Source organism: Ictidomys tridecemlineatus, chromosome 2 (genome assembly GCF_052094955.1).
Source record: "Ictidomys tridecemlineatus isolate mIctTri1 chromosome 2, mIctTri1.hap1, whole genome shotgun sequence".
NCBI lineage: Eukaryota > Metazoa > Chordata > Mammalia > Rodentia > Sciuridae > Ictidomys > Ictidomys tridecemlineatus.
Window position 1 is genome coordinate 119,541,983 of NC_135478.1, and position 59,474 is coordinate 119,601,456.

A 59,474-nucleotide genomic window follows, 5' to 3' on the forward strand; every position below is an offset into this window, starting at 1 on the left:
CTAGGATGCATAAAGGCCAGGGATCGGACTGGACATCTGTGTCCTACCATTTCTCACTTTCCTCATCTGTACCTACCTCCTAGGGCAGAGGTCATTGGACTGAATGAGATAGCAGAAAGGACCCCAGAACTCCATGCGCTCCAGCTCTTCCTTCAAACAGGCAGGCACTGGGGGCTCGGAAGGGACACACAGCAAGACAAGCAATACTGGGAGGAGTTAAACTGAGAGCAAGCACAAAAGGTCTATGGAGGGAGCACGGGGCATCTGCCCTCTTGCCCTTCAGTTGGCGGCTGTCACTGAAGAATGAGACATGGGGAGTTGCTCATAAGCACGTCATGGATCACTGCTTGGAAGGGTCAGAAACTTTATTGGCAGGCCTTTTGTTGTTTCTGAAGATACAGACTTCAGGGAAGTGGAAACTTGCCACACAAGGTCTGGGGAGCTTGCCTGGGGCTCCGTCCCTATCCCTTTCCCACCAGTGCAGCTGGGGAAGGAGACTGCTCGCTGGCCCCACAGGTTCCTCCACTGAGGGGTAAGGCACTGTGTGTTCCTTAGGAAGGCGCTCACGGCTGGCTGGTAGATGACGACGAGGTGGCCTTCTCAGGGGCTGCAAAGCTGAGGCTGTTGAGGGGTGGAGTTGAACTTGGTGCCCCGGCAAGGAGACAACTGGGTGAGGAGGCCCTGCTGGCTCTGGCGTGGTGGCCTCAGGATGGGATCATGCCCTTGCTTCTCTTGCGGTCGGCCATGGTCCTCCGGTTGTGGTTGGCTCTCGTCGCCTTGTTGGCTTCCTTCTTCCTACGCTCCTGGGTTGTCTCGCGGCTCTGCCCATGACCCCGGGGGCCGCCAGCCACTGCTGTGGAACTGTCATGCCGATACCTGAGGGGACACAACCCATCCCCAGGAGAACCCATTGGTCAGAAGTCTTCTGGAAGAACCCACAGCCTACCTCAGAAGTCACCAGGAAAGGACACACCTCTAGGGCAGGCCATCCATGGCCCAATTTCGGATGGGAGGGAAAATGGAGCCCTAAGAGGCAAGACTCTGGGGCCTGTGGCCAGCACCACACCTGGGGTTTCCTCTTCTCCAAGCCTTGTTTCCAGATGGGTCCACACAGCTAAGCTGGGGGAAGGAGCAGCCAGTAGACTGACTGAAGCCCGCAGGAGTGGAGGAGGGCTTGGAGTGTGTCCCCTCCCTTTTGCATCTAGGGCCACCTGCTACAGATGAGACAACCCTCCTATTCTACACCCCAGGGCCTTGCTTGGTGGCATCCAAAAACCAAATGTGCTCACAGACATGACCTGGGATCTTTGTGGACTGACTCAACTGCTGGGATTTGCCCAGAGCTTCATGCTCTGGGGGTTGGGATGGGTGTGAAATCAGAGTGGCTTTGTTTCCTGCTCAAGAATCTTCTGTGGCTCCCACTGCCTTCAGAACAAGATCAAAGTCTTCCCTCCTGTGAGGCCTCCTGTATCCAGAGGGCAGTGCTGTAGGAGCTCCAGGATGAGGGGACTGGGACTCTATCTCTGCTTTGGAGGCAGATGCTTGTCCCATCTGGATAGTTTCCTTACTGAGAAAAAGAGGGGGCTAGACAGGGGGAACTTGGGCTGCCTGCTGAACACCCTCTTTCTGACCATACCTGTGCCTTGCGCTTTTACCTTCACAACAAACTCCTCTGTACCCTTTCCACTCTTAAGGGTCCAGTTCAAGTGCTCCTATGTCCCTGTCATGTGTCTCAGCCATAAAGAATGTGTGTCTGTCTGTCTAGGCATACTTGCACTTTATACTGTGCCCAGCACTAGCTAGCCCTGGACACACTGGGTTCCCATGCTGGTGATACACCTTGCAACAATATCTGTCAAGTAATGGTCATGAGTTTGAACCCCAAAGTGACCCATTTGAGCTCTTTTTTTTTTCTTTTTCTTTCTTTTTTAAGAGACAGGGTCTCACTGTTGACAAGGTTGCCAACCCTGACTCCTGGATTCAAATGATCCTCCTGCTTCAGCCTCCTCCTAAATAGGTGGGACTATAGATGCACACCATTGCTTCATTTTTTTTTAAATATTTTTTTTAGTTGTAGATGGACACATGCTTTCATTATTTTTATATGGTGCTGAGGATCAAACCTGTGCCTCACATGTGAAAGGCACACGCTCCACCACTAAGCCACAACTCCAGCCCCATCCATATTGATCTTTGATCTAACTCCTACTAGCTGTGTGATCTTTGGCAGGTTATTTAACATCTCTGGCCTTAATAACAGTAGCTACTTCCTAGGGTTCTTATGAGAATTAAATTAATACACAAGCAGTACTTTGGGTTGATGTGTGGGTTTCCTGGGTGGTCAGCTGGGCCTTCCTCAGATGGGCTCCCTCTCATCAGAATTAGATTCTTGAATGCTTACCCTTTCCTGGCAAGGAACGCCATGCGCCTGGCTTCTGCCTTCTCCCTCAGCACTGCAGGGTCCTGTACAAAATGGTCAGGCTGCGGAGAGAAGAAACAAAATCTGGAATCATGAACTGTCCCATTTCCCTAAACTGTCCTGGGAGGTGCTTGAATAAATCTTCTTGATGAGTGTGTGCCAAGCACGGGGATGCCCTGGAATGGAGCTGGACTTGCTGCTGTCTGGCGCCTCACTGGAACCCTACTGTCCTCCTTCCTCCCCAGGGAGGGGACAGCTGAAGGAACTGAAGCTCTCTGGACAGGCTGGTGGGGTGGACTAACCATAGCTAAGAGAATGTCAGTGACAAATGGGAGCAAGGAGGCAAGGCCATGCAGGGTCATGGAAGCCAAGACAGCCCCTGGTGGGTGACCAGCTTGTCCTGGGAGCTGGAGGTCTGGCCTCACTTGAGTGCCAGCAGCAGGGTGCTATGCAAGAGCCTGCTCCCCAGGACTTCTTTTGGTTTTGGTTCTGGGGATTTGACACAGGGGTGCTTTACCATTGACTCACATCTCCAGCCCCTTTAATTTTTTAGTTTGAGACAGAGTCTCACTAAGTTGCTGAGGCTGGCCTTGAACTTGCAATCCTCCTGCCTCAGCCTTCCAAGTTGCCGGGATTACAGGGGTGTGCCACACACTCCTGGATTCTCTAGAACTTCTAGGAGAACAAGAAGCCTGGGACCAGTGCAGGGGAAAATGTGACCTAAGGACCATAGGACCACAGGCAGACTTTGGTGGCCAGAGTTTTGTTTTCTTTTTAAATCCAAACCCAAAAAAGTAGAATTAGTAGTATAAAAATTGAGAGATTTTTCATAAAAATCTGGGCTGACCCCTGGGCTGCTATTCTTGCCAGGCCCCCCTACTCAGTGACACTGGTAACCTGGCCACAGAAGCATCTGAATTTGTCATCTTGCTGGGAGGGTAATAAGGGCTCCAGGGTCCCTGGCTGATGCCCCATTCAACCTGAGCAGAGCTGCTTTTATCTGTTTTATATGCTGAAGTTCTAGCTAAGATTCGATTGAAGAAGTTTAGCTGCTAGAAAACAGGGCTTTGAAACTCACTGGTCCAGATGATCTCTAAGGGTCCCTGGGCTCTAACGCTTCTCAAATCTTAAGAATTGCCACCCCAGGCACAGTGGCTGACAGCATCTCTTCTCCTAGCCCCCAGGCTTGTGGGCCTAATGACCCCGGGCAGCTCAAAGGCCCAGCCTCTAATCTGTCCCCTGGGCCCTAACTGGCAAATTCTAAGAGGCAAGCTCTAAACCAGCAGCTCTCTAAGCAGACAGCCTGGGCTCAAAGGACCCCCCTCCCTGTGATGCTGGGGCTGCCTCAGGGCCAGATGCAGGGAGCCGGGAGGGACACAGAGCTATTGATTCATTCTTCAGAACTGCACCCTCCTCTTCATCCACCACCCACCCCTGCCACCTGCCAAGGAGGTACCTTGGGAGCCTCTTCTTCAGCTTCCTCCTCCTCTTCATCCTCCTCTTCCTCCTGCCCTTCTCCAGACACTTTAGTCCTCAGGACCTGAGGGATGGTGAAGGGCCTGAGGGTGTGGAGAGAAAGCAAGATCAAAGACTAGATTAGACCTGGAGGGAGGGCTCTGGGAGAGGGGATCTGGCTGGGGCGAGGAAGCCACTGGGAGATGATCAGCTCAGGAGGCTGGGAAATCCCAGAGGGCTTTTCGAGTTAGCTTTTGCATCAGTCCCAAATTCTTTGAGGTACCAGGTTTGACACCAGGGATTAGGGGGAGACTGAGCTGGGGCCTGGGGCTGTCCAGGGAAGCTCTGCTTTGATCTGTATTGAGGAAACTCTGCAAGATTCCACTGGGAAATGTTTTCTGTACTTTAAAAAGAAAAATGCAAAACTACTTCCTGAGCCCAAATAAACGCTGCCCCACTGGGGTGAAGAAGCCCTGGACTAGGAGTCCGGAAGCCTGGGTGTGGGCCCGGCTCTGCCCTGACTCGCTCACACGCCCAGGCCTTATTGTCCTCATCTGTATAAACAGAAGGCTCAGAGCCCCCGTTATCCCCCAAGGCCAGAGAGCCTTTCTTCCCCTGGAATGCCACCACCTTGTGGCCTCACCTGCGGCTGATGAGCTCATCATCTGAGTCTACGTCGTTGGCGCCCACCTGGTTGCCATCATAGGTGTCATCGTACTCGTCCTCATAGTCATCACCACGGTAGTCACCTGGCTGTAGTGGCACCTGCAATGGCAGATACAGCTCAGGGGCTGGCTGGACCTCCCGTGCCCAGTAGAGGCCCGGCTCAGGCACCCACCTCTTCCACCACCACGCTGTATTGCTCGTAGCGCTGCCGCTGGGACACCACCTCCCGCTTGTCGTTCAGCAGGCTCCGTGTGTTCCCCTCCTTCCTGGGCCAAGGAAATGGCAGGGAGAAAGGATTAAAAACATCAGGCTTCTAAGCTTTAGGTTAAATAGGTCCAGAGAGACTGGGGATCACTTCTCCACCCATCAGATTGGCCCACAATGAGGCTTGTCCTGTCCTGTACCGGGAGGTGCTGGTACCTACAGGTACCTGCATGAAGGGGCCCCAGCCCCTCTGCAGGACATCTCACAAACTGTTAAATTTAATACATGTACACAGTTCAACCAGGAAATTCCCTTTCAAGGTGTCTACCCTAGAGTAACACTGGCTGCATGTCAGGAGTTTTCTTTATAGCATTGGCTGGTAACATTAAGAAACGGAAAGAGACTAATATCTATCATGAGTGAAATGGCCAAATGAACTGTCTCATCTGTCTTATAGATTGGCCATGTATACTTCTCAAGAATGATGTGGATTTACTTGTGCTGATGGGGAAAGATTTATTGCCAAGGAAAAAAGCAAATTATAGGAAAACACACCCAGAACGATCCCAAAAGCAAAGGTACCCCATTTCGTTTCTGTGGGTATATGTTGATGTATGTGAATGCAGAGGGCCAGGAGTCACGGTAGCAAATGGTGACCCCCTAGGATGGCTTGGAGTCTTTGAACTTTTAAAATAAGCAAGAAATAATTAAGGCTACGTAGGGCTTTCTTGGTGAATGTACAGGAGACCTAGGAACGTTTGGGGTGTGGAGAGAAGAGGCATCCTGGTCTCCTCCTCTCACCCCTGCTTCATTAGAGCAAGTCTTCTATGTTCCTGTTCCACAAGTCCAGCTTCTACAGGACAATTCACTAGAAGCCAGGCCTGGTGGCATACACCTGTAATTCCAGCTACTCAGAAGGCTAATACAGGAGGATCGCAAGTTCAAGCCAGCCTTGGCAACTTAGGGAGACCCTCAAAACAAAACATAAAAAGGCCTGGGGTGCAGCTTCAATCCCCACTATCACAAAAGAAAAAAAAAAAAAAAGAATTCACTGGAAAAAAATTTCTGGAAGTCCAAATTCCATCATATCACAGGCAAGAAAACTTGGGTGAAGTGGAGGAAGAAGAGGTGTTCTTGGGGTCACAGTGAGCTGTAGTGCAGCCCTTAGAGGGGACTCAAGTCTCTTGACCATGGTTTTGCAAACCTGTAGAAAAACTTGGCTTGTCAGACACATACCCAGGCCTGTGGAATGTAGTTTCTAGCCCTGCAGGGGAAAATCAATACGAGATGTCAGGCAAGAAAATCCAGCTTAACTATGAAATCGGGACTCTGAAATGTATCAAGGGTAATGGGAGAAAAAAGGGGGAGACACAAAGTTGTATACTGCTTCCACAAAAATCTTAACTGGCTTTTTGGGCTGGGAGGAGCTGGCACCTGAGTCTGTGGGGTTATCTGCCTAGGACAAGGGCCTGGGGCAGGTCAGTGTTGTGGTGCCAGTGTGGCAGGCTAAGCTTTGCTTCTCTGCAAGTCTTTACTAAGGCCTTACTACATATCAGGCAAGGTACTGAGGCTGAATGGGGAAGAGATTCAGAAATGAGTAAGATGGAGCTGCTGCCCTCACACTACAGTGGGGGTGACAGGCAAAGAATAACCAACACAAAACGTGCTGAATGACACAGAATGGAATGGAAACAGGAGAAATGAACTCTGGCTTGGAGGCTTAATGGGTCTGGGGGAAGAGGTAATGAGGCTCTGTGGTAGGAAGGGTAGATTGGACCAGGAGCCCCAGGGTATGGTGGAAAAGACAGTGCATTTGATTTGGATCAGGGAGAGATCTTGATTCATAGAAATCTTTCACAGTCACCAAGGAAGAGGGTCTGTGTCCGTGGCTCTAGCCTTCTATCTGGCTCTCTTCACCAAGTTGGAAAACAGAGAGGAAGTGAAAGGGGCCCCAGCTTGTCCAGGCAGCTAGTGCCACTGGCAAGAACATATCCATTGGGCTGGGGATGTGGCTCAAGCGATAGCGCGCTCATCTGGCATGCGTGGGGTGCTGGGTTCGATCCTCAGCACCAAATAAAAATAAAATAAAGATGTTCTGTCCACCAAAAACTAAAAAATAAATATTAAAAAAATTCTCTAAAAAAAAAAAAAGAAAACATCCATGAATTCAGCACATGCTTCCTGAGGGACTGCCAGTTGCCAGGATTTCTGCTGGGCCAGGAACCAAAATGAAGGCAAAGGTCACTGTCATTTCTTCCACACTCTGGTTGGTCCACCCCTGGTTCTGGGCAGTGGGGCCATTCTTTTGTACTGGGTGGCCTCTGGTGACATGGCTGCCTGACAGGACCAGAAAGAAGCCTGACAACCTGCTGGGCCCTGGAAAAGAACACAGGTAAGGGCAGTGGTACCTGAGTAGCCTGTCTGAGGAAGTGGGGCTTTGGCCCCATGAACTCATTTGGAGCTAAAAAGAAAAAGAAAAATAAAATAAAGAAAAATAAAAATCTGAGAAAAGATTAGTCTAGAAATACAGGCAGCAGTGGCTCTGGAGCAAGTTACCCAGTTGGCCTGCTGCAAGATCACAGTGAGTGCAGGAACCCTGGCTTCCCTGACACCCAGTTAAGACCTTGTCCCTCATCTCCTCACCCTTGTTCTTCAAGGCCCATCTCAAATTGTTCCTTAGGGACCTACAGAGACAAAAAAACCCTCATTTTTCAGTTGAGGTGTTAGGGGATCCAGAGAGGCAGAACAACCTTTCCAAGGTCACACAGCTTCTAACAGCACAGGGTTTAGGGCATGCTTATAACCCCAGCGGCTCAGGAGGCTGAGGCAGGAGGATTTTGAAAGCCAGCTTTAGCAAAAACAAGGCACTAAGCAATTCAGTGAGACTCTGTCTCTGTACAAAATACAAAATAGGGCTGGGGACGTGGCTCAGTGGTTGAGTGCCCCTGAGTTCAATCCCCAGTACCCCCCCCCCTACCAAATTCTAATAGCACAGGGCTGACACAGGTCTCCTGACTAAGGTCTGCTCTGCTACTTCTTGAGCTACATGACCAAGCTCAAGTCTCCTAACTCACTAAACCTCAGTTCCATCTCTAGCATCCATTTCTCAGAGTTGAAATAAGATGATGTACAGAAGTGAACCAAGTGAACCCTGCTTCTTTATTACAGGGTATATCAGGGCCTTTAAATGTTAACCTGCTCTATGATTCTCCCAGAGGTAGAGAGAACATACATTTTTGACCACAGAACCAAAATTGAGGGAAAGGACTTGTTATCTTCTAGGGCACCATGGAACACTCCAAGGGAATTAGTTAGTTGGCTTCCTTCCTTCATTGGCTTTGATACACCTGCAACACAGTTGCTTTGTGTCTACCCAGCAGCCACCCTCCACCTCAGTCACACCCCCATAGACCCTCATTTTGTTTAGGCCTTTCCACCATGGCACACCATGTTAGAGCCCTATGATTCAGTTCTCCTGATGAGAGAGAAATTTCTAGGCAAGGTTTTCTATTTTCTTTTTTTTTTTAATATTTATTTTTTAGTTCTAGGTGGACACAATATCTTTATTTTATTTATTTTTTAATGTGGTGCTGAGGATCGAATCCAGTGCCTCACTCATGCCAGGCTAGTGCGCTACCACTTGAGCCACATCCCGAGCCCCAAGGTTTTCTATTTTCTAAGAGAGATAGAAACACACTGGTCTGGAGTTCCTCTTAGCATTAACATTTCAGGAAGCTTCAGTGAAATAGCTGCAGCCCCACTGAAGCCTCAAGAGACCAATGTAACCACCAAAAGGAAGCCTCAAAACACAGAACTGATGTGTCCTGGACCATGCTCCCACAACACAGGTGAACCACGCCCACATGGTCCTGTTTCGCAGCTCCTTGTCATGCAAGGGAATGGGTCTCCTTACTACCTAAGCCTTTGAGTGTACCCTACGGGATCCAACAACACACGTGAGTGTGATCTGCCTTGTGCTACTTAATTTTTCAAGGGCTCTGGAGGGTGGGGCCATGAGCCAGCTGCCCTGCTCTGATTAACACAGGTGTCCCTGCTGAACTTCCAGTGTACCCCATCCCAGGCCCTTCCCACTTGCACCTGCTTGTTTAATGGTCTGTCTTTCCCACGGTTTCTGCCCTTTAAGGGCAAGGCCCAGGAGGCTGGCTCACCTTGTTTCTCTTGTGTTTAGCACAGGATCTGGTGCTAGTAAATCACTTAATAAATATTTGCTGAATGAATAAATAAATAATGACTACATGAATGGAGGCTTTGCCTCTTTGCAATCCATAGCCCCTGGATTACCTAGCACAGTGGGTTCAGTGAACACAGGCCAGCCGGTCTCTGCCTGACAGCCTTGAGTGCCTCAGGATCAGAGGCAGAGACCTCTAGACACCTGACTGCCTCAGCACCAGCCCTTCTGGTAACCCTGACAGCTGGAACCAACCCCTTGGCAAATGCTTGTGGGTGATCTACAACCTAGGTGTGGTGAGGTAGGTTGATTCTGGGAAAACCCACAGATCAAAGACAAGGGAAAAGGCCAGGTCCAGAGATGCCTAAGTTCTGTGGGGGTCCTACCAATCAGGTTCCCTGGGTTGCACTAGGGGCTAGCCTTCCATCAGTTTGGGGGACACCTGTCTGCTACTCTCACATAGCAGGAGCTGCTGAGGGTCATGCTGGCTTGGCACAGTGGCCAGTGAGACATCTCTGGTGGGGATCTGGGGATGTTGCAACGTGTGTGACTAAGCAGTTTGCAAGTGCTTCCTGTCCAGCCGGCCAGATGGCTTAAAGATGCCCTGATCCTGCTCCCTAAACCTTTGGCCAGCCAAGCTTCCAGCATTGGACAACCCAAGGAAGGGGGCACAGCACAGGATTCTAACCAAATCAACAGCCTCAAGAACACAGTCAATCTCCTTCCTCTCTGAACCATCTCCATCCCATTATTATGACAGGGGAAAAGGCAGGCAGCATTTGTCCAGAGGTTTCCAGATTTCTGAGTTCCATGGACCAACACCACTTCAGAACTCTCAGGGAATAGCATAGTGTTGCAATGTCTCATTTTGCTATTCTCAACTTGGCTGTGTACTCCCCACCATCACCACTGATTCCGGTTTCCTCCAGTGGGTCACCATTCCAAAGCCAGGTGATCTTTTTAAAGCATAAAACACATCAGTGGATGGGAGCCTCACCATGCTCACAATAGCCCTGGGGCCACTGTCCCTGTTGTTCAGTCTGCTTGGAGAGCTTCTCTTTCCGTCCTTCACAGAACTCAACCCTCAGGTCTTTTAGCTTTCTGTCCCATGTCATTTTCTCAACTCTTCCTGTCCAGGTTGAAGCCCCCACTAAAAGCATAGAAGTTTGTGCACATCTACCTGATAGCCCTTGTTCTATCTGCAATGTGACATTTCTTGTTTGACAAGCTGATTAATGCAAACTCCATGTGGGCATGGGCCATATCTGTTTCGCTCCCCACTACAGTTCCAGAAACTAATTAATCCAGGGCCTAGAATGCTGTAAGTACCCAGCAAATATTTGTTAAATGAATCAATAGGCATGAATGGACTTTTCAGTGCTGAAAAAGTAGGATGGGCATATACAAAAAATAAATAGAAAAGGCCTTAAAATGGAATATGTTCACCTCGGAAAAGCTCATTCAGTGCAAATCCTTGATTTTCTCATTTTGTCACAGCCTGGGGAATATCAGGTCAAACAGTAGCTTCTGGGAAGCACTGTCCAATTCTACCACCCAGAATGTCAATGGTCAATACATCAAAAGATACAATAACAAGGGAAGAGAGGGACATATTTGGCCCATCTGTCCTTTTGCTATTAACAAGGATTCACCAACAATCTTTCTGCACAGCCAGAACCTGAAGCACAGTCATTAGAGAACCCATTCCTATCTGCTGGGAGTGCCCAGGGCCAGGCTTTAAAGGGACCCCTGAGCCCACACCCCAGAGGCCAGTTCTGTAAAGATGGGCTCTTTTGTTTCTCCAGCTTCCCTAGGACCCAAGGCACTCACCTCCTGCCCTTGTGCACTCGGCTCAGGTCCACTGAGTCCCTGCTGAACACATCAAACTCATCATTCTGGAAGATGTTGTGACGAGATGTCAGCAGGGGAGTGGGGTCTGGATTCACCTGTCTTGGGGTATAGGACAGAAATCCATTTAGGGGACCCTGCATACCTTGGTCCTATTCCCCACTGCCATTCTATCCATCAGATTTTTCACTCCCTTCAATTGCCACACCTAGGAAACAAGCTGAAAACCTTTAACAGGGAGACAAGGCCCTGCCCCATCTGGGCCTGCCTGAGAACACAGCCACCCTGCAAATGAAGCTCCCCCTCAGTCCTAAGGGACCCCACACAATGATTTTCATTTTATCTCTTAAAAAAAGCTCCACCCTCACTGAATGCTCACAATGGCCCTAAGAAATAGGGAGTCATAGATTGGTCAACCTCTTTTTTTTTTTCTTTTTTCTTTTTTGGTACTGGAGATTGAACCCAGGGTTCTATGAGTGCTAAGCACATGCTCTGCCACCGAGTTATACCCTAGCTCTTTGTGCCTCAGCACCCTCATCTGTAAAATGGGGGCCAAGGAATCTGAGAAACTTGACCAAAGGCACAGAGCTAATTTCACTCTTTCATTCAGTAAACATTATTTGTTCATGGAAGAACCACTCAGTGATGCTCTTAACAGTGGGCCAAAGTCCGAAAGGGTAGGGGTGATGGGTATAAGAAGAGCTTTGACATCTTCTTTTAGAAATCTACCAGTGTGTCTGTAATCCGTCTTCCCACAACACACAGCAGGGACATCCAAGTATGCACTGAGAACTTTCTGGGGGGCCTTGGGTTTTGTGTTTCCCCAAAGAGGATTCCCAAAGAGGATAATTTAACATTAATTAAATTGTTGGGAAACTCTGCTGTGGGGAAGAGAGAACAAGATGAGTCCTGGGGCACCAGGGAAGAAAGAGTAGGAGGCAGAGAAAAAGGCCCCAGCCCTGAGGCAGATAGGCCCTGGGGCCTCCTCCCACCTGTCTCTCCTACCTGTCTAGGCTACGGTCCAGCTGGCTGAGGGCAGGGGCCAGCCGCTCCTCCAGGATGTTGTTGATCACCTGTTCTGGGTCATAGGAGTAATGTTCTAGGCAGGCCAGGATGAAGCCTTCCCCAAGGTCTGGCAGCAGGTCCTTCACTTGAGAGATGAGTGAGTCCAGCTCCACGCCACACACGGCAGGGCCCGGGGCAGCCGCTGCACCCATGCACTGTAGTAAGAGCCAGAGTGAGGGAAGGGAAGGTGAAGCCCAAGGGTGACAGCGTGACAGACTCCAAACAGCACTGTGGGATCTTGATCTTAACTGAGTGACTCAAGTCTCTCTGAGCTTCCATTTCCTCCTCAATGAAAGTGGGACTCTTTAAGATTTACTGGCTGAGCTATTTCTAGCTGTGTGGATTTGGGTAGGTACTTCCTTCTTTGAACCTGTTTCCTCTTTATAAAGCAACATACTACGACTCACCTCATGGGGTTGTTTCAAATGGTTCAAAGAGAAAATGCTCATAAACCTGGTGTAGACAAGGGATTCCATAAATGTGTTCTACTAAAGATCCTTTACCAATTCTTTTTTTTTTTGGTGGTGGGGTACTGGGGATTGAACTCAGGGGCACTCGACCACTGAGCCACACCCCCAGCCCTGTCTTGTATCTTATTTAGAGACAGGGTCTCACTAAGTTGCTTAGTCTCTTATGACTCCTGAGCCACTGCGATTATAGGCATGTGCCACTGTGCCTGGCTCTTTACCAACTCTTAACAAGATGGATGATGTTGGAAGGAAATAGCAACCACCAGGCAAGGTTTGTGGAGTTTTCCTTTTTAATTATGTTCTTTTCAATAAGGGGGATTCATTTTATATACTATTCAATGTGGAAAAAAGTCTTTTTATAGTGTGGCTCAGTAGTTAGCACTTGGCTAGCATGTGTAAGCCCTGAGTCTAATCTCCAGCACCACAAAATAAATAATAATATAGATCCTCCATAACTCAGATAAAAAGACAAATGGGGAAAAGGATGGGAAAAGGTAGAGGGGGTTGCGATTCTCCAAGGCTCTGGGAGAATCATGGAGCATGGGGCCTCACAGGAAGAAGAGCCTCAGTTATTAATGGGCACCAATGTCCAACTGGGCTCAGATGTGGGCACTGCATCTATCCCCACCTTACAGATGAGGAACTGAGGCTCAACAGGAGTGACAGGCCCAAAGCTACTCATCTGGTGAGTGGCAGAATAGATTACAATCCGAGCAACCTGACCTGAGTCTGTATGGTCTCCATCCCTACATCATGCTATGTTGCAAACAACGTAGGGGGGAGAGTTTTGGAAAAGCCTGGAGAGGAAACACTAGATCTAAAGCCTCCAAACTTGTTCAGTAGAGCCCTGTGATCCCATGAAGGAGCTTTCAAAGATACCATGGGTGGGACCAGGCAGCAAAGGAGCTCTACTTTTACCTGTATGAGGGAGAGCTTGGGAAAGCATTTCACATGGATAAAGCTTCATCTCTTCATTTTATAGAGCGGAAATCGAGACTTCACTGGCTTAAGTGACTTGCTGTCTCTTCATACTCCCTCTAGCTTAGTCTCAGCTTTGGACTCCCTAAAGGCAGAACAGAACTGACTGCAAACTAGAGGCTATCAATTCTAAAAAAAACCTTTACCCTGAGTGCAGGAGTAAAGAAGGAGGTTGGCCCATGCCCTACCCTCAGACAGACCAAGTGGAGCCAGGAAGCAGTGTATAGCACCTCCCCAAGACATATACCTCCACTTCCTCTGAGTTCTCTGGATGTGATGGTGTTTGACTGATTGCCTCTGCTGTTACCGTGACCCCATTAGAATCCCCGTTAGGATCTTCGGCCACTGATGGGTCTTTAGTGTTCATTGCTTTCCTTCTGTCCACCCCTTCCCAAGCGCTCTCCACTGCCTGGAGGATGTAGGCAGTCCGGGTCTCATCCCTGTAAGGCTGTGTTAAGGGCTCTCTTTCTTGGGTCCCATGTCCTTCTCAGCTTTCCCAACTCTGAGGCAGGCAGATTTCTCAGTCTCTCCCCAGGATTCAACCATGTAGCTCTTGCCAGGGGCTTTTGGGGCTGAGCCAGTGGATGTCACTGGTACCTGGGCTGTGTCGGCACTGGGTCAGACAGACCACAGTCATGCTGGCCTTACAGCCCAGTACCTGCCACTCAAAAGAAAGCAGCTCTGGGTAGACGAATCAGGGGCCACCATCAGTGTCAGGTGTTTAAATGAACCAACAGCAATTCTTCTACACTGACCTCCAGGAGGACAGCCAATGGAGCCACTGCCATTGAGCCTCCTGTTCAACTTTGCAGGGCATTCTGCAAAGGCTGGGAACCCAGAGAGGTCCCTAAAGCAAAAACGAATAAGCTATTCCAGATACCCAAATGGCCAACAGGCTTCCTGTCCTTTCTCCCTTTCTACCATCCAAGGTACTGTCAAACCAGAAATCCAACAGTCACCTCCAGTACCCTCACTCCACTTCTAGCGCAAACTCCATCATCCATCCCTGGATGCTGCAGCAGCCTCCTCGCTGGCCCCTGGACTTCCTGTGGTCCCAGACCAGTGTGTTCTTCCTATGCTGGATGGAGCTTTTCTAAAGTATACACCTGACCATGTTACCTGCTTTATAGCTACAGCCTTCCATGCTCCCCAGTATTGTAGAACAGAAACCAAACTTCTCAACAAAGGTCATCTCACGGCTGTGCAGTTCAGCTGGCCCCTATATCATGTGCCATATTCCCAATACCCTCCTGTAAAGACCCTTCAACACACAGCTGCACCATATAATCCACACATGACATCAGTGGGTTCCTCAAAGAAGCCAGTTCTCTTTGCCCTTTAACCCTTGGGAATACCTGCTCTTGCCTTAGCTATTGGTTTGATCATCTCTTATTCCTTCTGTTCTCAGCTTGGGCATCTCTTCCATTAGACACCCTCACCCTGACCTCTGCTAGGTGAAATGCCATCTGAATTCTTTTCTTTTTTTCTTTTTCTTTTTTTGGACTGGAGGCACATCCCTAGCCCTTTTTATTTCTTATTTTGAGACAGGGTCTTGCTAAGTTGCCTAAGACCTCACCAAGTTGCTGAAGCTGGTCTCAAACTTGCCATCTTCTCGTCTCAGCCTCCCAAGTTGCTGGAATATCAGGCATGTGCCACCATGTCTGGTTGAATTTCTTTTACATGATACTCTCTAACTGCCTGTTTACTAGTCTGTCCCTCCTACAATACGGACAATGAGGATAAGCACAAGTCCGACTTGGTCACATAGGCCCAGATACTCAAGAGACACCTAGAAAAAGCGGGGCTGTACCTTCCCTGCATCAAGCATTAGAGCAGTCATCTTTTCTAGAAAAAGCAGGGCTGAGTCCTTGGTAGCCTTTAAAGTTAGCTGGCTGATCCATGAGTTCTGGGACTAACCCTCTTTTTGCCTCTCTGGCTCCCAGGAGGTTGTGTCTGACCTGATCAGGCCAGACCCCATCCCAGAGGGCTGTGGAAGAAGGATACAAGACTGATGAGGCCTGCTGCAGCAAGCTGATGTCTTCAGCCACAGGGAAGAGTGCGTCATAGTCCCGGAGGAACCTGGGGGGCAGAGAGCAGATAGTAGGGACAGGGATGGGACCACAGGGACACTGTTCTACTGCAGGGCTACTCCCCATTTATGTCTATTACCCAACCACCAAGTGTCAGAAACTTAGCGCTGTGGTGAGCATATGGCAAAGGCTCCCCTCTGTAAGGCCTTGTGGGGATTGGTGGGAGAACCATGGTCACTACTGGTCCAAGCTTAGCCACACTTACCTTTTCTCCTGCAGTAAGGAGCTGAAGATCTGAAGGAACTCTTCAATAAAGCCCTGAACATTGTCACAGCTGAAATGAGACACCAGGGAAAAGAGCCCATGCAGTGCAAGATGATCTACAGGTCCCTTCTATACCCACCCTGGTCCTCTGCAAGGCTCTGGCCAATTGGAGGAAAGAGAAATTTTTCTGGGTTTTCTATTTGCTCAGTGAACCTCAGAGCAGGGAAAGAAGCCAAGATAGAGTAATGGGAATGCTCCTGCTGGGTTTGGGGCGGGGGTCTTAGTCCAGGGGTTACCTGCTTTCTAGAATGGGAAGGAGGCAGATCTGGTTCAGGATAATGTGAAAAACTTCCATTAGCTTCTTCTTGGAATGGGAGAGCCTCTGCCACAGGTCACTTAGAAGCCTTTGACAGCAAAGAGAAAAAAAGAAATAGATTAGGAAAGAAAAAGGCACTAAAGGAGCCCCTTCCCAGCAGTTGTGGGTCCTTTCTAGGGAGCTAGCTCCAAGACTGTTTCTCAGTTCAAACAGTGGGTCAGGAACAGGGACTTAATCACAGGGGCAGCCCATCCTATTGACTGCCAGTATTTGGGAACATCGGGTTAATGGACTTAGTGGCCAAGCCGAACTTTAGAACCTTTGTGCACTTAACTCTCTACTTGTTGAAATCTTTCTTCTCAGGTCCTCACACAATTCCTTACAGCATTTACTTCAAAATAAGAGTTAGAGAAGATAATGCTAAGTGAAGTTAGCCAACCCCCAAAAAACCAAATGCCGAATGTTTTCTTTGATATAAGGAGGCTGATTCATAGTGGGATAGGGAGAGGGAGTATGGGAGGAACAGACGAACTCTTGATAGGGCAGAGGGGTTGGAGGGGAAGGGAGGGGGCATGGGGTTATAACTGATGGTGAAATGTGATGATCATTATTATCCAAAGTACATGTATGAAAACAGGAATTGGTGTGAAAATACTTTGTGTACAACCAGAGATATGAAAAATTGTGCTCTATATGTGTAATAAGAATTGTAATGCATTCTGCTGTCATATATAATTAAAAACGTAGTCTTAGTAGGTAAAGAAGTAGCTCAGTGGTAGATTGAGAAATGGAAAATAAAAAATGTAGGGGCCAAGAAGCTGCTAGGTAGGGATGCATGAGCTTGAAGCTACACAGTTCTTGATCCTGCTCCCTTCATTAGTGGAGGGCATGATGAAGCTGGAGAAGGCAGGCCCTGTGCTCAGGCCTCCCTTTCCCACACAATGTTCTTAGTTTTATCCCCGCCTCACTTGCAATCTTCAAGCCTCCTCTTCTTAATTGCAGACTCCATTTCAGGAATTGCTACTTCATAAAAGGAAGCTAGTCTGTGGAAGCACATATGGGCAAAACACCAAATTAGTTCATAAATACCACACTTTGTTAAAAAAACCAAAGCCAATTTAAGGGAGGGGAAAGGCCCTTTTGTTGCTCCCACAACCAGTTTCTTCTGGGACCATGCTGGTGCTTCCCCGAGTCCAACCCAGACTGATTCACGATGCTGATCCCACCAACAACCTCATGGGAATTGGCCTATAGCTGTCCATTCTATCAGAGAACCCAGAGGGACGTCCAGGACTCTCTGAGGTTTGAGAAACATACAAAATTATCATTTTTTCTTGCTCTCTTATAAACCTTTCTTATCATGCTATGGGATATAAAGAAAAAACTTTAGTTTGTGCATGATTTGCAATCTTTATTTTACTTTTTATCTTTTTTGTGGTGCTGGGGATTGAACCCAGGGCCTTGTGCATGTGAGGCAAGTACTCTACTAACTGAGCTATATCCCCAGCCCATGATTTGCAATCTTTTTTTTTTAATTTTTTTTTTTTTAGTTGTACATAACACAACCTTTATTTTATTTATTTATGTGGTGCTGGGGATGGAACCCAGTGCCTCATACATGCAAGGCAAGCTCTCTACCGCTGAGCCACAACCCCAGCCCCATGATTTGCAATCTTTAAAAACTGTTTTAATATGAAAATGTCAACCCGATATTTGTATTTGTTCAAAACAGACTAAATGTGCTCATGATTTAAATGTCTCCACTGGTTTATAAGTTAATTCAGTTAGAATTATTTCTATAACTCTTATAAAATAAAATAAAAATTATATATGTAAACTCAGTTGGTGTACGCCTGTAGTCCCAGCAATTAAGGAGGAAGAGGAAGGATCACTTAAGCCCAGGAGTTCAAGACCAGCCTGGGTAACAGGTAACAGCCTGGGTAACAGGAGAGACCCTATCTTGAGGGAAAAGGGAAATAAACAGGAATCTTTCAGATAGAGAAAAAGGTTGCAGTGGAAGGAAGGCTGTTTTAGGTAGGCAAAGTGAAGCATGTAGAGGCCTGGAGCCTGGGGAGTGTCGGGGAGTGAAGCAGGACAGCAGGAAAAGGAGCTGGTAACCATGAGAGATGATTCCAGTTAGTAGAAGGAAGATTGCGAGGAGCTGTGAAGTGCTGGCAGGCGTGGGACAGTCGAAGCCATGGGAGGCTTTATCCAAAGGATCCTGCTGGGGTGAAGAAAGACATGGAGAAGAATATAGGGCAGGGAGGGAGACCACTTTGCCCACTTGGCACCATGAGTATCTTCCTTGTGAAGTAAGAAAGGGGGCACAGGCACAGGCATTCCCAGGATAGTGTGAAGGGGCTGGCAACCTACATGTTGCCAGACACTGGCCTATTCTCAGTGGCCTCTGGTTGTCACTCTTGCTGGGCGTCTCTTTCTACTATTCTCAGCAGCTTCTGGGATTTGCTCAACTCCACCTACCCATCCATATATTCATCTATTCTGTCATTTACTTACCCATTCAACAAAACATTTATCTAGTGCTGACACGTGCCAGAGATGGCAGCTGGTGTTCTGCCCTCCTTGGTCTCCTCTGTTTGTGAAAAATGAGACACTAGGATTGATCAGCCTCCCAGATAGAATAAAGTGCTGATCAGCATTTCCCCCTCAAAAAGGGGGTAGGTCTGTAGCTGTCCACTTGGGGGAAAAAAAAAAAAAGATATTTTTTCCTCATGATAAAAGCAACACATGCTGATAGGAAATTTGGAAAATACACAAAGTAGAAAATTAAAATCACCAAGAGGATTTTACTGTTCTTGGAATTTTGTGCCCTGTGTGTTTTCACTTATCAGAAGATTTTCCCATTTTGTTAAAACATCTCCCTAAATGGGGTACAGATGTCTTTTGAAGGTCTTTGGAGATGGAGGTAAGTTTTAGAAGGGTAGATTTTTTTTTGTGAGGAGCTGTGGAGGTAGGGAAGAGCCACCACCCATCTTGGTGAGGGGGAAGAAAGGAAACACTTTGACCGAAAGTAACTCTGCCTTTGACCCACAAATAGCCTGTGGCTGGCCCAGCCTGTTCCAGCTGTGCTGAAGGCCAAGAACGGCTGCTGGCAAATGCAGTGACCTCTGACTGCTTTCTGGAAAGGACTGGAGTCACCCATGCAGCTCTGTTGCTCCTCCCTCTTTCACCTTCCTCCTCTTCCTTCTCACATCTACCCAATGTATCCCTATTATGTCTCTCTTGGCCTTTTAACTTTGTGAATAAATAATATATTCACATGGTTCAAAACTCAAAAATATAATATATACTGTGAAAAGTCTCCCTTTCCCAATTCTGTTCCCTATACACAACTACTGCCACTAGTCCTTTTGTGGAATTTTCTAAAGATGCATTTATACATGCATATATAAACAAATATTCACATTATATATCACCGCCTTTTTAACTGCTGGGGATCAAACCCAGGGTCTGAGCATGCTAACAAGTGTTCTACCACTGAGTTATACCCCCAACCCTCTCCCAGCTTTTTAAAAATTGAATACTGGCAAATTATAAGTACTATACATGTTATTTGCCTTTTACTGTTTTATTTAATGGCAGGGCTGTGGCAGTGCGTAAAACGCCTTCAGTATGGATGGGTAGAATTTCACTGTACACACTTGGATACCAGACCCCACAGATGGATCTTTAGGTTTTTTCAATTTTTTGCTATTACAAGAAATGCTACCCAGAATAACTTTGCACCTTTGCAGATATATCTGAGCAATAATTCCTAGAAGTAACATTGTAGGGGCAGATGGTATGTGAATCTTTTAACTCTCAGAGATCATGCCAAATCACCCTACATAGAGGATGTTCCAATTTACCCTCCCACCAGCAATGTATCCTGGCAACAACTCAACCTGCCAGGGCCAAAGTGCCCTCTTTGTCCTCTTCTGGTGCCAGGCCTAGTAGGGCCTGCCTCTTTTGGCTTAGTTATCTTATGGTACGTATGGTACTGAAATAAGATAGATTGCCAGAAACCAGTCAAAGGATAGACAAGTGGTTGCAGAATACCTGCTATAAATTCAGCACTGACCGAGGCACTTAAGCTTCAGTTCAGGCTTTGGGAAGCTTAAGACATTTGGAGGAAGAATTACATCATAGAAAAGAGGCAGTTGTTGGGCTAGGGTTGTGGCTCAGTGGTAGAGTGCTTGCCTAGCATGCATGGGGCATTGGGTTCGATCCCCGACATCACATATAAATAAACAAGTAAAATAAAGGTATCATGTCCATCTACAACTAAAAAGAAATATATATATATATATATGTATATATATATATATATATATATATATATATATATATATATGTATGTGTGTGTGTGTATAAAAAGAGGCAGTTGCATTTTCAATTACCAGAGCAGCGTATTCTATGTGTAGCACATCTGGTTCTAGGAAGAAGGAATCCCATGTGTGAGCATGACCAGGAAGCACACAGGGAGGAGGTGGACCTGGAATACTACATGGCAAGGAGGAGTGGAAGGAGAGAGAGGAAGAAAGATAGGTAGGGGAACAGATAGAGGAAAAGGAGAGCCATGACCTAGGGTTAGCCTGAGAGAAAGAGAGAGAGGGCTTTGGAAGTGCTGATCTTTAGGAGGATGGTGAGGGACTGTGTAGCTGGAATGAGGAGTTTGAATTTGAGTTGGGAAGGGGCGGATGTGAGGTGGCCAAGGTGAGAAGCCAGGTATAGATATACCCCAAAGAGCTGCTAATAGTTGTTCATTTTTATTATTAGTATAATTATAATTATTTGAAAATGACTTCGTATGTATATATTTTTATATACATACGAATTTTTATATATTTTATATATTTTACATACACACATATGTGTGTGTGTAGATATATATATATATATATATATTTTTTTTTTTTTTTTAACTTTTTTTTAAAAAACAAAAACAAAAAAAAGATCTATGCTATGTTGCTATGTTGCCTAGGCTGGCCTCAAACTCTTGGGCTCAAGAAATCCTCCTAATCAGCCTACTGAGTAGTAGGTATTAGAGGTACGCATCTGGTTCCCTGTTCATTCTTTTTTTCTGGGTACCAGGGATTGAATTCAGGAGCACTCAATAACTGAACCACATTCCATCCCTATTTTGTATTTTATTTAGAGACGGGTCTCACTGGGTTGCTGAGTGCCTCACTTTTGTGAGGCTGGCTTTGAATTCAAGATCCTCCTTATGGGGAAAGAGCCATTAAGCAAGTATTTCAGAAGGGCACATGCCAGGTGCTGTAGGAGCAAATAATTTTACCTTTCTGAGGCTCCGTTTCCTTAGCCTCTGAGACACTGGGATTATAGGCATGTGCCACGGTGCCAGGCTTCCTATTCATTCTTCAAGGGTCATTTTGAGATTCCAGTCAGGAGCACCTCTGGGGTCTTCTTGTGTGTTCTCCCCTGAGCTAGACCATTTTGTCTTGATTGTCACTCCCTGAGTCTGCCCATCAGAGGGGCTTTGAAACAAAGCAGAATTGAAACTGCCCTCTTCTTATGTTTTCCACCTTCTTTGTACTGTTCTTAGATAAAATTGGTAGTGCTCCTAAAATATACACTACACATGAACAAGAAGCTGTATCTGTCTTCCTCACTGTGGCATCCCCAAGCTGGAAGCGGGACTGGCACATTCTAAGAAACTAGTAAATGTTTGTATGAGTACCTGGGACCAGAGTCTATTTCAACAGCCAAAATTCCTGCTGTACCTGTAACAGAAGTCGTGTTTCTGGAAGGTCTGGCAAGCCAAAGGGAAGATATCCAGAAAGGCCCAAAGTGTAGTGCAGGTATCACAAAGGTAGAGAACAATGTCCTTTAATTCCTGTTGCCAAAAGAAAACACTGCATTATTCTTCTCCACCTCATAGACAGCTCTGCAGAGGATAGAGGCACAGCTGACAAAGTCAGGATTCCCAGCAGGCAGAAAGTTGCTAAGGGGAAAAGGAAAGAGAACAGTAGAGGCCCCAAGCACAGCCTGGCTGATTCATCTCTTAAGAATGCCAATGTGGGAGAGCCAGCTAGCCTCCCAATCCAGGGGTCTTGCTACTACAGTCACAGTAGGTCTCCACCTGGTGATGGCTAGGGTTACTTCTATTTTAAGATAAGAGTCTCTCTTCTAATCTCCTCACGACACCTCTGGTCCCACAAAGAGAAGGCATATCCTAATGAGGAAAAGAATATCAAGACCAGCTTTCCTCACGTTTTGAAGAGGGTATACAGGACATGGGATGCTTGCTTATTCATTGATTCTCACAACTACTCTAAGAAGTAGGCTGGGCAGCTATTAGGATCTCCACTTTAGAGCTAAGGAAACTGAGCCTCAGAAAAAGGTAAAATGATTTGTTCCCATACCACTTGGCATGTGCCCTTCTGAAACACTTGCTTAATGGCTCTTTCCCCACCAGATTGCAAGCTCCAGGAGTGCTGTCTACGGCTGCCTTGCTGTTCTGTCTCCAGTGCTTAGCACAATGCCTGAAACATGTCCCAGGTTCCTTAAATATCTGCCTTCTGTCTGTCATCTTCATTAGACTCCTAAGTTCTGCCAGAGCAGGTGCTGTGTCTGCTTTTGCTTACTGCTTTACCTCCAGGGCCTGGTCCATGCTGGGTGCTGAATAAATGACTGGCTCAAGGAATAAAGCATGAATGAGCCTACTGAGTTGAACTAAGTGAGGACTACTCCCTCTCCTTTGAATTCTAGTTTCCTGTTCTTGCCAGTACCCTATAAATAAGGCTCCCAGAAAAATGCAAGCCTGCTGAAAACATTCTTCACCTGTGTGAGGGGAAGAACCAGCTGCTCGCTGGGTTATAGAAGTTGTGAGTAAAGGAAGAAGCCACTGGGACCTCTATCATGGCAATCTTCCTTACCTTGGAGCAGTTAGGCTCTGGCTACAAGGACTCAATAGAAAGAGAATGGGCTGGAGGACAATCTTACCAGGAGCGGCATGTCGCTGGGGGTCAGCCGGCTCTTCTCCTCAAGCTTCTGTGGTGTGGTGCTGGCCCCTTCCCCTTGCAAACCACAGTGCTGGAGGATATTGCTGAAGACCTGTGAAAGGCAAGAAGGGACTCTCATGTCCTGTTGAACCATCATCTGAGACCCCCCCACCCCCACCCCACACTCACAGCCAGGGACAAGTGATTTGAAAACTGCCTTGAATCTTGGAAATATATCATGTTCCTGGATACCAACTGAGACAATGACCTTCTCAGAGAATGGGTTAGAGTAATCTAAGTAGGGAACGATGAAACCATCCTTCTTACAGGACTGTGGAAAGAATTAAAACTATTACATGTGGGGTTGGGATGTGGCTCAGTGGTAGAGTGCTTGCCTAGCATGAGTAAGGCCCTGGGTTTGATCCCCAGCACACAAAACAAACAATTAACCAACATGTATGTGAAGCCCTGACAATTCTGCAGATATGATGTGACTGGATAGGCTGGGCAAGTATATGATAAGGAATTTTTGATATACTGTCAGCAATAAATAATGGATTTTTGGATCCCTTGTAGATGGATATTTATGAGAGCCATTTTGAAATAAAATACAAATCAACAGTGAGGGGGAAAACAGAGACCATTGTAAAATCAGGCAAATATTGAAGTGACAATGCTGGCTTTAAGTAGGCTAGCATGTGACTATTCCCAGGGTTATTGAGAATGGCAGGCATTTCTTGGTTGTGGGATTATGGGAAATAGTAATATTCTTATTTCTGATTTTTAACATATCCCACATTTTCTATAATGAACACTATTTTTTCATGAAATGATTTTGTAACTTTAAAGCTCCTTTTGAGAAGCATAGGTCACTTAGAGGGATATCCTTAGAGTCATTTGGCAAACAACACAGAATGCAAACCAAGCTCATTTTGTATGAGAGTCAGGCAGCTCTTAGATTTCAGTCCTTTTAAGAAGGGGAAAGGGGACTGGGGTTATGGCTCAGCGGTAGAGCACTCGCCTAGCACATTCGAGGCCCTGGGTTCGATCCTCAGTACCACATATAAACAAATAAAATAAAGGTATTGTGTCCACCTATAACTAAAAAATAAATATTAAAAAAAAAGAAGGGGAAAGGGAGAATTTGAAGGGGTGTGGTCAGGGGTAAGACAAAGAGACCATCTGGGGAGATGGGTCTAGAGAGGGACGCTGGGAATAAACATTTTTCCCTGGCTCTTCCAAAAAAGCCAAAGAACACCATCGAGTGGGGAGGGGGTCTGTCTCCTCAATTCACTTCCCCTAGCTAGGGCTGAGAGCTGGTACCTGAAGGATAGTGGGCATGGTTTCATCCAGGTCATTATAATAATTTGGCTGCTGAGTAAAGATGTTTCCTGGAAAGAAAAGAGAAAGGTAAGGAGTGGGGAAAGGTAGGAAGGAATGGAGAGGCTACATTGTAAGCATGTTGTGTGACCTTTCTCCCTTTTCCTAAGCCTCTCTGTGGCTGTGACCTAAGATGAGTCCTGGCCTCAGGCCCTGCTACACTGAGGTTTGGTTCAGATTAGTGACTTCCCCAAGTTTGGAGAGAGACCTTGATCAGTACAATTTAACCCTTTAAGTACCACTGCCTAGCGAATTATGTTTTTAAAAGAGCTGCTCTGATCAAACCAGCTCACCCTGCTATCCCCAGGGAGTGATCATACTTAGGCACCATGCCACGTATGACAGCATGGGCTTTGGAAGTGGGCAGTCATCCAGGAAAATTAGGAAATATGATCTCCTTGTTCAAGAAACCTGAATGCAACAATCCAGTTCTTGCCAGGCCACACCTGCAAAATGTGAGCAGACTGCAGGGAGAAATTTCTCTGGAAATTCTCTTACCTTTTGCTTTTGAATATGCTACCATCCCAATCCATCCTACTCCAAAGCAAGAGGCCTGGGAAGGACCTGGAGGTGGACTTAGTGCACATTTGTGGTTGTTCCTGTAAGATGGAGCTCATCTCCAAGTGTTTACTATTCTCCAACTGCTGCTGCTGTGCATGCGTAGGTTAGAGCATATGGCCACTGGAACAGAAACCGAGTGTTCCACTGCCCAAATGGTGAAGGAGGGAGAAAGGGTGGAGAAGACAGATAGATGAGGACAAGATGATAAGAAATGCCAATGCCCTTAAGAGGCCAGGGTTCTTCATCTCACTGTAAGCCTCATATTTAAGGCTGTGGTCAGATGTTCTGTCTCTGGGAAGGTCTGTCCATGGTTTCCTTATTGATAACCTTGATCTCAGAGTATCCAAAAACGAAAAAGATCAAAGGCCAGATGGGGCTGGATGAGTAAGCAAGTCACTAGGTAGCTGGACTTTCTGGCAACACTTCCTGGATGCCACTTTGTTCTTTGATTCCAAAATGCTGAGTTTCACCAGCCTGGGCTTGCTCAGAGCCTCCCACCTTCAGATGGGCGCCGATCCTTCAACCTCTGAAGGTGCCCCTGGACCATCTATACCTGCCCTCCTCCTCCAGACAGGTAAGAAATACCTGAGCTATCCCCCCACCAACCTCTGATCTTCCTTGAAAATGCTCCTGTTCTGATGGTCAAGGTCAAGTTTGAACTCCTGACCATGAGCATGAAAGACCCTGTGAGCTCTGGCACCCTGCTGGCATCCTGGGCAATCCTCTCTCCATGCCCTGCATTGCAGTCTTCCCATACTCCATCCCCACTCAGACAACAAGCTCTGTCCCCTCCCTTTCCCTGGAATGCCCTTCAGAGATAATTCTACTATAAAGCAGGTGTCCTCACCTCCAGGCATTGCCTCCCGACACAACAAGAGACAGGCAACAGGAAAAGTCTCCTCCCACAACCCCTAGGGCCACACAGTGTTCTCCCTGGCATTCTGACCACCTGGCGCGGGGAAGACACTTTCTCATAAGCCTGCCAATGCTAAAGCCTGAGAAACAGTGATGTTTTTCAAGCATTAAGATCACTCAAATTACCTAAAGTGGTGGCACACACTTGTAATCCCAGCAACTCAGGAGGCTAAGATGGGAGGATCACAAGTTCAAGGTCAGCCTCAGCATATCAGTGAGGCCCTCAGTAACTTAATGAGATCGTGTCTCAAATTTTTAAAAATTTTTAAGAAGGACGAGATGTACCTTAGTGGTAAAGTGTCTCTGTGTTAAATCTCCAACACCAAAAAAACCAAAATTCACTCAAAGTTTCTTGCAGCATCTGAGTCCCTTTTCACTCTTTTATCTTATTCCAATGACAGTGAAAATCTCTCTCATTTTTGATCTCTTAAAGAAATAATAAAAAGGTAGGGGTCTGCAGTGACAGGCTTTGAACTGCCTCTTCTCAGGTGAAAGCAGTTCAGAAACCCAGGGGGAATGAGAGATTCTGCCAAGCAGATCAGTGCAGTCCATGAAAGGGCTAAGACCCAGTTAACTCCTGGTGTACAAAGCAGCCTCAAGAGACTAACTGAAAGGCCCTGTGTTCAAAATTACACTTGCTGTTTCACAATGCCAGCCTCAAAGTTTAAAAAAAAAAAAAAGGGCAGGGTAAGGACTGGGTTTGTGCCCTTACGATAATCATCAAGTTCCCATTCTCTTGCCTTCTCTCCCTTATCAATCCTCTTAGGAGTAATTGCTTTGCTCAAGAATTTTGTGGTACTAAAAGTGGCTGCTTCTTGTGCCTTCTGTTCAAAGGTTGAAAAGACAGCTGCCACGTGTGTGCATATGTGTGCAAGAAGGAGTGTGAGAACCAGATATGGTGGTTCACACCTGTATTCCCAGAAGCTCAGGAGGCTGAAAGAGGAGGATTGTGGGTTCAAAGCCAGCCTCAGCAACAGAGAAGTGCTAAGCAACTCAGTGAGACTCTGTCTATACATAAAATACAAAATAGGGTTGGGGATACAGATCAATGGTAGAGGGACCCTGGGATCAATCCCCCAGTACCAAAAAAATTCTACAAAATCTGAAAGACTGGCCAGGTACAGTGGCACACACCTGTAATTCCAGCAGCTCAGGAGGCTGAGGCAGGAGTTCAAAGCCAGCCGAATCACAAGTTCAAAGCCAGCCTCAGCAAAAGTGAGTTGCTAAGCAACTCAGGGAAACCCTGTTTCTAAATAAAATACAAAAATAGGGCTAGAGATGTGGTTCACTGGTTGAGTGCCCCTGAGTGCAATCCCCAGTATCAAAAACAAACAAACAAACAAAAAACCAAAAACAATTGAAAGACTGGTGATCCCAGCAGCAGGCAGAACTTTCTTGCTTCACTCCCACCATGACATCTCCCCCTAGATTCACAGCCATCTTACCCCTACGATGACTTTGCTTCTACTTATAACCCAGGTCCCCCAACCACCACCTCTTAAAAGTCCTTCTTCTGCAATCAACATATTTTTCTCTAGAACTGTTAAGACTTTTCTTTCCAGTGACCTCACTGAGCCCTGCTTTAATCTGCTTCCCGGAGGTACTTTCCTGCTCCAGTAGCCAATCAGCGGATGCACCTGCCTCCTATGAGGCCCCCGGTCTCCACCCTGCACACTTGTATTCTCCTAGATTAATCTTGTCACCAGATGGCTCCTTGCCTTGCTCCAAGCTCCTGGAGGCTTGATGGTCTCATCACAATAAGAACTCACTCACCAAGTTCTTGCCAGTCACTGTGCTACACATGTGACTCATACTTACCCTTCTATTTAATTTCCATGACCACCTTATGAGGAAGGTATCAGTTTTCCCTTTCTCCAGATGAAAAAACTGAGGCTTCCAGTGGCTCATTGACTTGGTTAAGTGGACCGAACCAAGACTACAGCTGGGATGAGAACTGAACAGTTCAACTCTGGGGCTGTCCATCTTCGTCACTTAGCAATACTGCTCTTCCAGTGCTGAAGCTTGGCATGGAGCCCTGCCAAATGGTGCTGGCTTCTCCCTCCCATCTCCTGGTATTACTCTCCTGGAACGCTTAACTCTAACCAAACTAGTAATTGTTTTCCTAACTAGTCACACCTACTGTTGTTCACTCACCCATCCTCTCAGTCTACAGTAAAATTATTACAGATCTTTCCAGGGGGGGGCGGAAATAACTAATAATCAGTTAAGAACCAAAGGTATTCCAATGAAATGGCTGGATACAAATTTCATATATGTAATGATAAATATGTCTTCTGAAAAAATATAGAGTCAGAACTGGGGATATATAGCTCAGTTGGGAGAGTGCTTGCTTTGTGTGTACAAGGCCCTGGGTTCAATCCCCAGTGTTGCCAAAAAAAAAAAAAAAAGACCGGAAGGAAAAAAATAGTTGCAGTAATTTGGTAACTGTTTCCCTGTTTTTTTTTTAATGCTTTATCTCCTTCCAAAATTTTCTACACTAACATACCTTAATTATTAGGAGGAAAAGAAAAAAAGGAAAGAAGGAAGTAGGAGAAAAGGAGGGAGGGTGGGAAAAGGAAATGAGGGAGACCATCACAAGGGATAACTCAATTTTGTAAAAAGATATTTAGAAAATTGTTCTGTGTCCTACAATCTCAGGGTGAGGAGGGCTGACAGGGATGTCCAGATGCACACTTCTCTGTGCCAAGCACAACACCCTGCACAGGCTGCAATCAAAGAGGAATCCACTGGGGCACTCCCTCTGTCATCCCACCAACGCTTCCATTTCTGATTGAACCTTCAACCCACTGCCGCCTGACAGAATCCAACTGCTAACATTTGTTCCTTTTTCAAACCAGAAGATGGGAACTCTGTCCCCATCTTCTCTCAACAATATTGCAAATTGTGCCATTTTTGAGGTAGCCCCATCCATCATCCCTGAAGCAAGCAACAGAAAGAACAAGAACTTGAGGGGCAGGTCTCCATGGCCACATGTCCCAGCATGGCTACTAATTAGTTCTGTGCTCTCAGGCAATTCCTTACAGTCTAACTTCAGTTTCTTCTGTAAGCAGGGAAGATGACAGCACTGGTCTGAAGGCTGCTGGTGTGCTCAGCATGCAAGCGGCCCGGCCATGTGCAAATGAAGGTTAGCTATCACTGCTATTCTGACTCTCACTGCTAAAGTAAACTTCCCCATTCCTGTGATTGTTTGACACCTGGCCTTCCTCTAAGACTCCCAGATCCCTGAGGAACTATCTGGCACACACTTTTTTTTTTTTTTGGTCTCTACTATCTAACCACTACCACCTAGCCACTTCTTTCAGAGTTATCACTCATATATATCTGTCAAGTATTTTCCAATACTACCTATCCCTACTATCTCAAATCCCTTGTCCTACCTAAGCACCAACCTTTGTGACCTCTAATTTGACTCATGGGGCCTTCTCTGGGCATCCCCCCAGGCCCTGCATCCTACTCACCTATCATCTTCTGGAGCAACAGTGAGTTGCCTTTTCCAAAGAGCACACAGAGGTCCAGGATCTTTGGGATATCAAAGAGGAAGTTGTTGTAGAGGATTTCTCCAAACACAGAGGGGGAAAAGAAGTGATCCTAAGGGAAAGGATAAAAGAGAGAAAGAATGGAGACCATATGTTAACACATTGTACAGTTATAGCAAACTCATGAGAAAAAACCTCAGGCCCTTCAGCTGGGGACTGGCTAATCAATGATGATCTGCCCACATGGTGGACATTCATGTCTGAGCAGACCCAGCACAAGTCATTCTCCATTTTAACATAAAAAGAAGTAAACACAGCTGCACGTGGTAGAGCAAATCTGTAATCCCAGTGAATGGGGAGGCTAAGACAGGAAGATCATAAGTTCAAGGCTAGCCTCAGCAAATTAGTGAAACCCTGCTTCAAAATAAAAGCAAAAAGGGCTGGGAATATAGCTCAGTGGTAGAGAAGCCTTGGGTTCAATCTCCAGTTTGGGGGATAACCTAAGTCAGGGGAAAGAAGTCACAACATACTCTGAAACAGACATGGAGGATTTGTTCTGAACACTTACTAGTAAAAGAGCATGATATCTTAGATTTCATAAAAATATTCCAGGGGGGAAAAAAAAGAAAACTCTGGAGAGATAAAATACAAGATGGAGGGGGGGAGGTTGTGGCTCAATGGTAGAGCAGTCGCCTAGCACAAGTGAGGCACTGGGTTTGATCCTCGGCATCACATAAAAATGAAATACAGATATTGTGTGTCCACCTACAACTAAAAAATAAATATTTAAAAAAAATACAAGATGGGGGCTGGGGTCGTGGCTCGGCGGTAGAGCGCTTGCCTCGCACACGCGGGACCCCGGGTTCGATCCTCAGCACCACATACAAAATAAACATGTGAAATAAAGGTGTTAAAAAAAATACAAGATGGACAAAATGTTAGAAATTGTTAAATCTAGGAGAGGAGTACATGGAATTCATTGTATGTGAAAATTTTATATAAATATATGTATATATTCGAAAATTTCCATACTACAAAGTTCTTAAAACAAAGAAAGATTTTTTTTTTCATAGTGCTGAGGATAGAACCCAGGTCCTTGTGCATGCTGGGCAAGTGCTCTCCTATTGAACCATGTTCTCAACCCAGTAATGATTTTTTTTTTTTCAGCAATGATTTTTTGAAAGGGCATACAAGTTCCTTTAAAAAGCCAGAATTAATGACTTTACCCTCTGACGCACAAGAAAAGGTAGGTACACGTCACCTGGCTAAGGGCCCTCGGATCTCATTGATGAAAACACTTGGTGTAATGCAGATGGCCTGGTGAATTAAGAGGATAATAGAGGTGGCACAGATTTCTTCGCCAACAGTGGGAATAAAGGCAGAGGGAAGACAAAGAGGAGACTTGATGCTTCTAAGAGCCTTGCTTCCCAGGGGCAGAGAGTCCACACAGAGGTGTCGGGTGTTGGACGGTGACCTGTCATAGGATCAGAGGCTTACTTTGGATTCCTTGTGAGTGGACATGCGAAGGAAGGTGAGGAAAACGCTTCGATGTAGGTGCTTCTGCATATCAGCAACCTCAGGGGTGGGGGCCACCCACTCATCAAACTTTCTGGGGACATAACGCAGGTAGGAGTCCAGGCACTTTTGCAGGGTCTCGTCAAAGATAACCTAAATCAGGGGACAGGGGAGAGAAAGGATTTATCCCTGAGGCTCACAGGTGGACTGAGCTGGGGCTCATGGCCCATCAGCCCTTGCCCACTGCAAACACTCCAACCCCAGGGGACCAAGGAGGTACGAATGAGCTGAGGGATAAACACAAGTTTCTAAAAATGACACTCTGGAAGGTGTGTAAACATCACTAAGATTGTGATACGAGACGAGCACTCCAAACCACAATTTGCTGTTAAGAATCCAGTGTAACAAGTAGACAAAAAAGCACCTCCTGGGGGAAGAAAAACCACAGCAACCAACCAACGACATGTCATGGGCTTTGTCTTAGCATTAATTTTGATAGAATGTTACCTGGCACCAGAATTTATCGTGAGGCAAGGCCAGGAGCCAGTCGAGGTCATTGGCTACGAAGGTGGCGCGTTCCAGGTACTCCTCCACTAGGGCAGGAATGTTGTCTTTAGGGGGCGGTTTGTATAACACAAAATACCGGTCTGCCTTCTGCTCGGGGTGCTACGGATCCAAAAACCACGTGTTAACGTGGCAGAGGTTAGTCAGCAAGGGCCCATTTGCCAACCCACAGCAATGACAACACTTGGCTGTTCCAACCAGTGACCCTCCAAGGAGCTTTTAAGCATAAAGAACCAAGTGTATCTAACAAAGGGGGCATGGTTGTATCCAGGGAACACGAGACGGTTGTTAAAAACCATGTTTTGGGAGAGTATTTAATGCCATGGGGCCTGGGGAAAGGTTAGGGGAAAAGAAAGCAGGACACAAAACTCTTTAATATAATCAGTTTGGGGGTTATTTTAAGTACATATGTTTGTACACTGGTACAGAGTTTAAAAAACAAAGTTAGGGCAATGAAATCCCAAAGCTAATAGGGGTTATCTCCAGGCTGGAAAAGAGGAGATTGTGACTTGAATATATTTTCCAATTTTTAAACAATGAACTTGTATTATTTTATAAATTAATTTTTAATTATACAAGTGAAACAAGAGTGTCTTTTCTTTCAAAAAATTACAACATGCCCTGGGGTATAACTCAGCGGTAAAGTGTGTGCATGAACCCAGCACTTAAAAAGAAAAAAAAAGGAGCAAAACAATGCTATAGAGAAGGTGAGTCACACCATTCACTGGGTGTCTTGGCAGATCTTTTCTAGGTGTTTACATTAAAATATAGTCATATGAGGACTGGGGTTGTGGCTCAGAGGTAGAGCGCTCTCCTAGCACGTGGATCCTCAGCACCACATAAAAAGATAAATAAAGGTACTGTATCCAACTACAACTAAAAAATAAATATATATTTTTACAGCCATATGCTGTTTGGGTCTGTTTCTTCTTTCTGAAACAAATAACATCATACTGTACATAACACTTTTTTTTTAATAACCAGAAAAAATAAATCTCACTTTTTTTTTTTTTTAAGAAAAGATTCTAATCAAGTAGCTGCAGGTCTCAGCTTAGAGTCACAAGTTCTCTCCTTCAGGCCTTACCATGCCATGAACAAACCTCACTTTGTTCATCATAAAGAAAAGAAGACAGGCTCAGTTTTCACCCCATGAAAGGCCAGGCAACACCTCAGCTGTTATCAATAACAGTCCCCCCAATCTGCGGCTGTTGGTCCAGTGGGTATGGAACAACTGAAACTAATGGATCAGACTCCTCAAGTACCACCCAGGTCTTTCTCCTGCCCAATGCAAATGCTCAAACTGTGAAATCTTTGGGAAAGTCTTTGGGGTCCCAAATACAAATCGGTTGAAAAGGGAAGTCTATTGATGGTAACACATTCAAAACAACTATCTGGAGCCTAAATTTGTTTCCTTGGCTTCCAAGCTTCCCTCTTCCTCCATTCATTGACACTTTGCCTCTCAGGCCAGGCTACTCATTTCCCCAGCACACACACACACACACACACACCCTTGCGATTCTACCTTCCCTCCAATCCTACTAACATTTACTGGGCTCCCACTGGACCAGGTGAGGGCGCATGTGAATAAAAGAATCCAGGTGCTCATAGGGCCCACACTGGGAAAGAAGCACATCTAAGCTACCAAGGGAACACTGAACAGAGGAAGCGACCACTCAAACCTGACAGAGAACACCGGGAACACAGAAGGGAATTAATGCTGCCTAGAGGACAAGGGATGGCTTCCTAGGCAGGTAACATCTGAGCTGAGCCTTAGATGAGAGGAGGTAAAGGACCTTTAGGTGGAAGAAATTACATTTTTTTTATGGAGGCATACAATTGGGACATAAGGGCTGGGGTTGTGGCTCAGTGGTAGAGCGCTTATCTTGCATGCGTGAGATGCTGGGTTCAATCCTCAGCACAACATAAAAACAAATTAAAAAAAAATAAAAAGGTACTGTGTCAGGCTGGAGCTGTGGCTTGGCAGTAGCGCACTTGCCTTGCATATGTGAGGCACTGGGTTCGATTCCCAGCACAGTATATAAACAAATAAAATAAAGGTCTATCAACAACTAAAAAAAATTCTAAAAAAAAAAAGGTATGATGTCCAACTACAACTAAAAAAAATTTGGAAAAATGGGCCATAAAAAGTGCAGAGATTGGGGGGCTGGGGATGTGGCTCAAGCAGTAGTGCACTCACCTGGCATGCACGGGTTGCTGTGTTAGATCCTCAGTACCACATAAAAATAAAACAAAGATATTGTGTCCACTGAAAACTAAAAAAATAAATATTAAAAAACTCTCTCTCTCTTAAAAAAAAAAGTGTAGAGATTGGGCTGGGGTTGTGGCTCAGCGGGAGAGTGCTTGCCTGGCACATGCGAGGCTGTGGGTTCAATCCTCAGCACCACATAAAAATAAATAAAATATTTTTTTTAAAGTGCAGAGATTGCACTGGGTGTTGGGATATGAATTTGGAGAATGCTGGAACCATAATAATGAAAGCCACCATACTGAGGACTTCTCCTGTGCTGGTTGCTGAGTAGGTATGTCCCATAGCCCACTTCTTTTTTTTTAATCTACAACCAGTCAAAAGGGAGATGGTATTCACCCCATTTTACAGAGGAGGAAACAAAGACCCAGTAAGGTTCGGGAACTTTCCCAAGGTCACTGGATTAAGGAGGCAATTGAGGCAGAATTTGAAACAAAGCTTATGCTGTAGATGTACTAAACAATCTATGGAACCCATGTGCTACTCAAGTTTAACTGCTTGTCCTTCTGACCCCAGTTCACCTTCTCCAGGAAGCCTCTCGGACACACACCCTGGTTGGAATAGTTCACCTGAGCTCCCTACAACTCCCCGCACCTGCACTCTGTGCTCACATGTGACACTTGTTGAACAGCATCAAGAGTGCTTTCAGATCAGCACTTGTTGGGGACAAAGAGAGAAGACACAGACTAGAGAAGGGCACAAGGAGACTTTTGTTTTTAGTTGTTAGTGAACCTTTATTTTATTTTTCAAATATTTTAATTGTAGTTGGACACAATAACTTTATTTACTTTTATGTGGTGCTGAGGATGGAACCCAGGGACCCACACGTGTGAAGTGAGTGCTCTACCACTGAGCCACAACTCCAGCCCCAGGACCTTTATTTTTTTTATGTATGTATATGTAGTGCTGAGGATTGAAACCAGTGCTTCATCCATGTGAGGCAAGCACTCTACCACTGAGCCACAACCCCAGCCCAAAAGGAGACTTTTGGGGAAGGTAGAAACGTTCATTGCCTTGATTGTGGTGATGGTTTTGTGGGTATATACCATGTCAAATTCAATCAAGTTGTATATTTAAATATGTAAAGTTTACTGTCCTTCAATGATACGTCAATAAAATTACATAAAAAGGAGTGCCTAACTTCTCAACTGTGACCCCCACTAGCTACAGGTCTTGGGAGCAGTCAAGAGCTTTTCCCACCTTAGCATCCCCAGTTTCTAGAACAGTGTCTGGTAATGAGTGGACTTTCTATATTCATTTTCTTGCTGGGCAAAGGAATAAATGGAGGTTACCAATGACCAGATCTTGCCAAAGTCTTTGAAGGTCCTTGAATACCAAGCTCAAGAGCAGGGACTTCTTTTTTTTCCTTGTAGGTAATGAAGGAAGATTTCAGAGAGGGGAGCAGCAGTTGCGCCCTCTCTCCTACCCAAGTCCATCCCACCTTTCAGTGAGCCTGGCTTAGGTCCTATCTGCTCTGTGAAGCTATAAGAAAATCTGCTGCCCATCAGACTTTCATGTATCTTATAAGGAACTCTTTTGCACTGTTTTCCAAATGTTCTTATTGTATGAGACTTGTCTTCAGGAGCCCAGTCACCCATTCTGGCACCAGACTATGTCTTGTGGGTCTTCACGTATTTGCTATTCGAATAGTAGCTACTCAATAAATGCTGGTTCTACGTACCATCCTGCTAGGGGTCTTCTGTTCCCAACTTGAGACTTAAGAGACAAAATAGGGCAGGAACATATTTCAAGACAATTCTTTAGGATTGTGCCTGTAGAATAACATTCTTCAGTATGACCAACAAGATCCTTCCTCAACCAGGCAGCTGTCCTTCTCCATTCATCCCTCTTCTCCCCATTCAATGTTGCTATTGTCATCACCACCATAACTGCAATTTATTGTGTGTGCCAGGTTCCACGTACAGTGTTAATTCACAAATGTTTCAATTAGTCCTCATAGTCACCCCACACAGTTTGGCCTATTATTACTCTTTTTGGATCCTGGCTTAGAGAGGTTAAGTAATATACCAAATATGTGTGAGATTAATGAGAAGCCTGTGCTCATTCGCTCTGCTGTACTGCTGCCACTTACAGTCACTAGTGGTTGGTGTAAGAGTCAGGGTCTCTCAATACTCTGGCATTGCAGACTTGAGTCCTTCAGCCAGGTCCTCCCTTCTGCCACTGCTCTGCCCAGCTAGTGCTTATTTGTCCTTCAATGACCAGTGCTAAATTCCTTCCTCCAGGAAGTCTTCCCTGGCTGCATGTGCCTTCCTGTTACCCTAAGACCTTCTGTCACCCCCCCACCCCCACTGATCTAGAGAAACAGCCATAGGTTTTGACTCATGTCACAGCCTGGCCTTCCTTCTATCACAACCCTGATCACACTGTCAAAAAGCTACTGGTCTGTTTCTCTCCTAGGCCATACACTCCACAAGGGCAGGGACTATATCCTTTCTCTTTGTAGCTCCAGCACCTGGCATTAGGTCTTTCATTTACTGACTGTTTTCTGAGAGCCTAATATGCACCTAGCACTGAGAAGCCAAGAGTAGAGTAAAGGGAACAGGCCCCTGCTCTCTGGATCCCTCAGCTAACAGCCTAAGTATTCATTAAGTACATAGGAAGAATGGAGGTAGTAAATCAGACCCAACCACCCAAGGAGCCAGTCTCCACCAACACAGTCCAACAGAACTTTCTGTGACATCGGAACTGCATATCTCATATCTGGCTGGCCTATGCAGTAGGCCATTTAAATTTATTAAATTAATTTAATAAATATCCATTTAAACTTATTAATTAAAAATCCAGTTCTTGCCAGGTGCAATGTTGCACTCCTGTAATCCCAGCAGCTTGGAGGCTGAGACAAGAGGATCACGAGTTCAAAGCCAATTCAAAGCAAAAATTGAATAGCTAAGCAACTCAGTGACACTGTCTCTAAATAAAATACAAAACAGGGCTGGGGATGTGGCTCAGTGGTTGAGTGCTCCTGAGTTTAATCCCTGGTATCCACTCACACACACACACCCCCCGCCCCAAAATTCCAGTTCTTCAGTCCACATTTGTAGCAATAGCAACATTACAAGTGTTCAATAACTACAGGTGGTGATGACTTCCTCTTGAGTGGCTACCATACTGAACAGCACAGTTCTAGATTTTCTGATAAATATACTCCCTATATAACAAGGTCATGGAAAAGAAACAAGAGACCATATAACAGAAAGATTAAGAGCATGAGGTTCTGGGACCAGCCAAGCTGGGTTCCCATCCTGGTTCTTCTAATTTTTTAGTTTTGTGATCCTGAACTCTCAATTTCCTCATCTGTAAAATGGGGACAATCAAAATATCCATTCACAGGGCTGTGATGTGGCTTAAATGAGATAATCCAGGTGAAGTGTTTGGATAGGTTTGGCCCAGAGCAGGTATGCAATGAATGTTAACTACTACTATCAGTGACTGTTTAGGAAGTAATAAGAAGCTATCCAGATGGCAGGAAATAAAACACTTAAGTTGTGTTTCCCACGACTTTACTTTACGCAAGTCCCTGGAAAATACTTCCTCCCACCTTATTTAAGTAAGCTCATATGCTTGGGAAATCAACAAGTGAGTACAGGAACTCCAGTCTCTGTGACTATCTCCTTCTTTAGTAGCCTGGCACCTCTTTGCAGTTTTAATCTCTCTCTGCAGCTGGGAATCAACAGGTTCACAGCCTCCTTAGTTTTCAGTCTCACAAGCCCTTCTGGAGTCTCTGTACGTGGTGCTTCTTAACCCAGGTAAGATAAAAGACGGCCCAACCGCTGAAATCAGCATTCCCACCAAAATGTGGCCAGCCTGACACCCAACCACTCCCACAGGATCAAATCCCCAAACCTGGCTTGGAGCCAGATCCATTTCTAGCCCAGCTTGGGCTGAGTCAGAATTGCATTGGACTGATTGGAAATTAAATGCTTTGGGTGGGAAGGAGGAATTGGGGTGATGACATGGAAACTCAATTCAGGCTGCTGTTCGGAAGGAAACTTCTACACTGGGCCTGAAAGGGCCTAGTAGTGTCTTAGCTACTGAATTACTGACCATGGCCCTCAGGTCATTCTTGCAACATATAAGAAAGGAATTTACTTTTTGCTTCTGAAATTGCAAGATTGATAGTATCAGGCTGAACGGCCTCAAGACACCGGCTCACCAGTGCTGGTGAAGTCCTTGGTTTTCCTGTCTTCGGGTCCTTGTGAGTGATCTGGAGTTGGTCCAGGGGCAAAGCTGGCATTGTGCTGCGTGACCCTCCTGAAAGGAATATGGATGGGAAGAAGAGAGCAGACACACAAACTCCTGGGAACAAGACCTGTTCCAGGGCTCATCCCACAGCCAGTCAAAAAGCATCCATCCCTGGCCTTCTATGTTGCTCCTATGAGGGCCTCCTGATCCAGACAAAGTGATCTTTTCCCTGCCTAAAGCAGTAGTTCCCAACTGTAAAGGAAAATACTTCCCAGGTGACTCCTGCCCCCTTTGAGAAGTACTGACTAAAAATTCCTAAATTACCATCCTTCCTTCATTCTGGGGCCTCAACTCAGGACCTTGTGCATGCTAGGCAAGCACTACTATCACCCACCTACCACCAGTCCCATATATTATCTGTATTAACAGCTCTAGCTCTGCTCAGTAGCCTATGACCTCTGGGAAGACATTGCTTGGAGCTCTTCTCTTGCTACCTTTCCTGTGGCCAGAACAGGCCTGGAACAGATGTAACCTCATCAAATGTTTGATGAATGATTAACTATGAGGACACTCTTCTTATAACTCTCACTGGATCATAAGTCTTTTAAGAGTTAAGATCTTAGTTCTTTTAAGAGCCATGAGCCTTTTCTTGCTTGTACAGGGTGTTAAGATTTTACCTCTCTAGGCTTCAGGGAAAGTCTTGATGAACAGAAGGATAAAGGAGAAAAAAATTCAGAGAAACATGTCATCACAAGTTTCTCTTTACAGAAGCCTAAAGGGGTCTCAAAGCCAGGGACCTGGAGCTGAGAGTGTAGCTCAGTGGTAGACATGTGCTCAGCATATATAAGGCCCTGGGTGCAACCCTCAGCACCAAACAAAACAAGAATCCATGAGTGTCAGATCCCAGGACTCTTGTCTTCCCATCCAGTGTTCTTTTTACTATAAGCTTAGCCTGACCCATAAGAGGGGCACACTTGTTGGCTAAATCATGAAACAGCAGTGACTAAGGTCCCTCAAGAGACATGTGCATTAAAAGGCCAGCCTGGGGCCTCAAGTGACACAAAGAGCCTGGCATGGCGGTGCATACCTATAATCCCAGCAGCTCAGAAGGCTGAGTCAGGAGGCTCACCAGTTTCAGGCTAGCCTCAGCAATTTAGCGAGACTGTAAGTAATTAAGTGAGACCCTGTCACAAAATAAAAAAGGTTGGGGATGTAGCTGAATCCCCAGTATCAAAAAAAAAAAAAAAAGACACAAAGACAGATCAATCAAGGTTGAGAGGAGGAAATAATCACTGCTTGAGTCCTCAGACAAACTGAGGGGTGTGAATCCGCCATATTTTACCAGATGTCCTATATCTCAGATGTTAGGCCGTGCCCTGGTAATAACAAAGACAGACTAATAAGAATAGCAATATGGGGACTGGGGTTGTGGCTCAGAGGTAGAGTGCTTGCCTCACACATGCGAGGCCCGGGGTTCAATTCTTAGCACCACATATAAAAAAGTAAAAAATAAAGGTATTGTGTCCAACTACAACTAAAAAATAAACATTAAAAAAAAAGAATAGCAATATTTTTTTTTAAGAAAGAGAGAATTTATTTTTTTAGATTTCAGCAGACACAACATCTTTGTTGGTATGTGGTGCTGAGGATCGAACCCAGGCCGCATGCATGCCAGGCAAGCGTGCTACCGCTTGAGCCACATCCCCAGCCCAAAAATATGTTTTTTAGATAATGAGTGCTCTTCTAAGGGCTTTTCTTTACTCATGCTACCTTGCTTTACATATATTAATGTTTGCTACTCCAAGGATAATTCTATTTTATGTGTATGAATATAAACACGTATGTATCTTTATATACATAAATGTGTGTGTATGTATATATGTGTGTGTGTATATATATATATATATAGTGTGTGTGTGTGGTGTGTGTGTGTGTGTATAAATTTTGGTTTGGTACTAGGGATTGAACCCAGGTATATTTTACAACTGAGATACATCCCCCATCCTTTTTATTTTTAATTTTGAAACAGGTCTCACTAAGTTGCTGAGGCTAGCTTGTGATCTTCCTCCTCAGCCTTCCAAGTCACTGGGATTGCTAGGATTATAGGCAAGTGCCACCATGCCTGGAAGCCACTCTGATCTTCAAAGACTTTATGAACTGTATGGCCTCTATTATTATCCTCCTTTTATCAGTGAAGAAATAGAGGCTCAGAGAAGATAAGAAACCTACTCAGTCTCACAGTGAGCAGGTGGTGAGGCAGGGTAGCTCTTAACCATTTGGTATACTATGCTGTATACACTATGCTGTGTAGTGTCTAGTGGAACTTAGGGATGGGGTAGGGGACAGGAAAGCATTTCCAGAGGAAAGGTTAAAGAATCAGGAGAGGGAATATAGGTGTCACTCAGTGTAAAGCACTTGCCTAACATGAGTAAGGCTCTGGGTTTGACCCCCATCCCCATCACTGCAAAAAAAAAAAAAAAATCAGGAGAACCTCAGTAGTGTCAGTAGTGGAAACTAGCCAGGGAAGAAGCATGCAGAGAAAACAGCATAACAGAGGGAAGGAGATGTAAGCAGGTAGGTACACAGGAACCTTAGTTCTGGTCTGGTTTTTTGTTTATTTGTTTTAAGAGACAAGGTCTTACTGTATTTCCCAGGCTGGCCCCAAACTCCTAGGCTCCAGTGATCTTCCTGCCTTAGCCTACTGAGTAGCTGGGACTACCAGGACATGCCACTGTGTCTAGCTATGTATGTTACTTCTAATCAAGTTACTAACTTACTAGCCTCTCATAACAACCCAAATAAGGATCACAAGAATTACTATACTCAGATGTTCAAAGAGCATCCTGATTTACACAAGGCAAATAGATAAGTGGCCAAGTTGAATCTGATGCCAGTTCTTTTGCCTTGGCATTTAGGGTTCTTGTACCCAGCATGCCAAAATATATCCTTTTTTCCTAACCTCTAGTGATGCTGAGAGGACAGTTAGAAAAACTAGTGGGATCCAAATGCAGTGGTATGCACCTAGGATCCCTGCCACTCAGGAGGCTGAACAGGAGGATAGGAAGTTCAAGGCCTGCTTGGGAAACTCAGCAATACCCTGTTTCAAAAAAAAGGGGTGTGGTGGGGATGTAGCTCAGCAGTAGAACACTTTCCTAGCATGTGTGAGCCTTTGGGTTCAATCCTCAATACTGCAAAAACAAAAAAAGAAAGAAAAAAGAGGAAACTCTAATGGTTTCAAACCAGTGCAAAAGTCTAAATGATTCACAAGTCTAGTTATTTATAGGCTCACCTACCAGAGAGGGTAGTGGGAGTGTTAGGGGTGGAGGCTAAAGGTGGGGGAAAGAGTCATAACCGGAGGCAGCTCTCCATCATTTAAATTCTAGGACCCAGTGTCCAGGCCTAGACAGGTAGAGACAGTGCCTGCTTTCAAAAGAAATTCACTCCTACAAACCAGTATCTGCCAAGAGCAATTTAGGGTAAGGCTGGGGTGGTAATTGAAAACAGCTCTATATTCCTAGAACCTGGGTCCAAGCCTGGCTCCATGTGTTCTCACATATGTTGTAACTTCAAGACAGTTCTTTAATTTCTCTAACCCTTGATTTCCTCATCTATAATATTGGAATATTAACAGGAGCTGATCTTTTAGGGTTGCTGTGAGAAATGATTAATGCTAAGTGTTCAATACAATCTCTGGTACATAATAAGCACCCCATCACGTTTAGTTGTTGTTATCAGTCAAATCCCAACCACAGACAGAGTACTTTGGGCTTCTTCATTTATTTAGCAAACACTGACTGAAGGCATCCTGTATTCTGGGCTTATAAATGACTATCATTCAATGATGGAGCTATAATAGGAAATCACCAAAACTGGAGCTCAAAAGAAAAAGAAAGTCCCAGAGAAGATAATCTATAACCTGGATGTTGAAGGTCAGGAAGAAAAGTTGGGCATTCCAAACAGAATAAAAATGAACAAAAACTCTGAGCCATAAAAAGTATGGCTTTGAAGAAAGAGGGAGGCATCTGGTGTTGCTGAAAATGCAAGGTCAAGGAGAAGATGACAGAAGTGAGGAGAGAACAGCCAGATAGGGAATACAGAATCAGTTTAAAAAGAGTCTCGAATGTCATGCTAAAAATTTGCCTTTTATGTGAAGCAGTGACAAGTCACTTAAGTAGGGAAGAGACATAATCAAAAGAGATGATGATAACCTGCTGGCAGGAAAGTCCTATGAACTACCTGAGAACAAATACTAACGTATTATTCATCTTACCCATTCAGAGACTTTTCAGTATCTACGATAAAGTAGGCACCAATACCCAGAGAATACTAAGGTTCACAAACAACAGTCCTGATTCTGCCCTTCAGAGAGTTTTAGTCTTTATGGGAATGATGGATACAAATCCAAGAGCCAAACAAATAAAAACCAATAGCATACTATATAAAGAAGGCTCAAAAAAGCATTTAATATGGAGAAATGACTTGAGGGAAGGAGGATGTCAAGGAGTATTTAAGTTTTCATCTAAAGTATGGGTATAAGTTAACTAAGCAAAGATTAAACTTACTTCCAAAAGGACAAGAGACAATGATAATGACTGTGTCTGTGCCCATCACTGTATCCTTTATGTAGGCAGAACAACAGAAGCCAAAAAAGTTAGGAAAGGGCTTTCTTTAGGAAGGGAGCTGGGAATTCCAATATGAAATTCAAGCATCCCCAGGGATATTGTTGCCTCAATTTCTCTCACTGCCCTCACTCTTCTAGTCTCAATTTAACATTACTCTTCTCAGAAACCTTCTTAGATCGCTCATCTAAAGTAGTCAGTCTCCCAGTTACTGTTATATCTTTGATTATATTGTGTACTTATTTGTCATTGGCTGTCTCTACTTACTAGACTGCAAGCTCCATTGAGGGCAGAAGTCTTGTTTGCCTACTCTTTGCCTGGCACTTAGGAGGCGCTCAACAAGTATTTACTCTACGAATGAATGAACTCCAAAGAAACTAAAGCCCCGAATGCGGGGCGTGGGGACTATGGCTCCAAGGTCATTCTGGAGCCAAGTCTCAAACTCGAGGCTCCTGACTCTAGCTGACTAGCCTCAGGGGGCGGCTCACGGTCCCAGGTGGGGCTCACGTTCCCTGGGGCGGCTGAAGCCTCGGTCCCGCGGTGGAGGCCAAAGACAGGGGATGCCAAAGCCACCAAAGTGCGGCTGCAGTTCCTCCCGAGCCCAGGCCCTGCATCCGGCAGGGTACAGCCAGGAACTCACCTCGCCGGCTCCACTACCGGCGTTGTGCCGCCGTCGCCGAGGATCACAGTGACAGCTCTCGGAGCTCCCGCACTTCCGGGGTCAAACGGCTATTCCGCAGGCGCAGACAGGAAGCCCTGGCCTGGCCCCGCCCCCGGCGCTAACTGCCGCGGGGAGGCCAAGCCCGGGGCCTCGCCCTCATACTTGAAACTCCGCCTCTTCGAGGAGCCCGGCCTAGCGGAAGCCACGCCCCCTGCCCCTCCTGATCCACCGAGGCCGGGTTACGTGAGTTCATCTTTTGGAAAATCCAAGTACGGTATCCCTAACGGCTTCTCAAAACCCCGGGCTTTCCATCTCTTCCATCACCGTTTTACAAACTTAATGCAGAAGAGAAGTTTAAAACAAGTCAAAAGCATAAACATGATGTTCAGCGAAAAATGGCATGCCCTAAGTACTGACTGCGCTTTCATTTATAGGAAGTTCTAGAACAGGTACAACTAATGACTGGGGATGGGGTTATGGTTGTTCCCTCAGGCTGGTGAACTCAGCCCACAAGCAAGGCGGGGATGTTCCCTGTCTTCATCTTGGTGTTGGTTGCATAGACGGGTTAGAAGATTCATCAAATTGTACACTAAGATTTGTGCACCTTTCAGTATGTATGCAATACAAAATAGTTTGTTTGGCTTGGTTTTAAATCAGAAAGGCATCTTAAGAGCCGAATGCAATTTTTCCATAGAATATCTGAGGTATATGTAGGGTTAATGGTGCCCAAGCCTAGATATTGATCAGAATTATCACGAAAAGCTAGTTTTATCACGAAAAGCTGGCTTTATTTCAGTGCCTTGCACACAGTAGTGGTTCAAAAAAAACAATCATCTCCATTATCATTAGGATGTTATGGAAGCCCTAATGGAGCACAAAAAACAGTGTTAGGGAGTGTGAAATATTACCCAATACTCTCCTAGTGCCAGCCCCCACTGTCTCTCCTAGGACTCCAAGAAATGCTCAGTCCAGTGCCTGTACTCAAAGAGCTTACAATGCAAGAAAACCAACAGCTTTGAGACAATGTGATAAATGAAGATCACTAAGGAAGAAGGGGATATGGATTATAAAAGGGGGGTTGATGATTATATATTGCTTCACAACAAAGTCCATAACCTTTGCAGCTTAGAACAACACATACTTATTAGCTACATTTTCTGTGGGTCAGGAATCTGAATATGGCTTAACTGGTTCCTCTGCATCCAGATCTCCAATAAAGCTGCAACCAGGGCGTAAGCCAGAACTGTAATCTTATCTGGAGACTCAATTAAATATGGATCTGAGCCAGATGTGGTGGTGCATGGCTGTAATCCCAGTGACTCAGGAGGCCAAGGCAGGAGGATAGCAAGTTTGAGGCCAACCTCAGCAACTTAGTGAGGCCTGTCTTAAAATGAAAAAATAAAAAGTGCTTAGGATGTGGCTCAGTGACTAAGTGCCTCTGGGTTCAATACCTAGTACCAAAAATAAAAAAGGATCAGCAGAATACACATGCATGTAATCCCAGTGCCAGCAGAGGTGGAGGCAGGAGGATCACCAGTTCAAAGCTAGCCTGGACAACTTAACGAGCGAGACTCAGTGTCAAAGTAAAAAAAGTTCAATGAAGTGACAAAATAAGAAAAGTTCAAGGTGTAACTAATAAAGCATCCTGAAGTTCAATCCCCAGTAACACACACACACATACACACACCCAGACTCTGCCTTTGAGTTAACATGGTCTGGTTGGGGATATAGTTCCCAGTGGCCGAGTACCTGCTTAGCATATGTGAGGACCTAGGTTTGATCTCCAGCATCATATACATACACAAAGACAGGCCATGTTCAAATGGCCATAGGCCAAATTCAGTTCCTTGAGGGTTTTTGGACTGAGAGTCTGAAGTCCAATTTAGATTTTGGTTAAAGACTATTCTTAGTTTCTGATCACATGGCCTTCTCCAGTATAGTAAATTGCTTATTAAAGCTCTCAATCTGAGAGAACAGTCAGAAGCATCTGCTAGCAAGACAGAAGTTGCACACTTGCCTAATTATGAAAGTAGTGTCACCTTTGCCATGTTGTATTAGTTAGAAGCAAGTCACAGGCCTTGCCCACAGGCGATTATACAAGGGCATAAATACTAGAAGATGGGGATCAGTAAGGGCCATCTTAGAGTCTTCCGATGCCTCAAGGACACAGAACATTACATACCCAGGTCTGCAGCAGAGGAAGTAGAGGTGCAGGGAGGTAAAGTCAACTGTGATAGTAATGATCACATCCATCATACCCTTACTTCATCCAAGGCAATGGACTGAACATAACACATATGTTATTTCTTTGACTCTTTATAGGAATTATAAGAGGTAGAAACAGTTATCATCCCCATTCTGTAAAGAGGTTTAAAGACTAGATTAGAGTCACACAGCTACTAAGTGCATAGAATAGGAATATAAGCATCTCTGTGGTTCCAAAGGCTTCCTCATAGCTTTTCCAAGAGCCTTTCCAAGCTCCAAAAGGCAAATTTGGGGGTCTGGAGTCCAGGAAGAACTCCGAGGTCAAGCGCCATAAGGTGTGTTAGGACAATGTATTCTTCCCTCTTTTGTTTCTTCTTCTTCCTCCTCCTCCTCCTCCTCTTTTTCGGGAAATCTGATCTCCTATTGACATGGAGGGGACAGAAAAAAGTGCTGGGAACTCTTTGGCTTTGTTTTTCTGTCACCACATGCATTGAACACACAAAAAACACAATCTTTGTCTTGGTGATCAGTTGGGAGGAAATAATTTATAGCAGCCTTTGGTACAGGGAAAATTTAAAATAGATAGGACTTCTGGAAAAACATGTATGTACTATTTCCATTTTTCCCTATCGGTACAAAGATATTCATGTCACTGAAGTTTTGGAGCTAAATAACATGACTATAAAAAGACAAAATATATCAAATAAAACAGTAACTTCGCCAAACATAGCTTAGTTTCTTCATCTTTAAAAGGTGAGTCATTAATGAGTCATTAATGCTCACCTCATCATCTTTAGAGGCTTCAATGAGGTAATACAGAGACAATGCCAAGCACATAGTAGGGCTCAAAATTTTTTGATAGGAAAGAAGGAAGGGCTGGAAAAAAAAGAGAGGGAACCAGAGAAGGAGGAAAGAAAAAAAAAGAGAGAAAGAGAGGAAACCTTATCTATTGGAGTTTTATTCCTTACATTTTAAATTTTTTTTCTTTTTTTTTTGCAGGGGATTGAACCCAAGGCCATGCATGAGCTAGGCAAGCCTCTTCCACCAAGCCTAACCCCCTTACATTTTTTTTATCTTTCTCTTTTGCCTGAAGAGATTAATAAGGAATGTGAGCTTACAAAGGAGACATCATTGTCTGAGCTAACGTGTCCAACTGAAATTAAATTAAAAAGCCAATTTAATAGGAGAAGGCTCAAACCATGCATAAAGTTTTCATGTAAATTATTCAGGCTGAAGAATTTCTTGGCCTGAATTTTTCTCCAGATGAAAAGAAAAACAACAAGAAGTAACTTACTTTAAAAGCAAATATTAGGGTTGGCAAAGGAGGGGAGCATCCATGGTGCTTATAGGCAACTAAATCTAAAGTAACTAGGAAGAGAACTGTCAGTAATTGGAACTAGAAAATCAGTATAAGAATATGTGGGTCTGAGTCCTTCCTGGCCCAGGCACTCTGAGTCACCTCAGATGGATTACTGTTGCTTTCCTCTGCTTTTCAGTCCTTTAGCAAGTGTGTGTTTACGGAGCACTTTTGAGGCTGGCCGTTGTGTGGCCCATCCTGTGTTAATTTCTTCAATTTTCTCACCAATAGCACTTGATTTCTCCTTAGGGAACCATCCCTCCCACTTCAGTCCACGTAGAGAAAGTTGGCTCCTTAACTAGTCTTATCATTTGGATCTGGAATGTCTCTAAAGGTCCAAGTGTTAAAGGCTTGGTCCCCCATGGTGGCACTATTGGGAGGTAGTGGAACCTTAAGTAAGAGTTTTTAGGTCATTGGAGCATGCCCTCACAGGGGGACTGTAGGACCCTAGCCTCTTCCTCTTCTTCTTTTGGTTCCTAATCATGATATGCCACTACAGGTTCAAAGCAATGGGGCTAATTGCTCATGGACTGAAGTCTCCAAAAGCATGAGCCAAAGTAGACCTTTGTAAAAATAAGTTGATTATCTCGGGTATTTGTTTTAGTAACAGAGAGCTGACTAACACATCCAGAATTTAGGGATTTGAGTTTTGTTAGATATCTAGTGCTATGCAACAAATCATCCCCAAATGCAGTAGCTTAAAACAGTTTTAATAACTTATTATCTTACATGGTGTCTTTGGGTTGGAATTCCAGGGTAGCTTGTTTGGGTGGTTCTGGCTCAGAGTCCTTCAGGAAGATGCAATCAGATGTCAGCTGTGACTGCAGTTATCTGAAGGCTTGAGCAGAGCTGAAGGATGTCTTTCAAGGTAGATCAATCAATCATGTTGCTGACATGTTGGTACTGGCTGTTGGCAAGAGGCTTCATTTCAGCTCCTCTCCCGGAGCTACTTGAATATCCCTGGCTTCCCTCAAAGGGAACAAGCCAAGAGATCAAAATAAAAGCAGCAATCCCTTTATGACCTAGCTGTGGAAGTCACACACAATTACTTCAGCCATATTTTTATTGATCACATAGACCAGCTTTGGTTCAGTGATGGAGGGGACTATACAAAGGTATGAATATCAAAAGGCAAGATCATTGGATGTGGGTGTGGTGGTGCACAACTGTAATCCCAGTGGTTCAGAAGGTTGAGACAAAAGGATTGTAAATTCAAAGCCAGCCTCAGCAACTTAGTGAGACCCTGTCTCAAAATAAAAAATGAAAATGCCTGAAGATATAGGTCAGCAGTTAATTTCTCTGGGTTCAATCCCTAGTACCAAAAACAAAACACAAAACAACAACAACAAAAAATGGGAACCATCTTAGATGTGGGCTATCCCACGATTTAACATTTGTCTGGCCAATTGGCATATTCCAAGTCCTCAGTCACAGTGATTGGCTCAAGAATAGATACATAATCAAAATTTATCCACTGATACCCAGTTCTGGGATCTTTATTTGGAGTCAAAGTTAAATTGAAACTCTATTTATGATGCATGCAGTATTAAGAATAAATTAAACCTGGAGTCACCAAAGGCCACTACCTGGAATCTAAAAATTAAGCCAACGTAAGGGTAGCAGAACTGAGAAAAATAACAAGAAGCAGGTGGGGAAAGGGGTTGTGGGGAGGGACAGGGAGGAATGAAAGAGAGAGATGACATACTTGAGACCTGGATCCAGATACACCTGAAATCAGACCACCTCCTAGACTTTTCTCATTTCTATTTTGCATAAGCCACTTTGAGTTGGGCTTCTCTTGCAATACCAGTTTTAGATGCTCAGTCCTTCTTGTGTCTAATTGATCAGCATTTTCTGAAGATTATGACTGGTACCTAGTGGAGTAGGAGGGATAAATTTGCATAATATTCAAGTCCATGATCACAAGGAATAGTGGGAATCACAAGTCACTATATAGGAATGGAAAGACGTTAGTTTGTGGATTGAACTTCTTGGGAATTAATTAATTGGTTCCCATCAATTGGTATTCTTCAACTGGTCTTGTGTGTTAATTCCAGGTGTGCATCCTATTCACTGAGCAAAGTTGGATAGGATGCTTGCCTTTTTTTTTCACTTTATAAAATTGTTTCTTTTATTACTTTTTTGAGAACCTCACTTTTAAACAGCATTATTTATTATTTTGTTTTGGCTGATGCTTTTTAACTGTGAATGAAATAATGGGATGGGAAGTGTCAGAGACACTGGTATTTCTTTTTTTAAATATTTAATTGATTTTATTTTTTAAATACATGACAGTGGAATGCATTACAATTCTTTCTTTTATAATTTTTAAAAATATTTTGTTTTAGTTATAGTTGGACACAAGACCTTTATTTATTTATTTTTAATGTGGTGCTGAGGATCGAATCCAGGACCTCGCCTGCTCTAGGCAAGCACTCTACTGCTGAGCTACAACTCAGCCCCACATTACAATTCTTATTACACATACAGAGAACCATTTTTCATATCTCTGTTTGTATATAGAATATGTTCATACCAATTCATGTCTTCATACATGTACTTTGGATAATGATGTCCATCACATTCCACCATCATTGCTAACCCCCTGTCCCCTCTCTTCTCCTCCCACCCCTCTGCCCTATCTACAGTTTGGGCTGCTTGCTTTCTTGAGTTTCCATTTTCTGTCTGCATCATAGAAATAGTAGTTATTTGTTAACTTATATCTATCCACTCCACCAAAATTCACTGAGCACCTACTATGTGCCAAGTACTATCTAAAAAGTAAGAAAATAGTTTAGTTCTAGCCCTTAAGGTTTTCATGATCTAATCAGAAATGTGAATAAAATGTGAATCATGACACAGGTTTGAGAAGTGGGGTGACAGATGTGTTTTTGTGTTTCAAGGTCATAAAGGGAAAAGCCTTTCATGTGGAGGGATATATATGGACTTTCTAGAGGGGATACTGTTTAATCTGAGTTTTCAGTGACTCTTGGAACTACAGGTTGGAAGAGCCAAACAGGCAAGAAACAGAATCTAGAAGAAGACCCAGAGGTGTAAAAAAACATTGGACCATTCAGCAAATTGCATAAATGAATATAGTTTGAATCTCAGGGAATGATGATATCTTAAAGAGAGGCCCGATTATTACAGGTTTTTGTGGACTGTGCTAAAGAGTTGATAGTGGGGAAGTCCCCAGAGGTTTTGAATAAAGCAAACAAATTCCAGGAAGATATTTTAGAAAGATAACACCAGTAGCTAAGGCTGGTAACAAGAATGGAGCTAGGCCTGGATAGCAGTTACCTATTGCTGCATTGGTATCCTAAGACTTAGTGGCTTACAAAGGTTTATTATTGTTCACGGTTATTTAATTGACTGGACTCAGCTGAGCAGTTCTGTTTCAGGTGGTATCAGCTGTGCTTATCACTTAGTTACATTCTACTGGGTGCTCAGTGGAGGCTTAAAGGAATATCTAAGCTTCATGCTTGTGTCCATTATTACAGCAGCAGGGATGTCTATAACAGAGGGAAGCTCAGTAAATGGCCCCTCATCATTCAGTATACTACTGCAATGAATCTCAAGCATAGATGATTTTCTCCTACAGGAGCACATGGCAATGTCTGAAGACATTTTTTGGTTGCTAAAACAGGAGCATTGGGCTGGGGATATAGCTCAGCTGGCAGAGTGCTTGCCTTGCATGCACAAGGCCCCGGGTTCAATCCCTAGCACCACAAAACAAAAAACAAAACAAAACAACAACAACAAAAAACCCAACAACAAAAAAACCAGGAGCATCTAGTAGGTAGACACCAAGAATGCTGTAAAACATCCTATAATACAACGACAGCTCTCACTATAAACAGTTGTCTGGCTCCAAATCTCAATAGTGCTGAGATTAAGAAACCAAGCCTGAGTTTTTACATGGTGACTTGGACCCCAGGAGGGTAAGATTAGAAGCTGCCAGATTTCTTAGGCGTAGGCTCTGGAACTCACACATCATTTCTTCCACATTCTGTTGGTCAAAGCAAGTAACCAAGGCCAGCTCTGATTCATAGGGAGAGGTATTATTCCTCCTCCCCCTTCATGTACAATCACCAATCTGCTTTCTGTCTCTCTAGATTTTTGGTGGTCATTTTTACAGGCAATCAACCAAAGCCAGGGAGATTACTGAATGAGAGGATTCATGCGAGAGGTGAGAGTGTTTGGAGATCAGGCAAAAAAATATCCTCATGAGAAAATGAAATAATGGCAGTTGAAATCTCTTTTCAAAGTGTTACATAAATATACTAGTTTCATAATCCACACTGTCCCCAGCCAGCAACTGCTGTCCCCAGCAGTTTTCCATTAAGCCAGGCTTTCTTTCAATAGGCCTCTGCTCTGAGTCTGCCCAATCCCCCTGCCCTCTGTTGAGTTCATCAAAGCTTCTGCTGACTCCAGAAGAATCTAGAGAATGATCATTGCAGTGAAAGTCTCAAATCATCCCCCAGGGCCTCTAATAAAAAAAACATCTGCTTGTCATTCTCCCTCACCCCTCTGGGTTTTAGTGCGAAAACTGTGTTAAATGATGATAATGATAAACAATTTAAAACCAGTCCTCCTTGCTTCTTAGGAGGGAGGTTTAATTTGAAGGCAGCTCATTATAATTTTCAAATAGTCATTGTCTTCTTGCCTCCCGTCGCTGGTCTGTGAACAACAGAAAGATGAAAAAAAAAAATAGTCCCTAAGTTAACACATTTGAGAAATTAGAAGGCAAAGGATCCCCAAGTCGAAGAATAATCTTATTTTATGGATGTAATGCAAACTCTTATTTTATGGATGTTAGAACTGAAGCCCAGAGCAGAGATAGGACTTACCCAGAGTCACCCAGCAGCTGGAGGGTAGAGGCACTGAAACTGAAGTCTCTCTGCTGGATCTGTCCTTAAGCCACACCCAGGGAGATGAGAGGGTAGTCCTGTCTGCCCCATGCAGCCTGGAGACTCAGACCACCCATCAAAGTGGCAATTGGTGTGTCCTGGTCTCTCCATAATCATTAGTGTGGGACAAAAGAGCCACAGAACTAAGAGGTGGAACAGTTCCTCAAGGGTTGGGTCATGGTTTAAAAAGCAGAGGGGGCTGGGACAGGGAGATCATTGCTTCACATAAAGATTGAAGATCTTGGGGCTGGGGTTATAGCTCAGTGGTAGAGCGCTTGCCTTGCACTTGTGGGGTACTGGGTTCGATCCTCAGCTTCACATAATAAAGAAAGAAAGAATGATATTGTGTCCATCTTTTAAAAAAAAATCTTAAAAAAAAAAAAGATTAAAGATCTTGCTGGGTGTGGTAGCACACGGCTGTAATCCCAGCGGCTCAGGAGGCTGAGACAGGATTGTAAGTTCAAAGCCAACCTCAGCAACTTACTGAGGCACTTAGCAACTCAGCGAGACCCTGCTCTAAATAAAATTTTTAAAAGGGCTGGAAATGTGGCTCGGTGTTTGAGAACCCTGGGGTTCAGTCTCAGTACAAAAAAAAAAAAAGATTAAATATCTTTATTTGGTAATATCTTGTGATTTCCACATAGAGTCTGAGAGAAAGGATTTTCAAGACACCTCCAGCAACTCTGGTGATTTTTTTGTTTGTTTGTTTTTTGTTTTTTTTGCCATTAAACCATGGGGTTTAAATCCAGTGGAATTTTGCCAGCTCTTTAGAAAGATTCCTTTGGGAGAATATGAAAAGATGTTACTGGAAGATATGCCTTGACCATTGTGAAAAGAGAGAAACCTACTTTCTCTTATTCCTGTGGCCTACTCCGTCGGCTCGCGCTATTTGCAGAGCACTTCAGTATGCAGCTACTCCAACTCTTGAATTCCTTAAGTCCAATGCCTTCCTCACACTTCAAGGCACTAGTAAATGCAGCTTCCTCTGCCCTCCTTGCAAGATCAAGCCTCCTCTTCATCTCATCTTTCCCCAGGCCATAATCATTCTCTGGACATACACAGACTTAGCTAGCTCCCTCCACTCCCCTTGTGTAGCACTGGTCACAGCTTATAATTTTTTTCATTGACTACATGATTATTTAATGAATGCCTCCCTCATCAGGCTGTGTTCTGACAAGTGAAGGACCTCATCTATTTTATTTATCAGCCCTATCCCCAGTGATTAGCTTGGTACCTGGCACCAATACTTTGCAATTAATATGGATGTGGCTCAGTAGTAGAGCACTTGCCTAGCATGTTCAAGGCCCTGGATATTTGCATCCCAAAATCAAACAATCAATCAATCTTTGTTGGATGAGTGAATGATTGAATTAAAGGGCCAGGACCGATTCTTCCAATTCCAATTAAAGACACTATAGAGCAATGACTTCCCAGGGTCACACAGCAGGCTTGTAATAGTTTCTTTCTGATTATTCACTTCCTTAAAATGCTTTGGAAATACAGGGAATTGAAATGGAGCCATTTATATTTTATGCATGTATGCATAACCCCGATATTATGTATAACAATAACACAAGAATAAAAAACCAAAATAAAATACCTTGGCCCTGAGACTGGGTAAGGAGGTGTGAAGCTGAGAGACTGACCTGTTTTCATGCTGTCTTAATCTGTTTTTGTTGCTGTTAAAGAATTCCTGAGGGCTGGGGTTGTGGCTCAGTGGTAGAGCGCTTGTCTACATGTGTGAAGCACTGGGTTCAATCCTCAGCACCACATATAAATAAATGAATAAAATAAAGGTCTATCAATGTCTAAAAAAAATTTTAAAAAATTCCTAAAACCAGGTAATACATAAAAACAGAAATTTATTTCTCACTCTTCTAGACTCTCAAAAGTCCAAGATCAAGGTATCAGCAGGTTTGGTTATCTGGTAAGGATGCTCTCTACTTCTAAGATGATGCCTGGATTCTGCATCTTCTGGAGAGGCTGAATGCTGTTTCCTCACATGGCAGAGGGTAGAAGGCAAGATGGTTAAGCTCCATCAAGCCCTTTAATAAGGGTACCTAATCCTATTCATGGAGGTAGAGACCTCATGACTCAATCATCTTGAAGGCCCCCCACCTCTTAATACTGTCACATTGGCAGCACCAGAATTTTGGAGGGGGACAAACCTTTACTCATGTTCCATAGTCCCCCTCCTTACAGGAGATTTCCTATGAGGCAGGAATTCTAAACCCAGGTTCATGAAGGTGATCCCATGATCTATTGTGAATAGATTCCCTGACTGTGAGTAGATATATTGGGGAACACATTTCAGTAGAGAGGCTGTAAGGCCTTTACCCAATCCTCAAAGAAGCATCCTCCAAATGCCATTATCCCTTTACATTGGCACTATGCTGAAGTTCTTCCCTTTTAGCCTAAGAATCTCTAGTGACAGGAACATAGCTTAGTGTGAGGGCAAAGTAACACATAGGATCAGAGACAAATGAGTTTTCAGCTTCATTTGCTTGGGGATATCAGGGAGAGCTTCCTGGAATAGGTGTCAATTAATCTGGAATTTGGACTGTAAAAGATTGAAGTTGATTGATGTGGTGGGTGCAGTCCTGAACTCCCTTCTAGTAACCCTGATGTTTCCATCAACTCCCATGCCCCCCAAAAGGGCTTTTTTGAATTGTCCAGTGTTCGAGTCATTTATCTATCTATTTATTTTTTACATACATGATATTGGAGTCATTTTTATCCAGAGACCAGTCTAGTTGTCGAGTTTCTTTTTCCTTCCCTCTTTAGAAGAAAAAAAAAATGAACTGGTTTTATGATGCCAACTATTGCTGGTGGCCCTTTGTCCTCGTTATTGAATTATTCATCCTGTGCGATGAATTATTAATTTCTAATTTCATACAGCAAATGCCAGGCAAACAGGTAGAAATTGAGTTGAGACCCTGGGCATGGAGCCACAGACCTCCCCAGATCCCCTGAGGCACAAGCCACCAGGGCCAAGAAATTATGCAAGAATCCATCAGGGGCTCACCCTGGAATGCACTTGACTGAGAATGAAGTTGGCACAGGATTAGTGTGCCCCTGAAGTGGCTAGACTCCATTATCCTCTGGCTTGCAGGCTTCTCACTTCCCTGAGCCATAGCTGTAGAACTCCTGTCTGGCTCTGGCAGCTGTAGCTGGCTCTGGCACAGGGCTGCTTTGCACATCCAGAGTGGGCTCAAGCAGGATTCAGTGGAGTCATTTGAATTGAAATATGAGCCTTGTCTTCAAGTGACTCTGGCTTAGTCAAGCTGTGTCTCAACCTCAGCCCTAGTCACATTCTGGTGTGTATCATTCTTTGTCGTGGGTGACTGTTCTGTGCACTGTAGAATTCTGAATATTATTTCTACATACCAGTAGCTTCTACCCACTACAGGTCCCCCACTCTCCATCCCAGTTATGACAATCAAAAATACCTCTACACATTATCAAGTGTCTTCTAGTCCCCTGGGCAAGACTGCTCCTACTTAGAGAACCATTGGGTAGGTGCCTTTACTTTGAGTCTTTTTTTTTTTTTTCTCATCTGTTAAGAGGGGATCAGAGTAATTGTTACCAGGGTGAGATGGCAATCAAGTGAGATCACAGATAAGTTTAGCTGATTCAGAGTGTCTCTATCTACCCTGTGGCTTTTTAAAAAAATTATATGAACTAATGTTCTCTTTCATGTTTAAGTTCAGACCTTGGTTAAGATTGCATTTAGCTACAGATAACAGAATGTCTACCTTAAATTGCTTTAAATAATGGAAGGGAATGATTGGTTCATGTAACTGGAGGTCCAGAAGTAGTAGGTTGAGCTTCAGGTTTGGCTGATCCAATGACTCATCCGTGTTCTCCAGGTCCAAATATTTCTGTACCATAGATAGTGAGGGATTCAACTGGTTTACCTTGGGATCCTAGTATGCCTTGCAATAGCAGTTGGCACTATGGGCTTCCTTTCCTTCAGTGAGAAGGAACACATTTGTTCCAGCATTCTTTTTTTTTTTTTTTTTGGTGGGGGTAGTACTGGGCATTAAACTCAGGGGCACTCAACCACTGAGCTACAACCTCAGTGCTATTTTGTATTTTATTTAGATACAGGGTCTCACCGAGTTGCTTAGTGCCTTGCCATTGCTGAGGCTTGCTTTGAACTCCATGATCCTCCTTTCTCAGCCTCCCAAGAAGCTGGGATTACAGGCGTACCACTATGCCTGACCTGTTCCAGCATTCTAAGGGAGAGTCCCAAGAGTCACACTGGCTGGGGCACTTTGGTCACTTGCCAACTCTAAAATTAGTGTCTCCATTCAGTGAATGGATGGGATTGGTGTAATCCCAGCTACTCTGGAGGCTGAGGCATGAGGATTGCAAGTTTGAGGCTAGCCTGTTCAATTTAGCTAGACTTAAAATAAAATAAAGGGCTGGGGAATGTAGCTTAGTGGTAGAATGCCCATGGGTCTAATCTCCACTACTGCAAAAGGAAAACAAAACAATGATAATTATAACAAAAACCTCTGTGGAATGGGTATGTTGTTGGTTTAAGCCTATAAGGTCTCAGTCCTGGAACTTGGGATGGAATTATAAGTATGTGATTGTGTAAGATAAACAAATGAAGACCTAACAACCAACAGGATACAGTGATAGTTCCTGAACCAATCATTGTAGCTTATGGGGAGGAACAGACTGTGTTGATTGGCTAAACCTGAGGCTTGATCAACCCAAAGAGTTGAGGTCATGGGAAGATGGGGAGGTCAACCTCACTCAACCACTGGGACTGGAAGTAGGGGTGGGTGTTTTCCTAATCCCCAAACACAGATGATGCTACCAGAGAAGGGGATGCTGGGCAGGCAAGAATAAAAGGTGTCCAATGCATAGGGTCAAGAAAGGGCCATAGTGGAGCATGTTAGTACATCTATAGAGCAGGTCAGACACCTTTTCTGTATTACTTTGATCCTTTTGGGTTCACCATTTACTTTGTCCTGCTGAAGGTGCTCTCAGGTTCAACTTGACAGCAACTTGCCTCTCTTATATTATGGCACAGGGGTGTGAGGTACCTGCCAGGTTTAACACCGACCCACGTGCAATTAAGAAGTAGGGGACTTTGGGCTGGGGATGTGACTCAAGCGGTACCGCGCTCGCCTGGCATGTGTGTGGCCCAGGTTCGATCCTCAGCACCACATACAAACAAAGATGTTGTGTCTGCCGATAACTAAAAAATAAATATTAAAATTCTCTCTCTCTCTTTAAAAAAAATAAAGATCATTGTTTTTTTTTTAAAAAAAAAAAAAAGTAAGAGACTTTAATCAATGCCTCATGAGGCAATTCTTGACCAATAGGGATAGGAGCCGATGGATAAATGCTTTGTCCTTCTTTTTGTTGATACTGAGGATTTTTAACTCAGGAGTGCATTACCACTGAGCTACATCCCAGTATTTTTTTTTTTTTAGTTGTTGACAGACCTTTATTTTATCTATCTATCTATCTATCTATCTATCTATCTATCTATCTATCTATCTATCTATATGTGGTGCTGAGAATTGAACCTAGTGTCTCACACATGCAAGTGCTCTACCCCTGAGCCACAAACACAGTCCCTCTTTTTGTTTTTTAATTTGAGACAGGGTCTCACTAAGTTGCTGAGGGTCTCGCTAAGGGCTAGTCTCAAACTTATAATCCTCCTGCTTCAGCCTCCTAAGTAACTGGGATTCCTGGTGTGCTCCACTGTACCCAGCAATCTTTTATTACTTAGAGTGCATGTTTCCAAGATATATTTCTATAGTCATCTTAGACCATTTCCAGGGCTTGTGCTACTAGTTACCCATATCAGGGCCACTCAAAGCACCAACTAATCCTGGTCCTTGCTCCTTGCCTGTCCTTTACTTCTGCTACCTGGAGTCACTTTCTAAATAAACTATTCACATGGAATGCTTTGTCTCAGACACTGCTTTTAGGGGAATCTAAGATAAGTCAGAGACTTAGCTAGTCTGAGATTTAGATTTGTCTTTATATTTTTTAAATACTACATGAAAAATAAATAAAGTAAGTTTTGGGAGGGTATTGTGGGTGTAACTTGGTGTTAGAGCACTTGCCTATTATGCATAAGGTCCTAGGTTTAATCCCCAGTACTGGAAATACATACACATGCATATATATGTATAATAATAAATTTTGTGGCTTTACATTGGTCTCTTGCCTTCTGATCAGGGACTACACTCAGAAGATGCTATAGTCAGAGGTTGAAATAAAAGATTCTGAAATCCTAGTGAGGCCTAGGCCTTTCCTGGCAGGAGGCAACAGCCTGCCAGCTGCTGTGTCTGGGGGTGGGCAGGCCGATAGTAGAAGTGTCCCAAGATGAACTGCTGCCCAGAGAAGCTGTCAGGGACTGACTGCAGGCATAAAGACTTTATCAGGATATTACCAACCAAACAAGGGAAGGCTGCCCCACCTCCAGCCAAGCTCTTGAACACCAACATGTTCCTGATGCCACTTGAGCACCAAGTTTGCTGAGGGTAGCTTTCCAATGACAAGGCAAAAAGCAGCTTTCACATAGATCGGAGGCTAGATCATGGATTGTCACCCTGTCTCTAGTGACTTTGTCTCTCTCTGACTGGCTACAGACATATTACCATACATCTCTGCTTCCTGCTTTCCTGGGCTTCATTTCTTCTCCAGATGCCCACTGTCAATTACTCGTACTCTTTGCATGAATGCCTCCTTTTCTTAACTCTTTAGTCCCTGCCCAGTACCTAGTGGGCCCTCCTCCTGGTAGGGCCCTTGGTTACCTGTCCTGAACTCAAATCCTTTTTTTTTCAATATTTTTTAGTTGTAGATAGACACAATACCTTTATTTTATTTGTTTATTTTTATGTGGTGCTGAGGATCAAACCCAGTGTCTCACATGTGCCGGGCAAGTGCTTTACCACTGATCTACAACCCCAGCCCCTGAACTCAAATCTTGCTTGCTCCTTGCTGATGGCCAAAGAGGCCCAAAGTCCAAATTCTTCTTGCTTTCTTTTTTTTCGTTGTTGATGGACCTTTATTTATTTGCTTATTTATATGTGGTGCTGAGAATCGAACTCAGTGCCTCATACAAGTAAGGCAAGTGCTCTACCTTGAGCCACAACCCCAGCCTCTGCTTCTTATCTTTTGGCAATCCTCTAGTTCCCTAACAGAAAACAACAATAGTACTTTCAAGTCCCAGTTAAGTGCCACCTCCTCTAGGAAGTCTTCCTTACCTTTCCCAACTAAGTAAGTTTCCTCCTGTAAGTCCATAAGTTGCCTAAAATAAACCTTACTATATTACCTTGTATCCATCTGTTTATGTATTTGTTTCCTGTAGCAAGTGATAAATTCCTAGTAACATTTTTAATTCACCCATTGGGCCCTCAGGGCCAAGCCTTGTGCTTAGCATAGGAAAAGTATTCTGTAAGTATTTGTTGAATAAATATTAGGAGGCTTCAAAGTATCTAAGAATTCAAGTAGAAATTATGTTCGGATGAAATTAAATATCCAGTTTTATATGATATATAAAAGTGAAAATTAATTTATATGTTGGTATGGCATATTAACAGCAGGGTTGGGAATCTAGCTCAGTGGTAGAGTGCTTGCTTAACATATACAAGGCTCTGGGTTCACTCTTCAGTATTGTAAAAAAATTTTAATTGATTGTAAAAAAATTTTATTTGATGCTGGGCAGAGTGGCACATGCCTGTAATCCCAGTGGCTCGGGAGGCTGAGGCAGGAGGATTGTGAGTTCAAAGCTGGCCTCAGCAACTTAACGAGGCATTTAGAAACTCAGTGAGACCCTGTCTCTAAATAAAATTTTAAAAGGCCTGCAAATGTGGCTCAGTGGTTGAGCACCCCTGGGTTCAACCCTCAGTACCAAAAAAAAAAAAAAATCTGTATTTGCATATACAAATATCTTAAAACTCACATAAGCACAGATT

At 44.5% G+C, this 59,474-nt stretch overlaps 1 protein-coding gene across 5 annotated transcripts; it reads right to left on the bottom strand.

Annotated features, from left to right (window-relative positions):
* Window positions 1-347: 347 nt before the first annotated feature.
* Ascc2 (activating signal cointegrator 1 complex subunit 2) lies at window positions 348-43,167 on the bottom strand. Of its 5 annotated transcripts, XM_005336065.5 has the most exons (20): window positions 43,030-43,167; window positions 37,742-37,839; window positions 31,245-31,403; window positions 30,720-30,890; window positions 29,205-29,334; window positions 24,193-24,260; window positions 22,871-22,981; window positions 21,649-21,761; window positions 16,873-16,947; window positions 15,885-15,992; window positions 15,590-15,658; window positions 15,299-15,373; window positions 13,542-13,734; window positions 11,787-12,001; window positions 10,764-10,883; window positions 4,713-4,806; window positions 4,518-4,639; window positions 3,876-3,978; window positions 2,402-2,481; window positions 348-876 (listed from the first exon to the last, which is right to left on the bottom strand). In XM_005336065.5, exons 2-20 carry the CDS (start codon window positions 37,820-37,822, stop codon window positions 705-707), a joined length of 2,259 nt encoding a protein of 752 aa, XP_005336122.1. In that variant the 5' UTR covers window positions 37,823-37,839; window positions 43,030-43,167; the 3' UTR covers window positions 348-704. The 5 variants fall into 5 exon arrangements, with proteins under 5 accessions (XP_005336122.1, XP_013218682.1, XP_040147903.1 ...); XM_013363228.4 differs by lacking the exon at window positions 31,245-31,403; XM_040291969.2 differs by lacking the exon at window positions 37,742-37,839 and having other exon boundaries at window positions 43,030-43,119.
* Window positions 43,168-59,474: the final 16,307 nt, after the last annotated feature.

Coding starts and splice junctions, on each gene's coding strand:
- Ascc2 (XM_005336065.5), bottom strand. CDS start 37,822: ATGCCAGCTTTGCCCCTGGACCAACTCCAGATCACTCACAAGGACCCG. Junction 30,891..31,244: donor ACGATAAATTCTGGTGCCAG/GTAACATTCTAT, acceptor CCCCTGATTTAG/GTTATCTTTGACGAGACCCT. Junction 13,735..15,298: donor CAGCAGGCCTCATCAGTCTT/GTATCCTTCTTC, acceptor ACAGCCTTACAG/GGATGAGACCCGGACTGCCT.